We start from the raw sequence: 72,089 nt of genomic DNA, 5'->3' as shown, positions 1-72,089 counted from the left end.
TATGGACTCCAAGATGAATCATGGCTGTAAGATCAACCTTGAGAAAATAGTCAAGGAAATAACCTTGTCATTCCAAGCCTCCACACTTCGGGTTGGTAGACTTCTGGGTGGTGGAAGCAGCACCAGTAGCATCATGGATTTTCAAAGATCACACTATCCAGCCCAGCCTCTCTGGGCTGGTCCTGCTTCCAGTGTGCTCAGCCGTTAGACAGGGATGGCTTATTCTCACTGATTGGCTACCTCCAACCACAATGTAGAAGCTCAGTCATGTCCAACTCTTTGCGAACCCAAGGACTATAACCCACCAGGCTCCTCTGTCCATGGAATTTTCCAGGCAAGAATACTGGAGTGGGTTGCCATTTCCTTCTGGTAGTGGGATCTACCACACCAGGGATCAAACCTGGGTCTCCTAGCATTGCAGGCAGAGTCTTTACTATCTGAGCCATGAGGGATGCCCAATGTAGAAGCCAAATAGGTCCAAAGTCTTCCCTACTTAGGGAGTATAACTCAGTTACCTTGTTTAAACCTACTCCCTTTAGGCAATGTTCCTTTGTTTGTAGAAAATCACTCCAAAGATGTGGGAGGGAAGGGGAACTGATGACAAGACAATTTCAACCAAAATCTGTCTTTGAGACAGATTCTTTAGACTTCTTCTTCTTTGTTTCTTTCTTTCTTTTTTATTTATTTTGGTGGAGGACTTGTGAAACTCAAAGATCACATTCATACCATTTGCCTAAGGGAAAAGAAATTTAAACTTAAAGGTTTTTTTTCATGTCTACATAATATCACACAAGAAACAGAATAATATTAGGGTGAACATGGGGGACTGGTGCATTTACAACCTATACCCTATGTAGGCCAGGGTTGGGGATTTCTATACCAATACAGTTGGATGGGGTGTATCTTAATCAAAAGTGAAACAATTAGGAAGTCCTATTAGAAGTCAAAATCCCTTTACAGGCTCAAAATGGCTTTTTATATGTACCCTCACACTAGATAGGAAAGGAAAATCTTTATTTAACACCCTCTCACAGTCCCCTGTGCAGTAAATTACACCATTATTAACTAGAAAGGACCTTCCCACAGCTATCACTAGAAACATGCACTCATACACTTTTTGTGGGTTCACTGAGGTAGACTGATTTTGTGGTTTTCCAAAGTACCCTCCACATCTAGTCTCCCATGGGAACTGAAAATTAATATAAAATGTAGACTTTATGCTGGAAGAGTAAAATATTATATCCTTGCCTTGTGATGGAATTCAGTTTATTAGGTTGGCTAGCAGCCAGCTAAATGAACAGGAACAGTACAGCAAAGAGGGAAAGAAAGAGGCAGGGAGAGACAGAAATGCTGATCTCTGGGCAAATAGAGAGTATTAGAAGAATGAAGAGGAAAGTAACTGGAGAAAAAGAGGTTACCAAAAAATGAAGGAAAATTAATAGAAAGGAAAAGTACAGAATTGAAATACAAATACTAAGGACTGATACAGAGTTGGGTTTCATTCTGACTCTGCTTCTTATTAGTTTTGTGATTTAGGGTTAGATATACTAATTCTCTAAGCCTCAGTTTCCTCAACTGTGAAATGGGAATCATAATGGAGCTACCTTAAAGAGATATTGCAGGAATTGAATAAAACCTTGTCAATACTATCTGGTATAGTACCTGACACATTAGAAGAGATTAGCCAATAGTAATGAGTTCCTTCCCCTATACTTCTCTCATCTACCCTAGCATATGACCTGGGAAGGAGGAAAGGATTAAGACACTTAAAAAGAGAAAAAGAAAAAAAAAAATGTTTGGTTATGTCATGTATGGATGTGAGAGTTGGACTGTGAAGAAAGCTGAGTGCCAAAGAATTGATGCTTTTGAACTGTGGTGTTGGAGAAAACTCTTGAGAGTCCCCTGGACTGCAAGGAGATCCAACCAGTCCATCCTAAAGGAGATCAGTCCTGGGTGTTCATTGGAAGGAGTGGTGTTGAAGCTGAAACTCCAGTACTTTGGCCACCTCATGCAAAGAGTTGACTCATTGGAAAAGACCCTGATGCTGGGAGGGATTGGGGGCAGGAGGAAAGGGGATGACAGAAGATGAGATGGCTGGATGGCATCACCGACTCAATGGACATGAGTTTGAGTGAACTCCGGGAGTTGGTGATGGACAAGGAGGCCTGGTGTGCTGTGATTCATGGAGTTGCAAAGAGTCAGACACGACTGAGAGACTGAAATGAACTGAACTAATGCTGTATATTTCTATTCTAAAAGTAAACTATTGAAATCTGGATATTTCATTTTTATATTTCATGACATTCCTGGGAATCTGAGCAAAAAACATAAAATTGTTCCTTTCACAATATTGTGGGACAATTCTGGGTCCAAATGCCCGTGCCCTGGACTGCACAGTGCCTTCCTAGGATGTACACTCCCAGAGCTGCTCATGCAGCCTCAGTTCCTAGAGTGGAGGAGTACAGTAGTTCTCCCCCTGTTCGCCAACATGTACTAGGTAAGAAGCTTAGAACATAGGCCTGTGGGTCTACTGCTTCTGGCAAACAGCTCCAAGCATTAATAAAGATGAGGAAAATAAGCTCAACCAAACTTGATGACTCAGAGGCCTAAGCAATACCTATGAAAGTCCTAGTAAATGTTTTTTCTGTTTCCTATCAATAGAACAGATTTTGGAGAGTTCCCAAGCAAAACAAAACAAAACAACCCGAGCTATCCAAAGGCCAAAATTATACAAATTAAAACAAAACAAAGAGGTTCTGCGACTTGACCAAGGTCATATAACAAGTTAGGGTAGATCACTGATCTTCCTGAGTCAAATCAAGTCTACACTGTTCTCAGTGGGCCCAACTGGTCCAACCCGGGATGCAGGACACAGTGTTCCTCTCTGAACAACTTGCACTTGGAAAGTGAGGCAACCTTCAGAAATTCCTACTGTCCTCCTGGGACCAAACACTGTGTTGGTGATTTGAAAATGCTTACATTTTAGAAATAACTATAAAACAGAATCATTCATTATGCCCTTCAGCAGGAAAGACAAGCCCTGCCTTGCCATCTTGCCATTGATGTTTTATTTGTGGGGAGGCATTCCTTTTCCTGTTGCCAGCCAAAATTATTTGTAGGCTAATAATTTATTCACAAAATTACCCTTCTTATTTGTGTTTCAGATATATCTTTCCTAGGAGACTCAACATATTTAATGGTAGCATTGCAATAAAACAGTGTAACTTAATAGAAAAAAAAGTATGTTAACAATACAATATTGTTTCCTATGAAGAACAAAAGAATTTCCTCCAAATGTATTGGGCCTGAGACATGGGAGGGAGAGCAGCAAGGCACTGCTGCTCACATGGTCCTCAAGGGTAATTTCCCAGCAAGAGCTGAGAGCATAGGTCATAACCCATGACCAGCACTGGTGAAAGACAAGTTAACTGACAACAATAACATGTCCTGTTTCTCCAATGTGATCTGTCTGCCAGACAGGCCTGTGTGCAATTTTTTTATGTGCAAAATAAGAACAGAAACAGGCCAAAAAGAAAACAACATCACCGAAAATACAGGGCAAAAGGAAAAACCAACCAGCGCTAATCCAGATACATGTAACCAAAACAAAATGCTCCACACTTTTAAGGTACCATTGGCATCACACAGCTTTCATTTTCCCCTAAATAAATCTGTCTTCAGCCCCCAGTCCCAAATTAGTACAACATCTGGTATCTTCTTCTCATCACCCTCTTTAAAACATGCAACAGGCCTGGGAGAGGGGTGAGGTGATTCTGACACCCTGACCTGAAGGAGAGAGAGCCTGAAGTCAGAAGAGTCCATACCTGCCTCTGCTTTTCACAATATTACCTGGTGTTGGACCTGTATGGTCACCTTGGCCTGCTGCTGATTTAGGTCCCTACAGAGACCACCTTGGATCTTCATGGGAATATGATCCTGCTCCGTCAAGAGTGGTTTTGATCCAGAATATCATGAGTTACCAGAATCACAGCTCTGAGCACACAGCTCTTCCCTGCACAGCCATCCCTACAAGGACCAAGCATTTTCACAGTGGTTCAAGGTTCAGCGTATTGTGGACACAGAGCTACAATCTCCTCTCCTTCCCAGGGGTTCACTACTTCTTTCCTCCATAAGATCAAGTAGCTTTCCTCTGGTACCAGAGGGAGCATCTGTCCTGGAAAACAAACAATACTCCCCTACCCAGGATCCTGCCTTCCCTCACTCTCTATTCCTATCTCAGAAAACCAACTCAGATGCTGAAACGGGAGAAAAACAGAGAGGGCAGTAGTAGGACTTCCTAAAGGCAATGCTCAGAGTCCTGGCCTCCTTTGCTTTTCAAAGTCTGCCTCACTTTTCTTCTGGTTCAGTGTGCTACTCCCATCTTGCAAAAGAGGAAAATAAACAGAGAAACTGATTCACTGGGCCATGTTACTGAGTCATTATAGAGCTTCAGAACTAGAAACTCGGAACCTCTAATACTCAGCTCTATATTCCAGTTTGACAACTGGAGAGATGATAATAAAGAGGAAACTTCCTTCTTCAGAGTTTTGGTTTTGTTTTGTTTTATCCTCTCTTGCTTGTTTCCTGTCTCTCTTTCTCAACCCCCTCACACACATACAGGCAACTATAATACACCATTATATAGCTATTTAAAGCAATGGTTCTATAAAGAGAAATAAGAGTTTCTTAGGTGTGGATTGAGGTCAGGAATGCCTTGCATTCTTTTAGACCTTTTTATTCAAAGGACAGATAAAAAGGAAATTCAATCTGCTTGTTAGCTCATTTAAAGAAGGAGAAAAAAGTAACTGGAATCCTTTGGAGAGTTTATTAGAAAAGCATGGAATTTGTGTTATTATCACTCTAGTATTTTCTCTTTATAACAAGAGAATAGTGTGATGGTATCCAGACCTTGGTCAGAGGCAGGATTTTTCTGTCTAATTTATATTCAGGTGTACTAAGGTGTGATTTTTCTGTGGGGCTTCTCTACATATTGGTGATGGGTGGTATTTCCTAAAAATGAACTTTGGATCTTTCTCCAGTACCTCTCTAAATTCAGAGCTCAAGCACCGAGGGCCCTTTATGGGGGTCCTGGGCTTGGGAGGGCCCTGTCTAAACCTCCTACAGGGCAAGGAGCCCATAGGGCCAGGGTATATGCCAATCTGGAACACGCACCCCCTGATTGTAAACCTCACACTGGGCACCTCAGATCTGGGATTCCCACCCAAATAGCCCAGAATATATCTAGGGTGCTTGTACAGCCTCATACAAGAGAATATTCTTCTGAGAACAGACAATGCAACCCAGGTGCACGCCCCCCGCAGGTCTGAGCTGTGATGGAGAGCTAGCTGTTTGTTGGCTGAGGTGGGGGGGTAGACAGATGGAGTTTGGACATGTAGATGTAGGCATGTGACTGCCTTGAACCCTCACAGGAGATGGGGAAAAAAAGGGTAGGCCTCAGTGGACTAGGATCTTGGGAGAGGGGTGGTCTCCATCTATGCTTTTGCCCTAGGCCCTACAAATGAAATCAATATTGTGGGTGGGTGGTGGGGACGGAGACTGGTTCTATCACCTCCCAAGAAGCAAAGCCTCATTACTAGACTCATGGCCTCCTTCTAACTCATCCTCCACAGTGTGACCAGCATCATCTTCAAAAACACAGACATGATCTTATCAAGTCTCTGTTTAAAAATATTTCTATAGTACCTGTCAATTATAATATCATAAGCAAATTCTGAGTACTTAAAGTACCTCATGATCTGGCTGGATCCTGCTCATTGTTCCCCCTCCCACCACTACCACTTGCTGTAGCTTATATATTGACCATCTTGGGCAATCTTTTGATTTTTATTTTTGTTAAAGATTTTTTGTGTGTAGACCATTTTTGAAGTCTTTATTGAATTTTTTTGTTACAATATTGCTTCTGCTTTATGTTTTGGCTTTTTAGCTGTGAGGCATGTGGGATCTTTGCTCCCCAACCAGAGATCAAACTCACACTCCTTCCACTGGAAGGTGAAATCTTAACCATTGGACCATCAGCTAAGTCCCTCTTGTGATCTTTAAATGCAACCTGTTCACTCAAGCTCATGTACCCTTAATCATGATGTCTCTTTGTCTGATTTGCATATAGAAGGTGCAAAATAAACTTTTGCTGAATTGAATTTAAGTTTACTGACAAGACAGAACAACTTTTGAGGCATTTTAGAAGTTTGTTCTCTTTGTATTTCCCATGTGCCCTTTCCCACCCCTAATTCTAAGCAGGTTGCCAATCCTTTTGTATTTCATTGTCTTGGGAATGTTTTTTCAGTATAACAAGCGTATACTTCTTTTTCAATCCATAGGTTACTCTTATCTATAATAAAAGCCTAAACCCTCTTGAGAGATTACACTTCAGAGGGGAAGTATGCTCCAGTGGTAGCCATGGGAAGATGATTTTTAGGAAAACATATAAGGAAAAGTAAAGAAATAACCAGAGACTAAGAGGGGGCAGAAAGGGTGTTTGCAGTTGGCATGATGACTTCAAGGTTATTCCACAGAGCTGGCACGCTGGCCTGAAAGGCCCACAGTTCTATTGGAGTCACCACAGTGTGCTCCATGGCATCTGGAGGTGGTGATCCTGCTGGTGATGAGCAGGTGATGGGTTGCAGAGGAAGATGATGCTCACTATATGCAAGGGCTGGACTCATACAATATGCTTGCCTCAAAGGCAATCTCAGATAGCAAGAAAGACCCTAATTTAGTCCCCTCCATCACCAACAAGCAGAAATTGGGCTACACTTGTCAAGAAGACAAGAGTGCTGCCATTAGTTGAAAAGGTGCTGTCATCTGGTTCTGGCTGCACAAAGGCAGGGCCTAGCCATGTCCTAGGTGTGGAGCCCATTACAAGCTGGTGCCCCACCAGCTGGCCCACTGAGCCCCTGCATTAACTCACCCAAAATATGGGTATAAAATTTCTTCTTTCTAGTAAAGTGAGCCATTACATTGGCTCCTCCTCCCATTTAAAAAAAAAAAAAGTGGGGACAGAGAATAGCAGGTTCCTGAATCTGGTGTCAATATCTTGGAAGAGTTCAGTCCTCAGAAGTGTTGATTTGCTGAAGGATTAAGAAGCTATAGAGGTGGATGTTGATACAATCTCCACAAAGCTGGTTGGACAATCTGTCATGATGCCAGATTGTGAAACTAAGTTCTCTGCAATATTAACCAAGTAAGCATGAAATTAAAAGACGCTTACTCCTTGGAAGGAAAGTTATGACCAACCTAGATACCATATTCAAAAGCAGAGACATTACTTTGCCAACAAAGGTCTGTCTAGTCAAGGCTATGGTTTTTCCAGTGGTCATGTATGGATATGAGAGTTGGACTGTGAAGAAAGCTGAGCGCTGAAGAATTGATGCTTTTGAACTGTGGTGTTGGAGAAGACTCTTGAGAGTCCCCTGGACTGCAAGGAGATCCAACCAGTCCATTCTAAAGGAGATCAGTCCTGGGTGTTCTTTGGAAGAAATGATGCTAAAGCTGAAACTCCAGTACTTTGGCCACTTCATGCAAAGAGTTGACTCATTGGAAAAGACTCTGATGCTGGGAGGGAATGGGGGCAGGAGGAGAAGGGGACGACAGAGGATGAGATGGCTGGATGCCATCACAGACTCGATGGACATGAGTTTGAATGAACTCTAGGAGTTGGTGACTGACAAGGAGGCCTGGCATGCTGTGAATAATGGGGTCACAAAGAGTCGGACACGACTGAGCGACTGAACTGAATGAACTGAAATGAAGCCTTCCTGTCTCCTAAGTACAGTATGTTCACATTACCCTTTAGTCAATGAGAAAATGCTAGAATAATGATACAGCAGCCTTCTTCTGGTCAGAACCTGGGTGTGTGGCTCAATGAGTGAGGATCTTTTCTAGCTACTCTCTTGTTACCAAGTTTATGTACTCGGTCCCCAGCTTATCTAATAGAGTTTGAATTGGATTCTTCAGGCTTTGTCTACAAAAGAAAATATTTTCTAGCCCCTAATTATTTTGTCCCTCCATCCCATCTCATTTTTTTCCTACACAACTGATAGTGTGAGGCCAATCATGGAAAATGAGAACAATAGCCTCCCAGGAGCTGCTTCTGCTGGCTTCATGAAAGACATTCCTCCGTAGACACAAGCAAGAGCTACCGACTCTAGGTGCCAGCAAACCCAGACAGCTCAGTCTCGGATGCTCTTATCTAGTTAGGATGAAAGGGTATAACTATAGAGAACTGTACTGTAGGTTTCCCAAAGACATGGGGCTTGACAATCAGAAATCAGATACAAAGGATAAACAACCACAGTTAAATGCAGGCATCTTCTGTCTACTTACAGATCATTTTGAGTCTCCCAGGAACTGCTGCTTTATTCTCATTGTGCAAAGCAGCTTACAGGTGTTTCAAAATGGCCTGTCAGAAAGCAGCACAAGCTGTTTTGGCTGCATAACCCCTCATGTACTAAGATGTTTGCCTTGAAATCATCCTACGAGCACCTGAAGTCAGCTCAGAACAAGCTGAGCTGAAAATTGAGATTCACTTTCCTTCTCAGTTTCAGTCATTCAATTGGATTGAAGTAAGTCAACCTAACTGACTAAATGAGTCTATTTCAATAGCCTACCAAATGCTGTTTGGCACACACACACACATACACACATGAATCTTCCTCCAATACACAGTAATACCCTGGGAGAAAGAAAAGTTTCCAAGAAAAGTTTAATAAAGGAGTATTTGAAAGGTTAGAAGAGTCTAGCCTGAACATGAATGCTGATTTATTGTTCATAGGTCTGCTACTTACCAAGTCACCCTACAAACGATCTACACATTCAGCCTTAGCTACTTAGAAGAGAGCCGATAAATAAGTAAACAAGGCTTTGGTTATGAAATCAAAAAGCACTTAGCTGTTCCCACTCACTAGGTGACTATGCATTTCCCACCTAGAGAAGAGACCTACATCAAAATTTCCTGGAGCTTCCTCATTCAGCTTTAAAGCTCATAAATAATGGTGAAGATATCCATGCCACCTTGGGTTGTTCTACTCCCTTTCTTCTTGGGAGGCCAAAACATTTCACCTAGACCAGCATTTATCCCTGTTGAGATGACAAGTTAAGACCAAGATCATCAGCTACTTGGTAGGCCCTCTTGTTCCTTCTCTCTGTTTGGATTCTTCCTCAGTCAGAACCTGTATCTCCTGGTAGGACATCTCTTAAGTCTTCTATCTGCAAGGGGCCTCATTTAAATGTAAATCAAAATCAAAACACTTCTTCCAGACTGAAAGTCAGATGTGGTCCTATTGTGGCAAAGTTGGAACCATTCTTTTCAACTCAGTGAGTTCAGAAACTGTTAAAAGTGTAAGTACTGAAGAGAAATTAACATTTTAATACCATTTTAAACTTTTGCCTCTGTTCTATTTTGGGTTCCAGCACTGTTTCAGCCAAGAGTTGCATGAAGAATCCTCTATGCTCAGCATAGAAATTCAAATGTTCTTATTTAACTTATAAGACTGTTGGACATTCTAAGGATTTGGTGTTTCTCCGATATTTGAGAAGTTAACTCATGAGAGTCTCACTTTTGAGAGCTCTGAAATGTTTTAATAATAGTCTTCTTTTATATATGTTTAGTAAGTGACTCTTTGGATAATTTACTTTCTTGGATCACATCTGTCTGTTGTTTTTCCAGAACTTGCCCAAACTGTGGCAGAGGGACAAGTCTCCCCTAACTTTTACAATAGAGGAAGATTTGCCATTTAGAAGTTAAACAGCAACAAAAATAAGAATGCAACACATTGAACCTTCTATATTTCAAGATGTGTATTGGACCACACTGATGTCTGGAAGAGAGCCAAGCCTTAGATGCTTTTCATTTACATAGGAAATAATGAGCTTGTTTATGCTGGAGGAAGTGGGACTACAGGGAACTAAAAGGGCACGTGAGGACATGCGAGTTGGCTTTGCAAGCCCCTGCACAGTGCAGTGTGGACTGGGAGCCTGCGGAGTGGACAGGTAGCATGAGTTTGGGGACACAGTCCTCCAGACGCCTGCCCCAGCATCACTGGACAGAGCTGCCTTACAAGGTCAGCATCTGTGTCTACCATGCCATGAAGGCTCCCACCGGTCTCCTAGGTTAGAGAACTCTCAGCCTGCATAATATTATTCCTAGATTCTCCATCTCTACCACTTTGTCATACTGTCCCCACTTCCTAGAGAGTCTTCCATTGCCTTTACCTTAAATAAAGGTCCACATTCTAGCCAGACACTTCTTTCCTAAAGCAGATCACCATACCAGCTAAAACTCTGCTTCTGAATTGCCGCCCACCCCATAGCTTTGAGATCTACCACACACTGCAGGATGAATTAAGTGTGTGGACCCTTTGTCTTCCCTTTCTGATCATAGGTACCATAAAAGCAAGGATTATACATGATTTCGCCCTCTTCTCCACACTCCTCCAATAGCAAGCACAGTGCCATGTACACAGCAACTATTCACTATTGACTGAGTGAAAGAATAAATGAATACTTTAAAGAGTCTCCGGCAGCCAAAGTTGATTGCGGAGACAAATAATGAATGACTGCCAGGAGGATTCAGCTACTGAAGTGATCAAATTTAGCCCCAGCTCCAGATAGGCTACTACTTACATACCTTGTGATGAATATATAAAATTTTTACACAATTTGTCACTAATAGGCTGTTTCTGCTGTAGCCCTCTTTCTCCCTACAAGCATCTTTCTAATTAGTGAGGGGGGAAATGCCCGTACTTCTAGTTTTTAAGACTCAAGAGGACAAGTAAAATTATTCAGGGAGTTTGAACTTTCATGCCTTGGGACTCATCTACAAAGAATGAAACCTTTGTAGATCTGGGGTGTTGGAATCATGAGTATTCTAAAGTTTTATGTATTTTTTTAATATTTAAATTTGTTTTTATAAAATAAAAATGAAATATCCTTAGCGAATATAGAGAATATACGAGGGGAAGAGGGAGTCAGGATATCTTTTAAAGATCACTAGGCTTTCACCTGTATCTATTTTACCTTTTTCTCCAGAATTTTGCTGGCTGCAACTAATTTCCCAACTAATGACTAATGACTTTCCCAGCCTCTCTTGTGGCTTGGTGTAGTCAAATAGCATAGTCTGTATGATGGGTTGTGAAAAGAAGTAACCTAAGCAAATCATAGATTATGTTCTTGAAATCAAACCATGTCTTCCACTTATCTTTCCCTTCCTAGTGGCTGAGACACAGAAAAGGGGGGAGTGAGACTGATGAAGGCAATGTCCTAGGGGATGAGAGTAACAAAACAGGAAGGACTCTGGGTCCCTGGATAACCTTGTCTAGGGCCATTCTTCCCCATGACTCCCTGCCAACCTAGACTTTTATATATGAAAGAAAGAAACCTCTATCTAGTTTAAACCACTGCTATTATGGTTTCTGTTAGAGCAGCCAAACTAATATCCTGACTAATAAAGTCTGTCAACAAAGTACTATGCGGCATCCTTATTTTTAGAAAATTGAAGTGAATTTAAATGAGTGGTTAGGTGTGTGTGTGTGGACATGTGTGTGTGACTAATGACAACCCAGGTTTTGCAACTGGCATTAGGAATCAACCATCAAGCATTCGTTAATGCCTTAGTAAGTCTCTAAACAATCAACAATCTTTTTACCAAGCCTGATTTTTATGAATTTTACCTAACTGAAATCTCAGTCAAAGATGCAAATGAATAGGAAAGTTAAAAAAGTTAAAGGTCATCTTATTTGCTTTTTTTTAATGTCTAGAACCTAGACTAATTCTGACACATTATAGGTAGTTTACCAAATAAATACATGGGTGTATTTATAAGTATACCTGGAGCACCTCCTGTATGTCAAATATACATTTTCTTTAAAGAGTTTAAATTCAGATCAAATGAAATAAGACACTTCCTTGATCCATCATTTTAAAAAATAACAGCTAATCAAAGTGTTTTATTCACAGTGACTTCTTTCTCACTTGGAAACCAAAGACAAGGTTTCTACATCATGCTTGAGCTATACACTATTTCAGGCAAGAAATAAGTATGATGTCATAACATAAAATCCACTGTGAAACCAGGAGTCAAATAATGTCATTATTAAATCTTGTAGCTAAGGCTTAACTAATACCCTCTGAGCTCAAATCATCTACAATAAATGCAATGAGACAGGTTATAATGGTTGTTTTATAAGTTTTGCTTAAATTGCCTGATGAGTTAAAAATTTCAGAATTAAGTATATTAAGTGGGCATAAGAAAAGGAATCATTAACATCAAAAATAATTCATACAGGTTTAGAAATTAGCATATAATTTACAAAAGAAAAGGAAAATTGAAGAAGATATGAAATAATGCATGACAAAAGTAAGTACTGCATGTTGATGCAATATTCAAAATCTGGAAGATCTAAGAAGTTTAAAAATATAGATAACATCTGTTCTCACTCGAGTGGGATTCATTTGCAAGGAAATTTGCCAAAGATGCAGGCAGCCTTAAAAATCTATATATTATAAGTGTTTTCTGATTGCTTTGATTGGTTTGGCCTTTCTCAAACAGATGGACAATGAATTCCAGACCACTGTATTTATTTACCAATAACCTCTTGGCTGTCATTCGTGTGTCCCTTCTTCTTGTTCTGCCTTTCCTTCTTTCCTGTTCTGCTTTCGGACATAATTTTCCATTTAATAATTTCAACAATGTAAATCTATTATAATATTTATAAGGTTCTAAAGCACTAGTATAAAAAGTCTCTCATTTCATCCTTACAACAATTTCAGAGGGTAGAAAGGGAGAGTATTATGATTCTTTGTTATCCCCAATTTACCAATGATAAAAATAGGCTCAAAGAAGTTTAATAACCTGCTTGAGGTCTGACAGATCTAGAATTCAGGGTTCGCAGCGATTCCATACATTCACCTTCTGTACACACCCTGATAGGTCAATGGAAATCCCTGAGTGTCCTTAGCTTTTAGAGACCTGGAGAAGGGGTAGACTACCCATTCCAGTATTCTTGGGCTTCCCTTGTGGCTCTGCCTGCAATGTGGGAGACCTGGGTTCGATTCCTGGGTTGGGAAGATCCCCTGGAGAAGGGAAAGTCTACCCACTCCAGTATTCTGGCCTGGAGAATTCCGTAGACTGTATAGTCCACGGGGTCGCAAAGAGTCAGACATGACTGAACGACTGTCACTTTTACTTAATGACAATATGTAACGATGTGAATCTTCATTCATTTATCAAAGTCTTCTGAATATCTACAATGTGCAAGGCACAGTGCTAGATACTGTTGGTGCTGCTGCTGCTGCTAAGTCGCATCAGTCGTGTCCAACTCTGTGCGACCCCATAGACGGCAGCCCAACAGGCTCCTCTGTCCCTGGGATTCTCCAGGCAAGAGTACTGGAGTGGGTTGCCATTGCCTTCTCTGTGCTAGATACCAAATACTCATAATTAAACAAAACAGGGGACTTCCCTGGTAATCCAGGGGCTAAGACTGCACTCCCAGTGCAGGGGATCCAGGTTCAATCCCTGGTCAGGGAAATATATCCCTCATTCCGCAAGTAAAGATCCTGCATGCCACAACTAAAGATTCCACAGGCCAACGAAGACTGAAGATTCTGCGTGCCACAGCTAAGACTTGGTGAAGCCAAATAAATAAATAAAAATAAATATATTTTTTAAAAGAGAACAAAACTGACATGGCCTCTGTCCTCTTGGATCTTACCATCTTACCATTCACTGAGGAAAAAAACTGCTAAATAAATGCCCTAACAAATATAGATGCATTTATATACTCTAAGTGTAGTGAATGAAAAGGCCAGAGTACTCTAAGAGAGGACAAAGGAGGGGACCTTATTTAGATGGGAATGTGTGTGTGTGTGTATGCGTCTCAGAGAAGGCATTTGAGCTGAGACTAGCTGGGGAGTAAAGAGGATCTAGAATGAAATGGGGAGAAAGTGATTCTATGAAAAAGATCAGCATGTACACATGCTCTGAGCACCTAACACTTTGCAGGAAATAAAGAAGAAACTATAAGAAATCCAGTATAGCTGCACTTTTCCACACAAAGGCTGAGAATGTGAGCTCATGCAGGCCTTTGTAGGCTGTGTTGAAGCAAGCTCACATTCTCAGCCTTTGTGTGGAAAAGTGCAGCTATACTGGATTTCTTATAGTTTCTTCTTTATTCTAACTTTTTTGTAGAGAATTAGTTGAAGTGGGACAAGCAGAGAGACAAGACAGAGGCTTTTGTGGTAGTTCACATGGGAGATCATGGTGGCTTAGGCTAAGACAGCAGTTGGAGATAACAGGGAGAAGTGAATGGCCTTAAGACGTAGTGATGCTGGAAATGCAACGACTCCATGTCGGGGGTGAGGAAAGGATGGGAATCAAGGCTGGTTCTCAGGCTCCTAGAGGTGTTATTCATGGGGTAATTTTAGCCAGTTGAGTCTCCCTTGCTGCTACAGTTACAGTAGAGCCCTTTTGTACACAAAGATTGAGATAAGCAGATTTGTGTTCCAGCCTTACTGACATATAATTTCTTATTCTAGGCAGTAGCAACCTGGTGGTATTTTTAACAGAAATTTATCCTTCTCATATTCATATTGAAATTGTGTTAGAGCAATAAAGATGTGTATACGTCTGAAAGTGTGAGGAGGAAAGAACAGGATTTTTAACAACTTTATGCAGAAAAGCTAAGATATGATTTTTGGTAGTTACTGAGTGAGGAGAAAAAAGGAATCCTCCCATTCTAAGGGAGAAGACAAGTCTAATTCCTCCAACTCACATCAGTTCAGGTCAGTTCAGTCGCTCAGTCATGTCCAACTCTTTGCGACCCCATGAATCACAGCACGCCAGGCCTCCCTGTCCATCACCAACTCCCGGAGTTCACTCAAACTCATGTCCATCGAGTGGGTGATGCCATCCAGCCATCTCATCCTCTGTCATCCCCTTCTCCTCCTGCCCCCAATCCCTCCCAGCATCAGGGTCTTTTCCAATGAGTCAACTCTTCGCATGAGGTGACCCAAGTATTGGAGTTTCAGCTTCAGCATCAGTCCCTCCAATGAACACCCAGAACTGATTTCCTTTAGGATGGACTGGTTGGATCTCCTTGCAGTCCAACTCTCATAGATCCTTTAAAAATAAATAAAAATGTTAATATTGGGAGGAAAACCAGTTAATTGGAAAGTCTTCCTGCCTAAGTGTTCACTATTATATATGCCCCATTTATTTGCATTCTTTAATAAATATTGACATGGCCCCCAGTTCTTTTATACCACAGTTTGGATGAAGAGGATTTTATGATACAAAAGATAGATACAGCTAATAATATAATAGCCTATACATGTATGTGTGTGCTACATAGTCTACACATGGCTTTTACATCTGTATCTCACTATAGTCCCATCAATTGAATGATTAGATCCCTTTGAAAGCCAAGAACTTCTGGCACTGTCTTTAGTGTTTATATGCATTAATTAATTGAATCCTTACAATAGCCTGATATTCTGAGAGTTTGGGGTAAGCACTAGAAGACTTGTTTGGTAAAGCACATCAGGAAAACAGATTTTGATTTTGGACAACAGTAGGATTTTGGAGCATTCTGCAGAGGGCCTGTTTGGAGGCACTTTGCACCAATAAAAAGACCCTTTTCCAGCAAAGGGTGCTACCTCTTGTTGCTCTGTTTTCACATGGGGCGAGCAAGAGATTCATCTCACACAAGCAGGTAGTCTGAGCTTAGATGCCAGCCACTTACATCAGTTGCTGGGAAGGCCAGCTGCCCATGCACACTGCAGTCTCCCATCTTCAGTGCCCACCAGGAAGAGGAAGGCCACAATCTCATGAGAGTCTCAGGCTGGAGAAGGCTCCGCATCCCAGCTGAGGTGAAGGCAGTGGCTCCAGTTTGAGCCAGCTTGCACCAGACAATCTGGGACAACCACTCAAGGACATTTTTGGACAAACCTACATATCATTCCATGTATCCCTATTCTTGAGACACAGTTATTATCCCCATTAACAGATGAGGAAACTGAGGCACAGAAAGATGAGGCAGTTTGCCCAAATGGCTTCAGAAGCTCTGTGCAGCCTCGCCACTTTAGCATCTACCTTCCTGTCTCGCTGGGAAAGTGCAACAGGGAAGGTGCCCTCTGCCCCCATGGTAAATGCCGAGACCGGGCCTTGTGAGTACTGTTGACCAGACACTTCCCACCCCAGACATACAATCCAAGGACCAAGGCAAGAGGACTTGATCGGAAGTCAAAGTCTCCAGGCCTTCACCAAAGTGAAGATGAACTGGATAAGAATTGAAAATGAGGCAGACAAGTTTGATGCCCCAAAGTTTATCTGCAGATTTATGAGTCTACACACCCTTCAAATCTAACCCTCACCACCACACCCAAAATTTTTGCAGCTGTCCTTGTAGTTATAAACAGATTAGCTGTTGCATTCATGACCTGGAGTCAGATTCAAAGAAATAAGGTATCCTGAGCTTTATGAGCTTATGACTGATAAGGAAAAAAGAACAGGAATAGTCACACTTTGAGAGCTCCTCAAAACACCATTTTCTGCCCCAAGTAAAACCTCAATGAAAGTACTGAACTTATATAAAGTTTGCTAAGAAGTAGCAGGGCAGCATGTTTCAAATTTCAAAAACATCAAGAGACTTGAATTCCAGTTCTAGATAATAGTGCTCTTGGTCAAGTGACTTCAGCTCTCCAGGCCTCAGTTTCTTATGGTAAAATGAGGATGTTGGATTAGCTGATCAACTCTAATGTTCTAGGCTGGGGGGTTGGGGCGGGAGGAAAAGCATCTTACTTTTGTAATAAGAATGTGTGATCCAACAGACCTGGAATGACGTCAACCTACACGTCAACTGTCAACCTGAAGAGAGGTCCTTTAGACATTTTGGTCCCAACCTGAGAGTTACCTATGGTGCACACCTTCACTGGATTCATTCACAGATACAGGCATCAGAGGAAGACTCAGTATTGGCGAGGAATCACAGAGTTTATTTTCAACAGACAAAGCTTCCAGGAAAAGTTGTCTCAATCAAAAATGAAAATAGCTTATCAAAATTAATTATTGCCAAGTTACAGCCCAAGGGAGACAGAGAGGAATATCCTCACTCACAAATTTTAATCAGAGGCCAGAATAATAAATGAATAGCTAGCACTTTCCTACTCAACTTGGTGACTGTGCTCTCTTAGTGCCAAAAGTGATCAGATTCTTCTTTAATCAATGCTTTTTCTTTCCAGTTCTCTCTCTGAACCTAAGTGTGCTCACAATTCAAATGGTTCCACCAGGGACTCAAGAAAGTTTTAACAGAGAAATGCCTCTCAGAGAGGCTACTTAATTTAGAAAGCTATTCCCAGAATAAATCATTTCCTGATCAGACCATAGGTGTCTGGATAACCAGATAGACTGATTCTCTTACTTCTTAAACTTTTTTTTAAGAAAGCCAAATGCCATTAGAAGCCTTTCAAAGTTAATAAGACTATCTCAAGAAGGGTTCAGAAGAATCTACTCAGAAATTTATTAACTGTCAATCCTTTTAAATACATAATAGATCAGAATTGACAGCAATAATTAAATTTTAATTAGGAAAATTCCTAATGATAGCTTTCACAGTCTCTTTTAAATGCCATATATGTATTCATTCATTCATTTATTCAACAAATATTTTGGGTGCTAAATATATGCTGTGTTCCATGCTAAACATAAAATAAGTTTATGAAAATATACCTATGACTTACCTAATTTATTCACAGGACAAAATGTGGTTACTAAGAAAATGTTTATATAGCTTGCTATTCACAAAACATCTCATGCCATTAGGGTATTCTCCATCTGCTTTGCAAACACTAGGATCTGGAAAATAATATCCAAGTTTGATCTCAATCTCATGGACTGAGCAAACATATTCCCTGTCCAGAAAAATAGGTTCTGGCTTCCGATAGCCTGTGTGACTTGGAAGATTTTGAGTTGATTAGCAGAAACTGTGCTATTTTGAGGCTGAAACCATTTCTGTTTCAAATAGCATAAAGTTGTACCCCAGGAATGGCAAAAATGCCAAAAGTAATTTCCAGCATTCCAGAAGATTAAGAAATTGAAATCCAAATATTTGGGGTGAAAACAAGTGTATAATAAATGCTTATCCAAAGTTTTATATAAGAATATTGTTATCTGCATGTGCCAACGTCTCAGTTTCACACCCATTCTTTCTATTCCCATATAATCAAATGGCACATGCTATTCCCAAAGCAAAATACACAAGTATTTGCTTTCTTTTGAGCCTCTTTCTTATAGATACACGTTCTTTTGTCCATCTTTCCAGATGCTCTGAACCCCATAATGGGCAAGAATCCTAGTGGCCATTTGCTTTCTACTGTGGCACACATGGGAGAATAGGCAGTTCTGAGGGGTCAAAGGATTGCTCAAAGTCATGCAATAGGCTGGATCTGTAATTTCATATCCCTGACTCTCTACCCAGAATGGTTTCAAGGCATCATCCGACTGCATTCAACATGTAGCTATTGCAGCTGTTGCTGCTGCTGCTGCTGCTGCTGCTAAGTCGCTTCAGTTGTATCTGCCTCTGTGCGACCCCATAGATGGCAGCCCACCTGGTTCCCCCGTCCCTGGGATTCTCCAGGCAAGAACACTGGAGTGGGTTGCCATTTCCTTCTCCAATGCATGAAAGTGAAAAGTGAAAGTGAAGTTGCTCAGTTGTGTCCGACTCCTAGCGACCCCGTGGACTGCAGCCTACCAGGCTCCTCTGTCCATGAGATTTTCCAGACAAGAGTACTGGAGTGGGGTGCCATTGCCTTCTCCAGCTATTGCAGCTAGAGACTTGAAAGAAAGATGGCTCAGTCTGTTCCCTCAAGAAGTAGAAGAGATTATCGTAGAAGAAAGTGTGTTCATGTAACTCTCCTTTCAAGGCTTCCCTTTGGTTCTTTACCCAAAAAAGTAGTGATGCTTTGAGTCATGCTCTACAGTTCTTTTTAAAGTATGTCTTCCAAATCAGCCTCTCTCTAGCATTAATAAGGAAAACAACAAGAAATACCACATCCCAGAGTCACTAATCGTGGACTTGTCTGAGCCCGGCCTCTTCCTTCAGGAATTCTTAACTGTCTTTTACACTAAGTTGTAAAAAATGTATCTTTAATCACCACCATCCCCTTTAGGATTTCAAAAGAATAGTCTAGCAGTTCATCTTAGAGATGCAAGCAGTTCCCTGACTGGCTCATTTATCTCAAGTCACATGTAGAAAGTTCCTTGGCAGCTACTCAGAAGAACAAAGGTAAAACCTCCAATTAAGAATGACTTATGTGTACTCCTCCAGCCAAGAGTCGCCCTGCCTTGTTAACCTCCTTTGCCCCACTTTAAGAGGTGACAGCCTATGTACTCAAAATTCATTTATCCCTGTTAAGACTAATTATCTCAATTTTTGATGATGCCTTCAGCCATTGGAGAGTGATGATATGCCTGTAAGATGTTTCTCTCTACTTAGGAAGAAAATACAAGGGACTATATGACACAGATTGGGTCTCAGTTCATAAACACAGCAGATTGGTAAGTCTATTTAAAGCACAAGATTCAAATTTAAACTTCCAGATAGGCTATGCCTTTTATGTCTTAATTTTGTTCTTTAAATTACAGTAAGAAAACAGAGTAATGAATTATGAAGGCAACTTTTGTGATGTCAAGGTTACCACTTTTATTAGAAGAGACAATTACACTCACTGGGTGAATGTGTTGTTGTTCAGTTACTAAGTCATGTCCGACTCTTGTGACCCCATGAACTGCAGCATGCCAGGCTTCCCTGTCCTTCACTATCTCTCAGAGTTTGCTCAAACTCATGTCCATTGAGTCGGTGATGTCATCTTATCTTCTCTCACCCCATTTTCCTCTTGCCCTCAGTCTTCCCCAGCATCTTTCCAATGAGTTGGCTCTTTGCATCAGGTGACCAAAGTATTAGAGCTTCAGCATCAGTCCTTCTAATGAATATTCAGGATTGATTTCATTTAGGAATGACTGGCGTGATCTCCTTGCTGTCCAAGGGACTTGCAAGAGTCTTCTCTGGCACCACTAATTTGGAAGCAACAATTCTTTGGTGCTCAGTCTTCTTTATGGTCCAACTCTCACATCCATATATGACTACTGGAAAAACCATAGCTTTGACTACAGCAGGGGAATGTGTAACCTCTGAGATAAGGTTCCATTCCAACTCTCTCTTTATTTGCCCCTATGTCTATCTCTGTGTTGGTCTCTGTCTCTATCTCTCCTGCATTTTCTAGTTGAACTTTTCCAAAAATTGTCACCGTCCTTACTCACTCCTGAATGAACACACTGCCATTGACTTTGGTGCACACTTCATTAAAACTGCTCTCTCCAGGATCAGTAACATCATCCTTGTGGCTAAATCCCATAGGCATATTTCAATCCTTCTCTTAGATAACACGGGCATTACACATGAACTACCCTAATTCTTAATCTTTCTTAATTCTGGTCCAGCCTTTCAGAGTGGAATCCTGAATAATCCAACCTCTGTTTTCTATCACAGGTAATACATCTATTGCTTTTTGAGAGAAATATGCAGCGGGAGGAGGCATTAGCTTCTAAAGATGTAGCAGCAAGTATGGGCAAAGGGGCCTGGCCCATTAGTACCAGGTGAAACAATTCAGGGTTCTAGAGAACTTAAATATGTGGGAATCCTCAGATTTAAATAGTCATTCTGAAAGAAAAACATACTAAAAGAAATTTTGATTTTAGAAGGTGGGAAGGATGTAAAACTAAAATTTCTTTTAGAAAAGTATTTCCCAAGTACTTGGGGGTGTTTCATTTGTTTGTTTTTAATCTTGCTATAGTTTCTAAGGTCTGCATACCTTACAGACTTAAGCTAAATGGCTTGTATTTTTGCATTTCCAAGCTCTTCACAGCTCACTTCTGAGTATGATGAACAAATCCAAGAAAATCATGAAAGGAGTTTCAAAAATAATGATAAAATTATGTGAGATTTTAAAATCTCAAGAAAAAAATATAATAAAAAGTGAAATGGGCTCATTGGTCTCTATTCCCTCTTTCTGATATAATTATAACATTTGGGAAAAGTTTTGCAAATTATGCTCATGGCATGCTCAGCAGCTCATATGTAAATCAAACTGACACAAGTTCTCTTGTGATGAAGGGGAAATGGTCTTTTGAAAAGTATAAATTCTATTATTATAGTCATTCAATTGCTTGTGCCTTCCAGAAATTTTTTGTGCCATAAACTGCCAGTGACAAAGGAGAGAAAAATTGGTAAAGCCTACACGTGCCTCTAGGAAGTCTCAGTCTAATGGAGAAAGAGATGTTTAAATACATCTCTGCAATCACTGCATTAGGAGTATGCCCCAGACCAGTGAGTGTAGGAGAAAGGTGTGATCATTTTACTACCAATTAAATTTAACAAGATATCAGCTCTATTTTTTAATGGAAAGAGTTTCAGCAATTTTTTGTTTTATTATAATGCTTCCTTTTGAGTTTTGGTAAAAGGAATCTATCATATTTAAATAGTTCCTTCATTTCTAAATTATTTATAATTTTTATTAGAAATGGCTATTTAATTTTATGATGATTCTCAGGCATTTATTGATAAAATCATTGGCTTTCTTAATTTAATTTGCTGATGTAATAAATTACATTGATAGATTTCCCAAAACTGAACCACCCTTATGGTCTTAGAATAAACCCTACTTCAGTTCAGTTCAGTTCAGTCACTCAGTCTTGTCCGACTCTTTGCGACCCCATGAACCACAGCACGCCAGGCCTCCCTGTCCATCACCAGCTCCCAGAGTCCACCCAAATCCATGTCCATCGAGTCGGTGATGCCATCCAACCATCTCGTCCTCTGTTGTCCCCTTCTCCTCTTGCCCTCAATCTTTCCCAGCATTAGGGTCTTTTCAAATGAGTCAGCTCTTCACATCAGGTGGCCAAAGTATTGGAGCTCCAGCTTCAACATCAGTCCTACCAATGAACACCCAGGACTAATCTCCTTTAGAATAGACTGGTTGGATCTCCTTGCAGTCCAAGAGACTCTCAAGAGTCTTCTCCAACACCACAGTTCAAAAGCATCAATTCTTCTGTGCTCAGCTTTCTTTATAGTTCAACTCTCACATCCATACATGACCACTATAAAAACCAGAACCTTGACTAGATGGACCTTTGTTGGCAAAGTAATGTCTCTGCTTTTTAATACCCTACTAAGTCTATATTATACTGTCCTTACAATATGCAGCTGGAATCAATTGGTATATATAATACAGAATTTTTATATCTACAATCATATGGTTTTCCTTTTTTATAATATATTGATCAACTTTTGGAGAAGGCAATGGTACCCCACTCCAGTACTCTTGCCTGGAAAATCCCATGGACGGAGGAGCTTGGTAGGCTGCAGTCCATGGGGTTGCTAAGAGTCATATACGACTGAGCGACTTCACTTTCACTTTTTACTTTCATGCATTGGAGAAGGAAATGGCAACCCACTCCAGTGTTCTTGCCTGGAGAATCCCAGGGACGGGGGAGCCTGGTGGGCTGCCGTCTATGGGGTCACACAGAGTCGGACACGACTGAAGTGACTTAGCAGCAGCAGATCAACTTTTAGTATTCAAGTTATGTTAGGTTTATAAAAAGAATCAGGAGATCCTTTGCTACTTTTCTATGGTCTGGAATAATTCAAATAACACTGAATTTTTAAATTTTAAAACATAGATAAAAATTTGAAAGAACCTATACTGGTTCTTTCTTTCACAACACATCTCTCAATCTGGAATAAAACAAAATTCAGGAGACTATAGATTGTATGGGCTTCCCTGGTGGCTCAGTGGTAAGAACCTGCCTGCAAATGCAAGAGACGAAGGTTTGATTCTTGGGTCAGGAAGATCACCTGTAGTAGGGCATGGCAACCCACTCCAGTATTCTTGCCTGGGAAATCTCAAGGACAGAGGAGCCTGGTGGGATTGCAAGAGTTGGACATGACTTAGCAACATAACAGCAACAACAATAGAATGTATACATTATTTCAGGAATTGTTTAGTCATTCTATAGATGCATGTTGTCATAGGTTGGATTTCCTGAAATAGGCTATGTGATGGAGACCAGAGTACAGGGGAGTTATTGGGAAATGCTCTTGGGAGCATTGACCTGTTAAAGAGTGAAGGAAGTAGAGCTGAGCATGGGGGAGGAAGCTGAGAGGACCAGCCGCACAAGAGCTAGGATGGCACTCCAGGTTTGTCCTTTGTATTATTTAGTGCTCTCCAGAGAGATAGAACGAATAGAAGATACATATATCACCTCCTCCAATAGGAAGCAAAGATTAGATAGATAGATAGGGATTGATTTATTATAAGGAAGAATTGGCTTATGTAATTATGAAAGCAAAGAAGTCTGCAAACTGGAGGCCCAGGAAAGCTGGAGATGTAGTTCTGAACCAAGGTCTGAGAACCAGGAGAACTGATGGTGTAAATCCCCATCCAAGGGCAGTAGAAGACTGCTATTCTAGATCAGAAGTTGGGAAGAGAGACTTCTCCCTTCCTCCAACTTTATGTTTTATTCTGACTCTCAGCAGTCTAGAAGATGCCCTCCCACACTGGGCAGAGCAATCTGCTTTCCTCAGTCCACCAATTCAAATGCTAAGTAAGGTCTTCTAGAAACATCCTCACAGACAGATCTATAATACTTAACCAGATATCTGACCTCTCCATGGACCAGTCAAGTTAACACACAAAATTAAATCATTCCCTAATGAAGTACGGAGTGAGTTGGAGGTGGGGGGAGTCTTTGTATCTTGGTTTGTATTCTTGCATAATCAGTTGTTGGATGGGCATTCCCTCCTCTGGGCAGGGACCTTTATCTTGGGTGAGTCAACTCCTACAGGCCAAGGACAAGTCTGTGGGAGAGATTCAACCATGAGCTATCCTCAGCCAACACTTTTAACGACCTAGGGATGAGCACATGTCGGTCTGTATGGGTGGGTCCGAGTGGGGCACCACCGCATCGACCGCACATGCTGCAGTTGGACTAAAACTTCCACTTCATCCCCTTCGAACAAACATTAGAAGAGATCAATAATTTCCAGGTTTTGTAAAATTTCTTTATGCCTTTCTGGAAACTATTACCTCATAACTTTATCTAGAAACTTGGAAGTTCAGTGGACTTTAACATGGTAATTATCAAATAAGACCGCTATAAGTACATGAACAATTTTTCCATTTGGCAAATACAATCATTTTTGCCTTCAGGAATGAGAGGTTTTGAGCCTCTCAGATGAGAGTTTCTCTCCTCACAACTTCATCTTATCTCTTAAGTGTATAGCAGTCATTGTGAAATACCTGCAATTTGTTACACTGTTGCTTTAACATTTCCTGTCTTCATTGACCAAATAATGTTCTGAAGGGTTACAGAATTCCACATAATATTTTTCCACATATTATGTACATTTTTTGAGGTAAACTTTATGAAAATCATGGTAAATATAGCACTTTGTTTTGATATCTACCTTATTTACTCAGGAAAATCACATTTCTTACCCTGCTATGAGAACATCATTTGTTACCAGGGGGTTCAATGTTCTCTAAGATTTGCTCTCTATCTATAGTTTTATAACTCCCTGTCCTAACTCATGCTTTCCCACTTCACCCAACCTCAATCAAGCTAGGTGCAGTGTGCTTATGCACACTGTAATGTATTTCACAAGTGCTGTCTTGACCTAGTTTTGAAGTCATGTCTAAAAATTCTCAATTCCCCTTCATGGGCGGTTTGCTAAGAACCACACCAGATACATTGCTTCCCTGGCTCACACTCTCCAGGGCCACTAGGCATACAGGCCAACCGCCCCCGTCTATTAAGCCTCGCCACTCCGTTATGAGGCTTCTGCATTCCCAGACCAGGTACTGAACACTTAGGGACAGCCTCGGTGCTCTGTGCGTGCGTGCTAAGTTGCTTCAGTCATGTCCGACTCTGTGTGACCCCATGGACTGTAGCCCACCAGGTTCCTCTGTCCATGGGATTCTCCAGGCAAGAGTACTGAAGTGGCTTGCCATTTCCTTCTCGATAACAGTGTAATTATTCAAATTAATCAATCCTCAAGAAACCTGCAAAACCTAGTTACATACCCACTCTGCTTGCCGTGTGCATGTGTGTTAAGTTGCTTTAGCCATGTCGAGCTCTTTGCAACCCTATGGACTGTAGCCCTCCAGGCTTATCTGTCCATGGGGATTCTCCAGGCAAGAATACTGGAGTGGGTTACCATGCCCTCCTCCAGGGCATCTTCCTAACCCAAGGATTGAACCCACATCCCTTACATTTCCTGCATTAGGCAGGCAGGTTGCTGCTAAGCTGCTGCTGCTAAGTCGCTTCAGTCGTGCCCGACTCTGTGCGACCCCAAAGACGGCAGCCCACCAGGCTCCCCCATCCCTGGGATTCTCTAGGCAAGAACACTGGAGTGGGTTGCCATTTCCTTCTCCAGGCAGGCAGGTTCTTTAGCACTAAAAAGAAGAAAGTCGCTCAGTCATATCCGACTCTTTGTGACTCCATGCACTGTAGCCTATCAGGCTCCTCCGTCCATGGGATTTTCCAGGCAAGAGTGCTGGAGTGGATTGCCATTTCCTTCTCCAGGGAATCTTCCCGACCCAAGAAACGACCCCTGGTCTCTTGCATTGCAGGCAGACGCTTTACCATCTGAGCCACCTCTAGCACCACCCAGAAAGACCCTGCTTGCCATACACAAACCCCAGCCAGGGCTTAGCACGTGCTACCCTATCCCAAGCTGCAACCCTTTGTGCAGCCCTAGAGGCAGCCTTCTTTCCTTGGAGCTGTCAATAACAAAGAGCTCTGCCTTTCATTTACTCCAGTGTCAGGGTTCTATATCCAGCCACCAGAAGAGTTTTCAAATTTGATAACACACACTTGCTTATTTGTGCATTTGCTCCTCTGCCTTCAGACAATTACTTGTTCTGCTTTCCCCTTGTGTAACATCCTCCTGCCTGCCTCATCCTCGGTTGTGAATAGCCTGTCATTTTTATTCAGAGAGAGATCCAGAATTCTCTACTTGCAGGGACCCTTTTCCATGTCTATGCTCCTCGTCTGTTCTCTTGTCTTTCTTTGAACCACTGTTAAGGCACACATCCCTTTGTTTTATACTATAGTGTTTCACAGGCAGATCTGTTGTCTTCACCATTTACTATAATATTTGAAAACAGTACTATATTTGAGTTTCATTGACTATCCCAGAGTGTTGGGTATGAGGTCTCTTACAAGGTAACCCTCTCGACAATATTTATTGAATTCAATTAGTTGGAGCATTGAACTTCAATCCTGCCTGAGAGACAAGTCACATTCCTGCCATTCTGATACTCCTTTCTTCGGTCTGACTGGTGCACAGTGGAAGGTTACAGGAATGCAAATGAAGAGGATGAAGGAAAAGCAAATGCTGAGACAAAGGTCTGTAGTTCATGCCCCACTGGAAAGGGGTGAACAGAAGCAAGGCAACAAAGAACATGAGATGACCAAAATACTTCATGAGAGTTTAGTGTAAGGACACGTGGAAGCTGAACAAGTATCTCTTCAGTGCAACAACCAGATTTCAGAACCTTAAACTGACTGTTTCAGGATTAAATCACATTTCATTTGAGTTGCAGGAACACGGAGGACCACACTGGACCAAAATTTTTCCTGTTGCAGTTAATTTGCCTCTCTGAATTATTCACATGGTAATTAAGCTCACTTGCTCCTTAATTGCATAAGATATTGTTTTAAAGACAAAAAAAAAAAAAAAACTCTTTTTTCTTTATAATTCATGAGTTGTGGGATTTTTCCCCCTGGAAGATTCTTTGAAGTCTTATTCTAAAATACTTTCTTGAGTTAAAAAGAAAAAGAAAACATCTAATGAAATGTTGTCTCTTGAATAACAATTAATTTAAGATACAGGAGGCTTAACAGATATCTCTAAGGAAAAGATGGTTTTATTTTGTTTTCAATGCAAAGTACTACTCGCACTGGCAGATCTGTATAACTATCATACAGCTATTGAATGAATTTGATGACAAAAAAGTATGCATATTCAAAGGAATAAAAGGCTACACTGAACGTGGACAGCTCTCAGCTTGGCTATCCTTTCTGTTCTCCGTGTGTCTGCTTGTTTTTCTCTCACTCACTCTCATTCCTCTTTCTTTCTCTCTCTACCTCTATCTCTAAAGGCCTCTCTCTCATTCCTTACTTTGTTCCTATAACCTACTTTTCTCCCCATCTTGTAGTCTAATTCTGGAAGCTGAGCAGCTCATGACCTTCTTGTCTACTGAGCCCTATCATTTTTCAAGGTCATCTCCTGGGTTTGGGCTGCCTTAGGTCTGAAGCACACTCCAGATCTAGACCTTCCTTGCACAAAGAACAATGCAGTCCTGCTCCCTCAAGTCATGGACTGTTGACAAAGAAGTTGAAACTAGAATGGGATTCTGAGTGACAAATTCAGCCAATAATCATTCTTATCTTCCATTTTTCCATGATGGAAAATAGGAGCCGAAAACTTACGAGTCTAAAATGAAAGTGAAAGTCACTCAGTCGTGTCTGACTCTTTGCAACCCCAAGGACTATAAGGTCCATGGAATTCTCCAGGCCAGAATACTGGGGTGGGTAAGCCGTTCCCTTCTCCAGAGGATCTTCCCAACCCAGGGATCAAACCCATGTCTCCTGCATTGCAGGCAGATTCTTTACCAGCTGAGCCACCAGGGAAGCCCACAATGAGTCTAGGCTCCAAAAATTTCTAATCCAACCACACAAATCTTGGTCTTTGGTTTATTTCAGCAGGACTTCAGGATGAGTCAAACCAATGGATATTTGGTAAGCATTCCTAGCAATTAGCTTCATGTTGCAACACATCCAGAAAACAGAACAGAACTCCAGAACTGGACAAGAGCTTGGGAATTCTTTTTATGTTACTGAGGGAAAAAATTGAGATCTGGAAAACTTGGATTTATATAGAAGACTTGACTCTTGCCTTAGAGAACTTATAAACCTAGTTTATGATACAAAACATACTCTTTGACACAGCTTTAAAAAAAAAAACCAACCAACTTCTGAGCACACTTTATTCAATTGTTACATTGTCTAACACAAAACTTTCAGATTCTATAGGAATTCAGAGAAGGAGAAAGTTACTAAGATGACCCAGGCTGAGCCCCATGGAGGAAGAACTGGAAATGGTGATGAAGGTAAAGTCTCCATCATGGAGGAAGATCTGTGGGAGGAGATGAATAACACAGCTGGAGAGGAGCCAGGCTGGATGGTGCAGGTTATTTGCTGAACAACTTCCTGTGTCAAACCAAACACTTTGAAATTCATCCTAAAATTAATCTATTAATCCTAAAACAAGTCATTACAGGTTTTGAAGCAGGAAAGAAACATAATGAAAAACACACCTAGCAAAAGGAGATCTAACACAGCACAGTGGTTTGGAGCCAGGCAGCCTGGGTTTGAATTCAGGCGCCAAACACCACCTACTTGCTCTGTAACCCTGAGTGAGTCACTTAACCTCAGTATCCTCATCTGTAAAATGGGAATAATGGCACCCCACTCCAGTACTCTTGCCTGGAGAATGCCATGGACAGAGGAGCCTGGTGGGCTTCAGTCCATGGGGTTGCACAGAGTCGGACACGACTGAGCGACTTCACTTTCACTTTTCACTTTCAGGCATTGGAGAAGGAAATGGCAACCCACTCCAGTGTTCTTGCCTGGAGAATCCCAGGGATGGGGGAGCCTGGTGGGCTGCAGTCTATGGGGTCGCACAGAGTCGGACACAACTGAAGCGATTTAGCTGTAGCATAGGGCTATTTGGAGGACTAAATGTGTTAATATTAATAGCACATCGAGAGCAACACTTGCTCTTATTAACAGTATTATGACCCCAGATATCAATGGCGTGGGGAGTGAATCCCTCTCACAAAGGGATTAGTTTGATGGCATAAACCAGAAATCGGATGCTGAGGTGTGAATTCAGGGCCATGCGATAAGGAAACCCAGGCAGTGCACAAAAAGAGGGATAAATATATGGTAACTGAAGAGGTCTACATGCTGAAATAGAGTGAAAAATTAAAGGTGACTCCACAAGGCTGAGAATATACCAGGTTTACCAAAATTAGCAAATTTGGAGAAATAAATTTTAAGCACTAGACAATCTATGTTTTCATGACTTTGGAGTGAAAATATCCTTTAACATCATTTATCCAAGACACACATCCCACAAAGATTCATAGATTCCACCACTCTCATTATCTCTCATAGTCACCCACTCTCAGGGTTCAGTGTTACTTGGTTCTTTTCATTCCTCATTTGTACACCCAACAACATAGTCAGCAAAAATTCCCCAGGTCTTTTTGCCACCTGGTTCACTTTGCTCACTCCATTTTCCTAAAGTTCCCACTAGCTTTTACACACTTTGGAGAAATCTATACTATAGATGTCAGAATAACCACATACAGTTTCATTTGACTGCACAGTGACCCAGAATCCCATCTCAACACCCCTTTGTCTGCTTTGAGATTGCAGTGTGTGCATGTGTGAAGCAAGATGTGAAGGAAGATGCTTTCTTACCTCTAAACACAAGACTTGGAACATGAGCCAGTGTCCTCCCTTCCAATCACTGTATGCACTCCCTCTGAAGCTCTCCTTTCAAAAATACCATTGGGGGATGGAGTTCAACCACGGCTGTGTGAGGATCAAAGGAAAGTGCAAAGATAAAATATGCCTACAGTCCTTTTCCCTTAAAGGGCCAATCTCCTGTAGACTTCATTCTCTTCATATTTCTCTTTCTTTTCATACTGAATTTGTTTCTGTGTAGTTAGAAATAGATGCATAAATCCAGAAAATGAAAAAACATAGAACATCTAGTATAAACCTTTAATTTTTATGGATTATGAAATATAGGTCCAAAGAAGTTTAAGTGACTTTCTCAAAGGCTTCAACTTTCTATGTTCATCACAGATGGGAAAACAGCTTATTACTTGCTGCTCAGTATCTAGTACATACTGGGCACCATAAACTTACTATATGATATCTCAAACTATCTTACAACCCCATGAAGTAGACATTATTACTCCATTTTTACAAATAAGGAGTCTGACACTCAGAGAGGTGATCTATCTACCAGCAGTCACTCAACTAGTAAGTTAGTGGAGATGAGCTTTCAACCCAGGTCTTCCAATTCTTACCACTGTTTTGAACTTCTACCACTTCTAGTGCCAGGACATGGCTAGACCTGGATGATTCTTTATATATTCTTTTCTCCTGGAGCTGTACATCATTCACTCTTACTTATTGGTGCACTTTTTCCTTTGATCAGCATTGTCAGTGTATAAAGAGAGAGTGCCTGAATACTGGCCATCCCCTCCAATGGCCCATGTCTCTTTCACAATCCACCCACTTTGTCAGAATTCCTGTTGGCATTCATTAAGTATGCTTTGGACTACAGGTAACAAATGATCCAGTTCTCAGAGGCTTAAAACACAAAGATAAGATTACAAAGACTGGTATGGGTTCAATTGGAACAATTCAGTATTGGCTAGTTTCATTTTACTCTGCCCTTCACTTATTACCAAATTGACCACAAAAAAAAAAAAAAAAAAAATTTTAATGCACTCAAGCCCAGGGAGACAAGTTAGAGATTCTCCAATGCCTCCCCTATTCCTTAAGAGTATTTCCAAATTTGATGTCAAAGAATGGTGTCAATATAAGGAATTTGCTAACTTAGAGGAGCTCAGAACTGTCTGCTCAGTGCCAGTTAGCTGGGAAAAAGGCAATTACAATACAAAATGGCTTGCCCTGCTATCATAGAAGGAAATATTTGCTGCCCCAGTTAACCATTTCATGTTCTATTTCTCACTGCATCAGCAAACCTACTATACCTTGTCCAAGAGCAACCACAGGGTAAGTTAGCATCAATATTGTCTTCCAAATCCAAGGCTCCAAAAAAACAAACTCTTTACAAAATTAAACTCTCTCAATCTCTATGTATATGCTTTTTTTCTTCTTGTTTGTCACCTCAAGGTCACAAAAGTTGACCAATACAAATCCAGTCAAGACATCATCATGCCAGCATAATGAGCAGGGGAAAATGGGCTGCTGCTGCTAAGTCACTTCAGTTGTGTCCAACTCTGTGTGACCCCATAGACAGCAGCCCACCAGGCTCTGCTGTCCCTGGGATTCTCCAGGCAAGAACACTGGAGTGGATTGCTATTTCCTTCTCCAAAGTGAAAAGTAAACGTGAAGTCGCTCAGTCGTGTCCGACTCTTAGTGACCCCATGGACTGCAGCCTACCAGGCTCCTCTGTCCATGGGATTTTCCAGGCAAGAGTACTGGAGTGGATTGCCATTTCCTTCTCCAGGAAAATAGGCAAAGGGTACAAATTTCCTCCTGTAAATCCCTGCATTTGTAACTGAATGGGAAAATGTTTCACAAATATCCCCTAGCAGACTTCCTACTGACAAGTTATTGGGCAGAACTGAGTCACATGATCACTCTGGCTTGCAAGGGTGGCTGGAAAAATCTAAGAAAAAGAAAAGAGAGCTCCATGACTCACTTAGACCAAGGCTGATCCAATTCTTGGGGCTGGACAGTTTGCCTTTCTGATCAAAACGCAGATTTCATTAACAAGAAAGTTAAGCGGAATGGCTACTGGTTATATACTAACAATGTCTGCCATACAGATACTACATAGAGTGTGTCTAACAATAAAAAAATTTAAAAAAAATTTTTTTGCATGATTTATGACTTAGGGGAGAGAACCTGTGTGTTTACATGATCTTAAGTTAAGCAATAGCTCCATTCTGTCAAATGTTTTCTCCTGATTCAGCTCTACAAAGCAACCAAACTCTCTCCTTATTTTTGTGTGTTTTGTTATTTCTTCTAAAATCTCTGAAAGGTCTAAAATTTTCATTGCCCAATTTTGTACTTCACTGTGAGTCATTCTGACAATTACCATTACATTATAAAAGGCTTTGCAATCAAATTCCCAGAAAAAAACACCACCAACAAAAAACCCAAACTCAAGCTAACAATGTCCAATTCCTGATTGTCACCTCTTCTCTCTCATTCTTAAGGTAAATAATTGATGGCTTTTGTATCAAGCCTGCAGGTAACAAGTCTTCTGCAGCTTTCCTATAGCCATGGGAAAAACCCTAATTCAAATCAGCACAAGCACATTCTTTTCATAAGCGTTTATGTTTTTGAACTTTTCTTCTCTCTGACACTAACTTTGACCTTTGGATCTTTATTTTTTCCTGCTAATCAAGAGTAACCCAAGCGGATTTCCAAATATTCCTTTGCTTCCTTTCTTCCTTCCTCCTGAAATGAATCTAAAACATAAATGACTTTTATTCCTGACTTTATCTAATCTTATTTTTCCTCCTTTTTCTCTCTTCCAGCTACCTACTGACTGTTCCTGAATATTTAATGATCCTTACCTAGTTGAGAACTCCTCTTATTCTAAATTCAATTATATACAGACTAAGTCATTAACTCAAAATCAGTGGACTTCCAAGGTAGTCACCATCATTTGTAGCAATTTGTATTATATATACAAAGCATCATAACTTTTTTGTCTCTATACAAATGTTTAACTCAAGTCATTAAAATTGTGAAGGTGGACACAAAGGAAGGACATACGAAGAAATCCTGAAAAATTTATAAGGAATGTGGCCTGATAAATGTCAATTAATTATACAGACCTAATAACTAATAATTTAGAATGTAGTGAGCAACAGAGACCTTCAAAACCTAGTGATTTAATGTGGACATTTATTTCTCTCCCACTGCTTTTAGTTCATTGGCCCTAACTTGGTCAGGCGGCCAAAGGGAGTCTATAAGGAAGACTAAGAAAGGTAGTCCTTTGGCTCTGGGTCATTGTGTTCAGCTAGCCAAAGGGAAGATTATGGATGGGAGACTAGGGAATACATAGTTCTCTAATTTGATGATTTTTGCTTCACTAAAGATCTGCAATTGATTACTTAAGAAGAGAAGAATGGGCACAGGCAGATAATTGACAATCTCTCCTGCATCACTGCATCTCTGTGAGCTGAACATAAAACATCTTAAGTGCTTTCACAGTTTTACTCCAATGTGCAACCTTCTAATCCATGCATTCTCAATAGGGTGATATTGCTCCCAAGAGCATGAAACTGGTTCTTGGGAGGGAAAGAAGAGGGCAAAGAAATCTTACTCTTATTATATATAAAATACAGAAATACATATACAGATATGCAATGTGGTATTAAAATTTCAAGGGGAAGGCTTTTAGGGGAAAAAAAAAACTCAAAAGGCTCTTTGAATGGTGGGAGGAGGGGAAGGATACTGAAAAACAGTTGAAAAACACTGTTCTAGTGCAAGAGTTTTCAGAAATAAATCTCAAAGTTGAAGAAGAAAATATGTGTCTTTTGGCAAATCTTTTCAGCATTTTACATTTATACATGGTTATATAATGTAATAGAGTTCAGTTCAGTCACTTGGTCATGTCTGACTCTTTGTAACCCCATGGACTGCAGCATGTCAGGTTTCCCTGTCCATCACCAACACCTGGAGCTTACTCAAACTCATGTCCATTGAGTTGGTGATGCCATCCAACCATCTCATTCTCTGTCATCCCCTTATCCTCCTACATTCAATCTTTCCCAGCATCAGGGTCTTTTCAAATCAGCCAGTTATTTGCATCAGGTGGCAAAACTACTGGAGTTTCAGCTTCAGCATCAGTCCTTCCAATGAATATTCAGGACTGGTCTTCTTTAGGATGGACTGGTTGGATCTCCTTGCAGTCCAAAAGACTCTCAAGAGTCTTATCCAACATCACAGTTCAAAAGCATCAATTCTTTGGTGCTCAGCCATCTTTATGGTCCAACTCTTACATCCATACATGACTATTGGAAAAACCATAGCTTTGACTAAATGGACCTTTGTCAGCAAAGTAGCGTCTTTGCTCTTTAATATGCTGTCTAGGTTGATCATAGCTTTTCCTCCAAGGAGCAAGTGTCTTTAAATTTCATGGCTGCAGTCACTATCTACAGTGATTTTGGAGTCCAAGAAAATTAAGGCTCTTAGTGTTTCCATTGTTTCTCCATCTATTTACCATGAAGTGATGGGTCCAGATGCCATGATCTTGGTTTTCTGAATGTTGAGTTTTAAGCCAACTTTTTCACTCTCCTCTTTCACTTTCATCAAGAGGCTCTTTAGTTCTTTTTCACTTTCTGCCATAAGGGTGGTGTCATCTGCATATCTGAGATTACTGATGTTTACTCTAGCAATCTTGATTCCAGCTTGTGTTTCATCCATTCCAGCATTTCTCATGATATATTCTTCATATAAGTTAAATAAGAAGGGTGACAATATACAGCCTTGACGTACTCTTTTCCCAATTTGGAACCAGTCTGTTTTCCATGTCCAGATCTAACTGTTGCTTCTTGACCTGCATACAGATTTCTCAAGAGGCAGGACAGGTGGTCTGGTATTCCCATTTCTTTAAGAATTTTCCACAGTTTGTTGTGATCCACACAGTCAAAGGCTTTGGGGTAGTCAATAAAGAAGAAATAGATGTTTTTCTGGAACTCTCTTGCTTTTTCAATGATCAAACTTATCATCAAATGATGGCAATTTGATGTCTGGTTCCTCGGCCTTTTCTAAATCCAGCTTGAATATCTGGAAGTTAATGGTTCATGTACTGTTGAAGCCTGGCTTGCAGGATTTTGAACATTACTTTGGTAGCATGTGAGATGAGTGTAATTGAGTAGTGGTTTGAACATTCTCTTTGGGATTGGAATGAAAAGTGACCTTTTCCAGTCCTGTGGCCACTGCTGAGTTTTCCAAATTTGCTGGCATATTGAGTGCAGCCCTTTAACAGCATCATCTTTGAGGATTTGAAATAGCTCCACTGGAATTCCATCACCTCCACTAGCTTTGTTCGTAGTGATGCTTCCTAAGGCCCACTTGACTTTGCATTCCAGGATATCTGGCTCAGGGTGAGTGAAGACACCATTGTGGTTATCTTGGCAATGAAGGTATTTTTTGTATAGTTCTTTGTATTCTTGCCACATCTTCTTAATATCTTCTGCTTCTATTAGGTCCATACCATTTCTGTCCTTTATTGTACCCATCTTTGCATGAAATAATACCTTGGTATCTCTAATTTTCTTGAAGAGATATCTATTCTTTATCATTCTATTATTTTCCTCTATTTCTTTGCATTGATCACTGAGGAAGGCTTTCTTATCTCTCCTTGATATTCTTTGGAACTCTGCATTCAAATACAGCTATTTGTAAGGCTGAGAAAAGTCAAGAAGCTGAAGGAAAAGGATAAAGGAAAGATACACCCATCTTTAAAACAACAGAATGATCTCTGTTCATTTCCAAGGCAAACCATTCAATATTACAGTAATCCAAGTCTATGCCCCGGCCAGTAAGGCTGAAGAAGCTGAAGTTGAACAGTTCTATGAAGACCTACAACCTTCTAGAACTAACACCTCCAAAAAAGATGTCTTTTTCATTATTGGGGACTGAAATGAAAAAGTAGGAAGTCAAGAGATACCTGGAGTAACAGGCAAATTTGGCCTAGGAGTACAAAACAAAACAGGGCAAAGGCTAACAGTTTTGCCAAGAGAATGCACTGGTCATAGCAAGCACCCTCTTCCAACAACACAAAAGAAGACTCTACACATGGACATCACCAGATGATCAATACCAAAATCAGACTGATAATATTCATTGCACCCTAAGATGGAGAAGCTCTATACAGTCAGCAAAAACAAGACCGGGAGCTGACTGTTGCTCAGATCATGAATTTGTTATTGCAAAATTCAGACTTAAATTGAAGAAAGTAGGGAAAACCACTAGACCATTCAGGTATGCTGCTGCTTCTGCTGCTGCTAAGTCACTTCAGTCATGTCTGACTCTGTGTGACCCCATAGATGGCAGCTTACCAGGCTTCCCTGTCCCTGGGATTCTCCAGGCAAGAACACTGGAGTGGGTTGCCATTTCCTTCTCCAATGCATGAAAGTGAAAAGTGAAAGTGAAGTCGCTCAGTCGTGTCCGACTCTTAGCAACCCCATGGACTGCAGCCTACCAGGCTCCTCCGTCCATGGGATTTTCCAAGCAGGAGTACTGGAGTGGGGTGCCATTGCCTTCTCCGCATTCAGGTATGACTTAAATCAAATCCCTTACATTATACAGTGGAAGTGACAAATAGATTCAAGGGATTAGATCTGATAGACAGAGTGCCTGAAGAACTATGGACGGAGGCTTGTGACACGTACAGGAGGCAGTAATCAAGACCATCCCCAAGAAAAAGAAATGCAAAAAGGCAAATGTAATAGAAAGGACATGCAATTTCAAATTGCATTGACCATTCATTCAGCAATTATTCTGGAGTACATACATATGAAAAAATATGCTAACCAGACAGAACAGACACTTTTGCTCTCAATAGCATACAGGCTATTGCAGAAGGCAGATGATGGACACTGATGACAATCACAAGGTCAAGTGTTCCTGGCATCTAACTTAGCCTCTGAATTTGAATCTGCTTCCTAACTTCCTTGCCAAGTAGCCTGGGAAAATTATTACTTTCTATAGATAATAGTTTCTACCACCTAAGAACGTTTTTGTAAGGATTCAAGATGAGATTGAATATATAATCACCATGTCGGGCACATACTAGGTGCTTAAGAAAATAGTATTATTCATATTATTATCTGGTGGTTTTCTCTTACATCTTTACCTGTTTTGCCTGAATCTATGTTTTATCCACCTTAAATTTGACTAACTGGGTCCATTCATTTCTTTTTCCTCCTTTACCCCTTAACTCATCCTGTTAATATTTTCTAATGGCTCTGGGACTAGCTTTTTCATCTGTGTTAAACATAATATGAAAGGCCTAAGGCCCAGAAAATCTAGGACATATGATTATCCATACTATTTTATCTATTCATTCAGAATTAACATTGCTCACCTGCTACATGCCAGGATCTAAGTTAGGTTAGGTGTAAGGAGAATGGAAAGAACAAAATGAACCCATCCCTTTACTTGGAAATGATGAACATTTGTAGGTGTGAAAGGAGTAAAAAAGGAAAAGGACTATATGCTATAGGAACATTTGAAGATCTTGCCTGATGAGACATCTCCTCTAAAAGATGAAGGGATCTGGTGAAGGCAGGGAAAACACAGTTCAAGAAGAAGAATGGGAAGTATACATCCATGAAATGAGATAGAACAGAGAATGTTGGAAATATGGCTTGTAAGAATGGAGCATGGAGATGCTGATCATCTGGGGGCCCTGGTCTCACTGTCTAATTGCTACCATGTTCCCACTCTTCCGGTCCTTCCTATCTGTGTTCTACTTCTCGTTAGAATTCCAAAGCTGCCCTGAAAGGAGCTGGTCTCCCCTGTCTTTGTCTCTGTCTTTCTCTCAGTTTGATTTTGTCTCTCTCTCACACAGACACATACACGCAAGTCTCCTCATCTTTTTCCAAAATCTGCATGTTTTCTCAACTATCACCATTTGGATCATAAAGTCTACCTTTGCTACTCAAGATGAAGTCTATGGACCTGCAACTCCTTCATCACCTGGTAAGTTGTTAGAAATGCATAATCTCAGGACCTCACACCCTCCACACACAAAATTAATCAGAATACCACCACCACTGAATGAATCAGAATCTGCACTTTAACAAGTTCCCTGGGTGATTCACATGCACATTAAAGCTAGAGAAGCCTTCTTAGTCTAAGGCAAAAGATCCAGGGTTGTACCTCACCCTAGGCTCTGTTATGACTACCCTGATCTCCCATTTGTTTTCTTATCATGGCTTACATTTCTCTAAGAACTAGACAATCTGATTCTTTGATGAAATGACTTGTCCAAGAAAGGTTCAAGTCTCCGGAAAAGTAGGGTAGTGACATGTGACCACAAAGAAAAGCATTTTGATGTCATCCCATCCCACCTCCCAACATACACATTATCCTACTTCCTATTTTAAAAAGTTTTTCTTTGGGGTGTTTGGATTCTGTCAAGTTAACTTTATCTTCTACTCTTTCTAAAAATGAACTTTCTACCACTGGAGTGTGTTATGTAAGACCAGACATCTTCATTCCTATGTTCTTAAATCAAGTTTTGAAATAATTTATTTTGTATCCTTTTTTGTGTATCATCTCTCAAGTCTCTCAACCTTTCAGCAATGTGCTATTGTATAATCTAAACACATTTTTACCTAATATATGGAAAGGATCCTATAACTCTTTAAATATATTTCCTTGCTTTCTGCCAAGGTGCCATATCTTATCATCATATCTATTTGATGCATTGGTAGTTTGCCTTTCCCCTACTGAAATCACTCCTATTCATCTTCCTGCTGGAATTCCAAAGACCATACATACCTGCAAGATATAATAAACACACAGAGGATAACAAATGGTGGGATTTTTCATTCAGGGATTGGAACACTCTCCTTCCTGCTCCAACTCCCACCTGCCTGGAACTTCTGTCACAGAAATCCTCTCTTCCCATAGCTGATGTGCTCAGAACAGAGGGTGAGATCACTTCCCCATTTTCAGGCCTCCTCCCTTCATTGGTGTGGCATGCACATCTACCACTGCCTCCACAGACTCTTCTCAAACTGGCCTCAATCAAAGCCTTAAGCATCTCTGCTTCTTCACTATGTAAGAACTGGGTTTATTTAGCTCTTCTACTCTTTACTCAGAGTTCACCCTTCCATTAAAACTGCTCCCAACTAGCTGGTGAGAAGTTGCTGTGTAGCACAGGGAGCCCACTCTGGCGTTCTGTGATGACATGGAGAGATGGGACTGGGGGGAGGGAGGGGATGTATGTATAATTATGGATGATTCACATTGCTGTATGGCAGAAACCAATACAACATTGTGAAAATTTAAAAAAAAAGAAATTAAAAAAAACTGCTCCTAACTAAAATATCTTTATTCATTCTTTACCCACTTATATTTAACCCCTTTGTGTCTTTATCTGGTATTTGTGGTCTTCATAAGACCTTCTTTATATTTGTCATAGAGGGAGATGAGCTACTAGCCAAAAGAACAACTGACATCTATGGAGTTCTAGTTCTGATCCAGACATGCAAGCAATTTAATTTATTATCTTATCCTCTTCATAATCCCTTGACCAGGGATATATATCCCAAAGTGCTAACTCTGTAGTCTAACTCCACGGGTTTGAATTCCAGTTCCACCACTTAAGATCTGTAAGACTTTGAGTCAAGCACCTAAACTTTCTATACTTCAATTTCCTTTTCTATAAAATGAGGATAATGATAGAACCTACCTCATTGTTAATAAACATTATTAAACATTAAAGTCTATTGCATGTAAAATGCTTGGAACGGGACCCAACTCAACCAATTTTAGTTACTGACATATTAATAATTAGACATTTGAAAAAAAAAACTATTTGACATATGAAAAAAACTAAGGCACGAAGAAATTTTATAACTTGCCCAGGTTACCTAGGTGTTGGTTCTTAAAGAGCAGCAATTGGCCCTTTAATGTATGTTGCCAGAGGGAATTAAGTAAGTAAACCATAAAACTTCAGAGAGGCAGTGAAGGAATCCAGCTGTGTAGTCAAGGCTAGACATTTAATGGTGTGGTACAGGAAGTGTCCAGAGAGGGATTACATGTATGAACGGTATGAAGCCTCTTTACGAGGCTTATTACCCAAGTTATCTCTCTCCTACCAAAAACCGGGAAACAGAAAAACCTTCACCCAGAAGGACACAGAGAAGAACACATTTTTAGAAGGCATTTGAAAGTACACACTTAGAATAATGCTGCACACTCAGAAATGCTAATTTGTACAAAAATGTGCAATACCAAACAGGAACAAAAAATAGCTCAATCTTATTTATACATTCGGAGAAGGAAATCGCAACCCACTCCAGTATGCTTGCCTGGAGAATCCCAGGGACGGAGGAGCCTTGTGGGCTGCCGTCTAGGGTTCGCACAGAGTCGGACATGACTGAATCGACTTAACAGCAGCATTTATACATTCACCCATGCAAGACATATTTACTGAGTACCCACCATGTGCCAGATATAGTTCTAAGCACTAGACAGAGCAGAGAAATAAGCCCCTGTTTTCATGGAGCTTACACTTAGGGGTGCAATAAATACACAAACAGTTTGTGAGAATAAAGAGAATTACGGATAAGATGAAAAGAGTTCATGTGATATGACAAAATTTTTATTCTTTAAATGTCAAGGTGGAAACTGAGAAATCTCTGTAATGGATGAGTATAGCTGTTCTGAGCCAGAGTAGCGACAGTATCACTTAGACCATGAAACAACATAGAACCAAGAAACAAATGAAGGAACCATGTGGAACCAGGACCTCCACAAAAGGATCCAGACAGAGGTCGTGTAAAGGCACTTTTCTCAGTCACTCTTAGTAAGAAGTGATCTGCTCTGAAATGATCAGTGTGCATGTCTGTGCTTGCCTTCTCAACAAGTATTTTCTTGTTACTTTATAAAATCTGGAATTAAAATAGGCCCTTCAGGTATTATTTGATGGTACTTAAACAGAGCAGGGCTAATGGACAGGTATGGTTGCAGTGCTAAAGCCTGGAAGAGATAAACCCCAATAAGCAGCCCCTTCTACACAGAGGGACTTTAGCCCTGTCATCCATCACATCTTGTCAGTTTATCTTCCCCTTTGCCACCTTTTCCTGTGCCATCTTTGACCTATGATTTGCACAAGGTATACTACAAAACCTGAAGTTCCCATGTTACTATAAGAACCCAGAGGGAAGTTAGCTTATTTCTGCTGCTGCTACTGCTAAGTCACTTCAGTCGTGTCCGACTCTGTGTGACCCCATAGACGGCAGCCCACCAGGCTCCCTGTCCCTGGGATTCTCCAGGCAAGAACACTGGAGTGGGTTGCCATTTCCTTCTCCAATGCATGAAAGTGAAAAGTGAAAGTGAAGTCGCTCAGTCGTGTCCGACCCTCAGCGACCCCAGGGACTGCAGCCTTCCAGGCTCCTCCATCCATGGGATTTTCCAGGCAGGAGTACTGGAGTGGGGTGCCATTGCCTTTAAATTGTCTTCCTGCTTCATACTATGGCTACTATGTGCTCATCTTTTAAACTCCTGAGGTCAGAATCATGTTTCATGTATCGGAGCCCCACACAATGCCAGACAAAAAACTTAAACAGAGGAAGTTACATCTATAAAATGTAGTACTCCTTCTGCTTTAAAAAAAAGAAAGTGATACAAAAATTATTTCAAAACGGCCCAAAAACGTAAAAGTAAGAGCTAAAATCATAAAGCTCTTAGAAGAAAACATATCAAAGCTTCATGATATTGGATTGGGCAATGATTTCTTGACTATGACACCAAAAGTACAGGTAACATAAGAAAAAATAGATAAATTGGACACATCAAAATTTAAAACTTTTGTACACAGAATGATACTATCAACAGAGTGAATAGGCAAACAGAATAGAAGAAAATATTTGCAAATCATATATCTGAAAAGGGGTTAATAACCAGAATATGTTTTTAAAGTCCAAAAATTCAACAACACAACAACAAACTGATTTTAAAATGGAAAAGGACTTGAAAAGACATTTCTCCAAAGTATCTATACAAATAGGCAGTAATCACATAAAAACATATTCAACACATTAGGGAACTTGAAATCAAAATCACAGTGAGATACCACTTCATACCCATTAGGATGACTGTGATTTTAAAAAATAGAAAATAACAAGCACTTGCAAGAATGTGGAGAAAATGAAACTTCTGTGTGCAATGGGTAGCAATGTAAAATGGTGCAGCTAATATGAAAACTGGTACAGCAATTTCTAAAAAAATTAAACAGAATTACCAGTATCTCCACTTCTGAGTACATACACAAAAGAATTGAAAGCAGGGACTCAAACAATTATTTATATACCTATATTCATAGTAGCATTATTCAGAGTAGCCAATAGGTGGAAGCAACATAAGTATCCAACCACAGATGAAAGGATAAACAAAATGTGGAATATACCTGCATACAACAAAATACTATTCAGCCTTTAATAAAGAAGTTCTAAGACATGCTGCATCATGGATGGACCCTAAAGACATTACACTAAGTGAAATAAGCCAGTCACAAAAGGACAAATACAATGTGATTCCACTCATATGAGGTGCCTAGAATAGTTAAATTCATAGAGAAAATAGACTGGTAGTCCTCCAGGGATTGACAGGGAAGAAATGGGGAGTTATCATTTAACAGGTACAGGTCCAAGATTGCAAGATGAAAAAAAGTTCTGTAGATGAATGATGATTATTGCACAGAAATGTGAGTGTACTTAATGTCACTGAACTGTACACTTAAGATGGTAAATTTTATGTACATTTTACTATATAAAAAAGAATTTAAAAGAAGATAAAGAAGCCAAAGATGAAGAAAAAGAGGAAGAGGAAGGAATAGAAGAAAAAGAGAGGAGGAAGCAGAAAAGCATCAAGAACAATCACCATCTGTTTCACTCTCTGGAAGAAAATTGGAAACATTTCCCCAACTGACTCCATCATTCTGAGCCCTCTCTTCCTTTACTTATTATCATTTGTTTGTCACATGGTACTTCCTGGGTCAGAAAGATCCCCTGGAGTAGGAAATGGCAACCCACTCCAGTATTCTTGCCTGGAAAATTTCATGGACAGAGGAGTCTGGTGGGCGACAGTCCTTGGAGTCACAAAATAAGTCAGGCATAACTGAGCGACTGAGCACATACACACACACAAACACACACTTCTGCCAAAGAACTGGGATGAATAGTAATTTGGAAGGATATTTATATTAAAGTTATTGGGATAAAAGGGTCAGTTAATTTTACACCCACATTTTTTTTCTCTTCTCTTTCATTTTCTCCGTTTCCCCTTCACACGCATACACGTGAAAGGGAAACACACACACACACACACCCCCTTGCACTTGATATTTTTCAGGTAGGTATATAATTTTATTTACCTTGAACATAGTCTAATAATACTATATTCCTAAAAAATCTGAAATAAGTGGGATTAATAATAAACCTATTATTATAAACTCCTGCTAGAAAGGAACAATGCAGTTATCCTGTGGGTAGATCAAATCCCCATATATACATAGAAATTCTACAAAAGAAAAGCAAGGAAATGGGTAGTTTTGTGAGGAAAGATGTTGTTAGAATTGAAGGAAGATAAGGTTACCAGGGGCAAAAAACAGCAGCCTCTTAATTCTCTCCCTGGGGCTTTAAAAATTCCAAGTGTGGTCTATTTTTCAGACTGTTGCAATAAGAACAGATGATAGCTAAACAATCTGGACAAAAGCTGTGCCCAGTTATTTCTGTGGTCGTTTGTGGTTTGTTATGACATTCTCCAGTCTACTTACTGTTTCATGAAACAACCAAGCAAGGGTCTCTGCTGGATTTTCTGGAGAGTTTTCCCTGTGTGCTGCATGCTTTCATTCAGACCATAGGGGAGAAAAGTTTCTTTGGTCCCCTTATGCCCAGCCATTGCAATACTGAGATCATGGCACTTTTCTCAAGGTCTTGTCATAAGTGAGCTGTGGGACCAGCATCTGTCCCAGTGTTTCATCTTACCAGAGCCATTAGGGACCCAGTGAGACTGATCACAGCCTGCCCCATGTTTGATTAGATCGTGCCGAATCCTTGCTTTGGTGTATGGCCAAAAGAGGTCAAACAAGAGTAAGTTATTAATACTATCAGTTTAAATGTCCCACAGCCAACCACCTTCTGGGATCTGTTTTCGGATTCTGTCTCCATTATCCTGCGAAGCAGAGTAGAAAGCAGAAAGCCTTTCCTCCTTCTGGGTCTTTCCTTAAAACATCAACAAGTGGAGGAAAAGTGATGTGAAAGTTGGTACTGCTAGCCTCATTTTACAGATGAAAAGTTTGAAAACTGTAACAGTGAAGAAGACAACTTGGGAAACTGTGAAAGACCAGGACTCTGGCCTCGATCATGACCAAGACCAAATCCTAGCTCTGTCACTCACTAGGTATACAATCTTTGGCAAATCTCTGCCTCAGTTTTCTCATCTATAAGACATACATTATAATAATACCTATTCCATCAAATGGCTGTGGAAAGGAAAGTACCGAAGACAATGCCTGGCACATAGAAAGTGCCAACTCAAGTTAACTGTTAGTATAATTATTACAATTATCATGATCATTAAGAGACTTAAACTCTCTCTTAGCTATTGTAAAGCTCATATATTTCTGTATCTGTCCAGATGCTCTCAGTTATGTTACATTAACAGCTAACCCCCCAAATCTCAGCGGCTTACCACAAAGGATGTTTTCTCACTCTTGCAACATGATTGTCAGAGTCAGCTGTGGCTCTCCTCTGCATAGCCTTCATTCTGCGACCCAGGAAGATGAAGCAACACCCTTGGCACCCTGGCCTAGGATTGAAGAAAAAGAGAACAAAGTGAAATCCAAACAGCTTTGTAAAGCTTCTGTCCAGGAACATCCATGTTCTACTTGGGCTTATTTTCCACTGGCCCAAGCAAGCCCAGACTCAATCGTATGGAGAACTCTAATCCCCCATGCTGAGGGGAAGCAGAGTGGGTTAACAGTGATAGATCCACCACAGTGAAAGCTCTAAAGCTCTATGCCACTCTACCTTTCTGTAAATTAAAGCTTATGATATTGTTTTTCTGTAAAGTTATATTTGTGATAATAAAGTTAAAAAGTCTAAAAAGAAAGAGAGTCTTGCCTGGAGAATCCTGTGGACAGAGGAGCCTGGCGGGCTGCTGTCCATAGGGTTGCACAGAGTTGGGCACGACTGAAGTGACTTAGCATGCATGCATTGGAGAAGGAAATGGCAACCCACTCCAGTGTTCTTGCCTGGAGAATCCCAGGGACGGAGGAGCCTGGTGGGCTGCCGTTTATAGAGTCACACAGAGTCAGACACAACTGAAGTGACTTAGCAGCAGCAGGAAACTTGCTCTTTTTCTGTTGCTATTCTTTCCATAAATGTATAGTGATGTCATTATGCTGTCATGCAAAGAAGATGAAATAATAGGAGACAGCAGCAACATGAGTTTGCTGAAGCCTTGAGACCCCCGTCCCCAGGACTGCTACTGCTTCATGAGCCCTACCTTCTTCATACCACAGGCTGACAGGCAGTTACTCTCTGAGAAAGATGTCAAAGCAACATTCTTCCATTAAATTTGTCCTGCCATTTCACCTTTCAGCAACATGAGAGTCTTCCACAAAGAAAGAGACTGGAAACACCACCAGTCCTATCTTTTGAGCCTCTATTTTTATAAACTCAGGAAGGAGAATCACAGTCTATCTCATGCCATAGCATGAGAAGAAAAGGTTTTGGCTATTTAGGGTCTCTGGTGATTCCACACAAATTTCAGAATTATTTTGTATTACGAAAAAAATGCCATTAGAATTTTGATAGGGACTAAATGAATCCATAGATTTCTTTGTGTAATATGGACATTTTAATGATGATTCTTCCAACCCATAAGCATGGTATATATCTTTCCATCTATTTGTGTCTTCTTCAATTCTGTCATCAATGTCTAATAGATTTTAGAGCACAGACCTTTTACCTCTATGGTTAAACTTATTCTTAGGTGTTTTATTCTTTTTGATGCAACTGTAAATGCCATTGTTTTCTTCATTTCCCTTCTGATAGCTCATTATTAGTCTATACAAATGCAACAGATTTCTGTAAATAAATTTTATACCCCAAAACTTTACTGAATTCATTTATTACTTCTAAAAGTTCTTTTGTGAAGTCTGGATGGAATTTTCTATATATAGTATTATGCTATCTGCTAATACTGATGGTTTTACTTTTCCCATTTCAATTTGAATGGCTTTTACTTCTTTTTCTTGCCTAACTGCTGTGAAGTCCTAGTCAACAAAAATGACAAGAATAGGCACCCTTGGCTTGTTTCTAAAAAGAGGAAACACGTTTTACCATTGAGTATGATGTTAGCTGTGGGTTTGCCTGGATGAACCTGGAGGGTATTATGTTAACTGAAATAAATCAGACAGAGAAAAATAAATATGCATACTTTTACTTATATGTGGACTCTAAAACACAAATGAACAAAAAACAAAAACAGAAACAAACTCACTAAAACACAAATGAACAAAAAACAAAAACAGAAACAAACTCACAGATACAGAGAACAAATAGGTGGTTCCCAAAGGAGAGAGAGGTGGAAAGATGGATGGAATAAGTGAAGGGAATTAAGAGGTACAAACTTCCAGCTATAATATAGATAAGCCATGTGGATGTAATATATAATATAAATAGGGGATATAGTCAATAGTACTGTAACAACTTAGTTTTGTGATGGGTGATAATTCATCTTATTGAAGTGATCATTTCATAATATATAAAAATATTAAACCACTACATTGTACACCTGAAATATTGTATACTAATTATTACTCAATTTAAAGATAAAAAAGAAAAATAATAATACATTTTATTTAAAATAAAATAAGCAAGGTGTTGTGATGGTAAATAAATGGGGTGATCAAGGAAGGCTTCTTGGAGGTGGTTTCATTTGATCAGTGATGAAAGGAAGAGACAGCCACTTGAAGAGAAATGGTAGAAGAGCATCTGAGCAGAGGGAACCTCAAGCATGATACTCTGAAGACAGAACAAGCTGGCTTAAGGATAGAAGTTGAGCTAAGGGATCTAGAATGTTGTGATCCAGAGAAAAAGGAGTAAAGTCAGAAATATGAACAATCCCAGAACACTTTCTTCTCTTACCCCTGTTACTAATGATAGTGTGGATATCCAAGACCCTTTTGTACCTTCTTCAAACATTGTTTCTTAGGCTTTCTAAGCTCCTTCTTAGGAGATGACTAAGAGACAACTCTACACACATGGACATCACCAGATGGTCAACACCAAAATCAGACTGATTATATTCTTTGCACCCAAAGATGGAGAAGCTCTATACAGTCAGCAAAAACAAGACCGGGAGCTGACTGTGGCTCAGATCATGAACTATTTATTGCAAAATTAAGACTTAAATTGAAGTAGGGAAAAACCACTAGACTATTCAGGTACGACCTAAGTCAAATCCCCTACAATTATACAGTGAAAGTGGCAAATAGATTCAAGGGATTAGATCTGATAGAGTGTCTGAAGAACTATGGATGGAGGTTCATGACATTGTATAGAAGGCAGTGAAAAAGACCATCCCCAACAAAAAGAAATACAAAAAGGCAAAATGGTTGTCTAAGGAAGCCTTACAAGTAGCTGAGAAAAGAAGAGAAACTAAGGCAAAGGAGAAAAAGAAGGATATAACCATGGGAATGCAGAGTTCCAAAGAATAGCGCGGAGAGATAAGAAAGTTTTCTTCAGCAACCAATGCAAAGAAATAGAGGAAAACAATAGAATGGGAAAGACTAGATAGCTCTTCAGGAAAATTAGAGATACCAAGGGAACTTGCAAAGATGGGCACAATCATGCAAAGATGGGCACAATAAAGGACAGAAATGGTATGGACTTAACAGAAGCAGAAGATATTAAGAAAAGGTGGCAAGAATATACAGAACTATACCAAAAAAAATCTCAATGGCCCAGATAACCATGATGGTGTGATCATTCACCTAGAGCCAGACATCCTGGAATACAAAGTCAAGTGGGCCTTAGGAAGCATCACTATGAATAAAGCTGGTGGAGGTGATGGAATTTCAGTTGAACTATTTCAAATCCTAAAAGATGATGCTGTGAAAGTGCTGCATGCAATATGCCAGCAAATTTGGAAAACTCAGCGGTGGCCACAGGAATGGAAAAGGTCAGTTTTCATTCCAATCCCAAAGAAAGGCAATGCCAAAGAATGCTCAAACTACTGCACAATTGCACTCATCTCACACGCTAGTAAAGTAATGCTCAAAATTCTCCAAGCCAGGCTTCAGCAATATGTGAACCGTGAACTTCTAGATGTTCAAGCTGGTTTTTGAAAAGGCAGACGAACCAGAGATCAAATTGCCAGCATCCGCTGGATCATGAAAAAAGCAAGAGAGTTCCAGAAAAGCATCTATTTCTGCTTTATTGACTATGCCAAAGCCTTTGACTGTGTGGATCACAACAAACTGGAAAATTCTGAAAGAGATGGGAATACCAGACCACCTGACCTGCCTCTTGAGAAATCTGTATGCAGGTCAGGAAGCAACAGTTAGAACTGGACATGGAACAACAGACTGGTTCCAAATAGGAAAAGGAGTACGTCAAGGCTGTATATTGTCACCCTGCTTATTTAACTTATATGTAGAGTACATCATGAGAAATGCTGGGCTGGAAGAAGCACAAGCTGGAATCAAGATTGCCAGGAGAAATATCAATAAGCTCAATATGCAGATGACACCACCCTTATAGCAGAAAGTGAAGAGGAACTAAAAAGCCTCTTGATGAAGGTGAAAGAGGAGAGTGAAAAAGTTGGCTTAAAACTCAACATTCAGAAAATGAAGATCATGGCATCCGGTCCCATCACTTCATGGCAAATAGATGGGGAAACAGTGGAAACAGTGTCAGACTTTTTTTGGGCTCCAAAATTCTTTGGGGCTCCAAAATCACTGCAGATGGTGACTGCAGCCATGAAATTAAAAGACACTTACTCCTTGGAAGAAAAGTTATGACCAACCTAGATAGCATATTGAAAAGCAGAGACATTGCTTTGCCAACAAAGGTTCATCTAGTCAAGGTTATGGTTTTTCCAGTGGTCATGTATGGATGTGAGAGTTGGACTGTGAAGAAGGCTGACATCAAAGAATTGATGCTTTTGAACTGTGGTGTTGGAGAAGACTCTTGAGAGTCCCTTGGACTGCAAGGAGATCCAACCATTCCATTCTGAAGATCAGCCCTGGGATTTCTTTGGAAGGAATGATGCTAAAGCTGAAACTCCAGTACTTTGGCCACCTTATGCGAAGAGTTGACTCATTCAAAAAGAGTCTGATGCTGGTAGAGATTGGGGGCAGGAGGAGAAGGGGACAACAGAGGATGAGATGGCTGGATGGCATCACCGACTCAATGGACATGAGTTTGAGTGAACTCTGGGAGTTGATGATGGACAGGTAGGCCTGGCATGCTGTGATTCATGGGGTTGCAAAGAGTCTGACGGGACTGAACTGAACTGAACTGACCGTATAAATATGCCTGATATCCTCCTCCACTCACACCACATGATGCCAAGCACTGGGTCTCTGACCGGACAGATTCTGAAGTCATCCAAACATGGGACTAGGAAGATGAAAACCATGTGAACAAGTCAAAAACAGGAAAAGGGCAGTCCTGAGTAACTCTTTTAGGAGGAGGTCTGTTTTCCTGAGTCAGATGGGGCATAGTACATGGGTGGCTTGACCTGGTTTAAAACATCAAGAAACAGAGTGGACACTGACTATAAAATTGACCACCTTAAAATGACTGGTAAAGATACAACCTGTGTCATGAACTGTGGTGACTAGTTGTAAGAGAGGAAATGGCTTAATTGTGGCTAAAGGAATGTTTTTCAGCCAAATGCATTTCATTCTGTTCCATGGCTGAACATGCAGACTAGCTGATGGGTCTCAATACAACATCATAAAATCCTTAAGCCGGCCTCCACTTCCAGTGATTAACTTCATCACATTCATCTATCAATATGGCTGGGTACCCACTGAACTGAACCTGTACACTGTCATTATTAGAAGTTTGTTAAAAATAATAGATACACGGAAGAGAAAGAAAATATGAAGTGGGAAGAAAGAGAAAGAAATTTTATTGAGGAGACTTACTGAATTTGATGACACATAACTTGGAAGCAATGAGCTCCTAGCTCTGACACCCACATAAATATGAGAATTCTTTCAGCAAGTTTCTTTACAGAGATGGAGTAAGTTATCTCCTGCACCATGTGTGTTTAAGGGTAAGGGAAGGCTCACCACTATAGAATACTTTTCCATTTACTGAATAATGTCAGAGGTACCACATTTTGAGCTTTGTGCCTTTGAGGAGATGCTAAAAGAATGAGCAGGTCAGGTAACAGTGGTAATTCTTTTCTCCCTCCCTTTTTGTCTCTGCCTCTTTTTGGCTTTTTTATGGACGGATGCTGGCTCCAAAAAGGAAACTTTTTGATGAGCTGAGCTAATTGTCGCCTTCTGTGAGTGAAGAATGGGGAAGGGTGCAGAGCCAAAGAGACTGAATGACATGCTCAGGAGATAGAGGAGACAGAGCTGGGTTTAGAATTAGGGTCTCCTGCCACCAGTATAAGGACTATCACCTGCTTTGATTCTTCTGCAAGTTTCTGTTTCCATACAGCTGGTTTATGTAGATACATGAAGGATATAAAATGATAGTACATCAAACTCAGTGCAGTATTTAAGTAATTCTCAGTGGGTTAGATCACGGACAGTCAACCTGGTGGAAGTTGGATATGGTGTGAAAAAATCAATAACAATGTTAGAACTGGAAATCCTACAAACCTCTATATTTTGTTTATTATAAACCACACGAAGAACAACTGGACAAAAGCTTCTTGACTAGTGGGAGCATGCAGAATCTGAATTCTTTATTTCTTTTCTTAACAGGAGTAAGAAAAAGAGTTGACTCAATTTCCCCTTTTCTTACCCAAGGACATATTAGAATCTTCAGTGGGGCATGTTTGGGGTGTTCATCAGAAGTGGGCATAGATTCAAAACAGCAGGTTAAAGCCTGGTTCTGATACAGTTAAGGTCCAGGGGTAGAATGTTCTTAAAGTTTCAGTTTATTTATTGAGCAAAGGCTTCACTTCTTTGTTTGTAGCTGACTGTACCCCAAATGTGTATATATAGAAAGAGAACAATGTAAAACTATTGCCACTGTTCAGCAAAAAGCCAGAAGTGTTTAGCTTTTCTAAGGAAGCTCCACCGTATCGCTTCTGCATGTGGAGGACTACAGGACTTTTATTAGAACCATTATAGAATAAAATCTGCAATTCTCACCATGACCTTCAGGCTGTGATCTGCCTGACTTTCCTTAGCAGCCTCCTCCTTGCTCATGCTGCCCCAGCCATGCTTGTTTTCTATCACTCAAACTCCCAAATTACTGTCCCAAGGCCTTTACATTTAATGTCCCCTCTCCCTCCCAGATTTTCAGATGACTACACTGCTTTGTAAGTTAGGTATTAGCTTAAATAACATTCCTCAAAGAGGTCTTTCTTGACTTGGTAATCTAAAATGAACCGTTCCAATCATTTCTCTGTTTTCTTTGCTTCAAAGCACCATGTAAATTATTTATGTGTTTATTTGTTATCCTCCCAGTAAACTTCATGGTGGAGTAGTAAATGGCAATCTCCTCCAGTATTTTGCCTAGAAAATTCCATGGACAGAGGAGACTGGTGGGCTATAGTCCATGTGGTTGCAAAGAGGCGGACATGACTGAGCACACACACATACATAAGCTTCATGAATGAAGACAGGGACCTTATTTCTATTTTCACTTCTATAGTCCTAGTCTCAGCAGAGTAGAGAGGCCATAGCCATTCATTTAACACTGTATTGTATAACTGATTCCATAAGTCAACTGACATGGCAGTAATTCCAACTCCTTATTCACCCATCCAGGGACACAAAATATGTGGTAGCAACCAGAGAGATCACAGACCTGGGTATCAGTAGATGTCAAGAGTGCTTAAAAATGCAAGATAAATAAATCATTTACGAAAGCCTTCTCTGTCAGGCTATACACATATTCTCTAAAACTAAAACTGTTTAGGATGGGTATTTTTTACTATTCATCCCATTTTACAAATGAGAAAACCAAGGTAGGTTTTTAAAAACTTGCTCTACATGTTTAGTAAATGTCTAAGACCAGATTTGAACCCAGGCATAGTATTCTTGTGGAGAAGGCAATGGCACCCCACTCCAGTACTCTTGACTGAAAAATCCCATGGATGGAGGAGCCCGGTAGGCTGCAGTCCATGGGGTTGCTAAGAGTCGGACACAACTGAGCGACTTCACTTTCACTTTTCACTTTCATGCATTGGAGAAGGAAATGGCAACCCACTCCAGTGTTCCCACTCCAGTGTTCTTGCCTGGAGAATCCCAGGGACAGGGGAGCCTGGTGGACTGCGTCTATGGGGTCGCACAGAGTCGGACATGACTGAAGCAACTTAACAGCAGAAGCAGCAGCATAGTATTCTTGGTGGAGGAGGCAACGGCACCCCACTCCAGTACTCTTGACTGGAAAATCCCATAGACAGAAGAGCCTGGTAGGCTGCAGTCCATGGGGTCACGAAGAGTCGGACATGACTGAGTGACTTCACTTTCACTTTTCACTTTCATGCATTGGAGAAGGAAATGGCAACCCACTCCAGTGTTCCCACTCCAGTGTTCTTGCCTGGAGAATCCCAGGGACGGGGGAGCCGGGTGGGCAGCCGTCTATGGGGTCGCACAGAGTCAGACACAACTGAAGTGACTTAGCAACAACAGCAGCATAGTATTCTTGCCTGGAAAATTTCATGGACAGAGGAACCGGGCATGCTACGGAGTCGCAAAGAGTCTGACACAGCTGAGTATGCATGCACATACACAGACACACACACACACACACACACACACACACACACAATCTGATTGCACTCTTAAGAACTATCTTTACTGTGCGTCCTCATTTGTGCTTCAGTGTCAGTACTCCATCAATTTTCCCTAATTCTAAAGCAACTGGACTGTGAAGAAAGCTGAGCGCTGAAGAATTGCTGCTTTAGAACTGTGGTGTTGGAGAAGACTCTTGAGAGGCCCTTGGACTGCAAGGAGATCCAACCAGTCCACTCAGAAGGAGATCAGCCCTGGGATTTCTTTGGAGGGAATGATGATGAAGCTGAAACTCCAGTACTTTGGCCACCTCATGCGAAGAGTTGACTCATTGGAAAAGACTCTGATGCTGGGAGGAATTGGGGGCAGGAGGAGAAGGGGACGACAGAGGATGAGATGGAGGGATGGCATCACCGACTCACTGGACATGAGTCTGAGTGAACTCCAGGAGTTGGTGATGGACAGGGAGGCCTGGCTGCTGCGATTCATGGGGTCGCAAAGAGTTGGACACAACTGAGCGACTGAACTGAACTGAACTGAAAGCAACTGGAACTTCATTTACTAGACCGTGAAGAGCAGACTTTTTAGAAAATACTCTAAACCATTCTGGAGGTCATCACTTTTTTCTCCTTCTTAATGCTATAAAAACAAATATTTTATCTGAGCTGCCTGAAGTCTGGAATATTTTACCATGGAAGGCAAATATTTTTGAACTTTTTATTTGCCACTCTCTGCTGTGATTAGTTCATTTAATAGTAATCTGCATCCTTGTCTAAACTAACTCCTTATGACACAGGAAAATAACCTGCTGAAAGAGACAAAGGAAAGGGTAAAAAAACAGAATCAAGCTTTTATTTCTTAACTTTAGAGTTCTGCTTTGATAGTACAAACCAAGGAATCAGCTTAGAAATGTTGTGAAAAATCCTTGCAGGTAAAGTGTCTATACTGTTCAAACTTTCAAGTCTTACTTCATGACTTGGTTTGTTCCCTTTCTTGTATGTAAGTCATTTTCAGAGTGAGTAAAGGAGTCAAGAGGTAGGTAATTTGTTTCCTCTTTGTATTTTAAAGAGTACATTACTGGTTGTGCTTGTGAAACATTTTTTAATTGGGATCTTCAACCAAGCTTATCAAAATGCTAGGTTATGCCTGGGTGGCACATATATAAAGCTTCCCACTGGAGAAATTAAGCAGTCTCAAAGTCTCTTTGGAGGGAGTTACTCTTCTAAGTGCTGGATTTAAGGTCTGGGAGATTGGATTTCGTGTTTATCAGAGCAAATAAAAATAAAATTTCAGTCTCCTAATAAATCTAAAGGAAATCCTTGGACTACATATTGTTCCCCGTTAAGCAGGCATTCTGTGTGAAATGTTTTATTGTAGAATGAATCAATAAATACCTTGCAGCAACCGAAATAGTATATATACTTACATAATTCCCCCTAGCTTTGAAACTTCTTTTTCTTTACAAATATAATTATTTTTAAAAATCAAATAAAAAGCATCTTTGGTGTATTATTAAACATACCAACAAATCCAAAATAAATGACTAGAAGAACAGCCTAATTTTATTTGATAGTTCACAGAATGAAATAAAGTCTCAAATTAATTTTCAACCAGAATGGTTTTTATTAACCTGCAAACCCTGGTTAATCTCGATGGAAATCTCTTTTTAAGGTGAAGACTCTCAAGTTCAGCTTGAAGATAGCTAAAAACTTTTGGATATAGAGTGGTCTATGTAAGAATTATTATCACATCCATTCTCCCAGTCTGCAGATGCAATAGTTGAAGAGGGAAGGGGTAGAATGGAGAAATAACAAGAGGAAAGGAAAGAGAAAAGAAACAAAAAGAAGAAAGAAAGATGAACAGAGAAAAATCACATTTGTCTTTGCCAAATGGCTGAAAACATTTTGGTTTGGGACCTTTTTTATCTGCAAAAGGTAAACAGCCTTTGGATTTGAAATATTTTTTGCTTGATAATCATGCATTTCTGAAAGATAGTCTCTACAAATATTTCAGGCTTAAAGGTATAAGGAAACACATACCATACGCTTTAGAAGACTGTATGTACAGCCTTGTATATTTCTTTCAGACTTAAAGTATCTTCACCATATTCAAAATATTATTCAAAGAGTTCTCAAGCTGTTTGGGATTGTCCTTGCATGTGCTAATAGATCAGAACCTTGGTCACAGCAAGTGGTTAAAGTCCTAAATAGTTAATTCTATCCTTGTTACCTAGATGAAGTTAATAAAGCTTCTGAGTCTAGATTCAGGGAAACGTTACTATCGTTTAAACTTTAACTTGTCTGCAAACTGTAGTCCCCAGAATATTAGACCCATGTGATGTCAGTCAGTTTTTTAGGGGGAAAAGTTATATGATCAATTAAGTTTGAAAAAGATTGGTTTTCAACAAAATGCAAATCTAATCACATGGCTCTTCATGAAGAAAATATTTATGCCACGTTTCCCAAATGTGTTTGTGCAGGACTAGTGACCAATGGAACGTTTAGGACACGTTAGTCTAAACCAAGGCCCTCCTTCACTTCTTTCACTGAACAATTTCTATTCTCTTCCAGGGGTAATGATGTAGCTTCAAGATAATGAGACAAGCTTCAGTGTATTCAAAAGTAGATGTTTTAAGGGGAAACAAAAGTCTGTTTTTCAACTTATTTTAACATTTTGATAACCCTCAGAATTCGAGAGGTAGCTGATATTATCCCCACTGTAGTAGAAAACACAGATCCTGGAAAGGTATCATTGTACAATATCAAAATGAACTATAGTTCAAATCTGGGCCATGGCAACTACTTGCTACATGGCCCTAGGTAGTAAGGTCTGATCATCTCTGAGCCTATTTTCCTCTCTAATGTGAAGATAACAAACCTCATAACATTTTAAGGGGTTTAAATGAAATACTGTATGCCTCAGAGTTGACACAGCATTAAAGTAGGTTCTTTTTCCTTCCTCACACTCTTGAAGCCCAAAGTGAATATAACATCACCATTTAGCTCAAAGAAAAAAGAAGAAAGAAAGAAAGAAAAAAATACCCTTGAGAAACTCTTTTTGGCATTGCAGTCTGGGTGGAGCGGATACACAGGTTTGATTCCACTCACAGATGATGAAGCTTCTAGACTGTGCCTCCTGAGACCCCACCCCTTTTGGAAAGGCCTCCTGTCAAAAAATAAGGAGATCAATCTCATCCCAAAGGTCAACGTGTTTGTCACCTCCTGTCTAGACAATTGCAATGCTCACGACCTGGATCTCCCACAGGGAGCCGTCCGCTGACAGCCGATGACCCAGACGTGACAGCATGCCTTGTCGTTAGGTCAGCCCGAGGCAAGCCCAGCACACCCAGGCGGACGCTCAGCCCTGGCTGATGTTTTACATCAAGTCCAATTTACGATCTGAACTCTGAATTAAATCACTAGGCAGTGATGATGAGCACGGATTGCTGGAAGACCTTTTCATCCCTTATGGCCCACTGATAACTTGTTGGACACAGAGGCATTGGGACACAAAACAGGTCTCTCTTCATTCAGGTCTGTTTTCAATTCAAGTAACTGAGCCCACGTGTGCTCCTAGTTAACTGTGTATGTGTGCCAGGGCCAGGAGGAGTTTGCGTGCAGTTCTGCCTCCCTGGACCAGAGCACAGGGTTCAGGACATCTCAAAGGATTAAAGAAGTAAACTGAGCACAGAGGAAAAAAAAAATCATGGCTAAAATTAGCATTCTTCCCCCATTCCAGCCCTTTCTCCAGGTCACTGTCTTGAATTGCTTATAATTCAAAATACATTCCTGCCTACAAATCCTGAAGTTGCCACACTAGCTTTTCCAGGAGGGAAGGTATCATCAACATTTTCTATCAGCTCCTTTTATAACCAACATTTCAAGTCCATTCATTTAAAAAGAAAAAGTCACTGGCAAGAAGTTGGGAGAAAGTGCATTTATGTAATATAACCCTGCCCTCAATATGGTCTTGGTCAGTGGAACACAGTTCAGTTCAGTTCAGTTCAGTTGTTCAGTCATGTCCCACTCTTTGTGACCCCATGGGCTACAGCATGCTACACTTCCTTGACCATTACCAACTCCAAGAACTTGTTAAAACTTATGTGCTTCAAGTCAGTGATGCCATCCAACCATCTCATCCTCTGTCATCCCCTTCTCCTCCTGCTTTCAGTCTTTAACAATATCAGGGTCTTTTCCAAGGAGTCAGTTCTTCATATCAGGTAGCCAAACTATTGGAGTTTCAGTTTCAGCATCAGTCTTTCCAATGAATATTTAGGACTGATTTCCTTGAGGATTGACTGGTTGGATCTTCTTAGAGTCCAAGGGACTCTCAAGAGTCTTCTCCAACACCACAGTTCAAAAGCGTCAATTCTTCGACGCTCAGCTTTCTTTACAGTCCAGCTCTCACATCCATACATGACTACTGGAAAAACCATAGCTTTGACTAGATGGACCTTTGTCGGCAAAGTAATGTCTCTGCTTTTTAATATGTCATCTAAGTTGGTCATAGCTTTTCTTCCAAAGAGCAAGCGTCTTTTAATTTCATGGCTGCAGTCACTAACTGCAGTGTGATTCTGGAGCCCAAGAAAATAAAGTCTCTCACTGTTTCCATTGTTTCTCCATCTATTTGCCATGAAGTTATGAGACCTGATACCATGATCTTAGTTTTTTGAATGTTGAGTTTTAAGCCAAACTTTTCACTCTCCTCTTTCACTTTCATCAAGAGGCTCTTTAGTTCTTCACTTTCTGCCATACGGTGGTATCATCTGCATATCTGAGGTTGTTGATATTTCTCCCAGAAATCTTGATTCCAGCTTGTGCTTCATCCAGTCCAGCATTTCACATGATGTACCCTGCATATAAATTAAATCAGCAGGGTGACAATATACAGGTTTGACGTACTCCTTTTCCAATTTGGAACCAGTCTGTTGTTCCATGTCCGGTTCTAGTGGGCCTCTTAAAAGAAAATTGGTCCTTTCAGGGATTCAACTTCTATTACCTTGAGCAAGATTTAAGCAAATCAATTGTCACTAGGCCTTTTGAAGACAGGAGGTTAATCTTCCTATCACTTATCAATTTGTCAAAAATATGACTTTTATTTAGATATACATGGCTTTGAGAAACATCAGCAAAAGGAAAAAAAAAAAAAAAAACTATGTGGAAAGTAAGAAAACCCAATGGAATCAGGAGGAGATTAAAGAGCAGCAGAACACTCTTTCCCAGAAAAGCCAGAAATGAGGGTGTATGACAGAGAGAAAAATGAGAACCTTGATATTGAATTACCCCATCTGCACCACCACCCTATCAGTCAGCACAGATGACTGGAAGAACACAGAGGCACAAGCTAGATCCTATATCCAGCCATACACTGCACAAGTGTAGAGTCCTCAGAGGCTATGGCAAGGGCCATTTTAAAGACAATTTCATAAACAAATTATGCCCCATTTTTATCTAAGCAACTCTCCCGTGTTTCATTGATTTAACACATTTTCTGATAATCCTTTGTTCTGCACTCTTCTCCTCATGAAATACTCTCTCTCAACTCAGAACAAGATAGAACATTCTACATAAGAACGTTTGAGACAATTCTAAGATTCCAGTTAAATGTATACAGTCCTTATGGGATCAGAGAGATTTGATTTCAAGTATTCCAGACACATATCTCTTTCCAGATCTGGATTATTAGCAGGAACTTGCATATTAGTGCCTAGGGATTCTTTCGCCCTCTAGTTTCTCCTTGGATCAAACTCAAGGGGGTTAGGAGGTTTCCACATAGTTCTCTTTCTGGTCAATCTGTCATTCTTGGTACATCACCCTCACTTTCCGAAAATGACACAAAATCCACCCAGATTCTTCCAAGAAGGGATTATGTCACTCCTTAATCCTATGATGCTGCTTAAGTAACCCAAACAAACTCCTTTCCCACTGGAGAAGTAATGTACCCCCAGTTCTCTCTATAGACCAAGAGAGGATTGTGGATTTCTTGGCTTGTTCTTCATTGGTACAATCGCAGAAACAAACAAGAGTGATTTCTTTTTTACTAGATGAACATTCTGTACTGAGTGACACCCTCTCATTGTGCTCCACACACTCTAAACTGTTGTCTATTCAATATTTCTCTTTCTTTATGCATTTCCTTCCCCTAGGGGTCTCATTCATTCCTGACTGCTGAATAGTTCTGAGGGAGGGCACCTGGGCCAATGACATTAGAAGAAAAGGAAGACAGAAATAAAGAGTAACAATTCAGCTGGGCAATCATCTTAATTGACCAAAAACACAGATGAAGCTAAGCAAGCAAAGGCAAATTATATGCAATTCATATATAAGTCCCAGACGTCTACCCTTTAGTTTCTGGCACTTTCATGAGAGTTTAGGGCATTAAAGAAGAAGAATCACTTTGTTGATAAGAAAACTGGTTTGCCTAAAATCTTTTTCTTCTCTTTGTGTGTGTGTGTGTATGCGTTAGTGAGTGAGTGTGTGTGTTGGCTTTATTTGAGGTACAAGAATGATGAAATCAAAGTTCCCAAAGTTGTCGCACTATAGAATTATATGTGGAAACATTCGGAAAATTTCCACACTGAAACAAACTACTTTGTTCTTCACAGATTTCAGAGAGAAGTTTTAACTGGATTTGGATATATGGTATGATTTTGCCCCGTTAAGATCACAGAGTGGAAATGTACTATGAAAAAATCTTAAAAGGAGAAATACTGCACTAAGATATATGTCTTTTGATAACTCTTGATATTCTCTTTTCAAAGAAACGTATATTTTAAAAATTATTAATTTAATAAGCATTTATAGAGTACCTGATGGTATATACAAAACCCCGAAAAATAAGTGAAACATACTTCCTTGATACAGGAACTTTAGTATATATTTGAAATAAGACAAGAGATAAACTTATATTGTAAAATTTTTACATATATGTTTCCGATATTCAAAATAACTCTATGAATTATACAGAATAAACGCTCATTCTTATTTAACATGAAAAAAAGTTGAGGCTAAGAGAGCTTAAATGATTTGCACCAGGACCGCACAAAACCAGACTCAACACTCAGTTATCTGACACCAGATCCCCTACAAGTCATTGCCAAAAGGGAGTTATGTGCAGAGTGTTATTGGTATTCTTTCTTGTTGAGGAGATGAGAAATGATTTTATGGAGGTATTCAATGTGAGCATTGAAGAACGGCAGAGTTTTGACAGGCACAATGGACATAGAGGAAATTATAAGCTGAAGGAAATCATTTTAAAGAGAGCAAAAGGTAAGGAGGCAGGAACAAGTGCACATTTGAGAAATGGAAAGTGGTTCAGTTTGGCTGGAGTACAAATTATGTAAAGGACAGCAGTGGGAGATTAGGCTGGAAATTTGGGTTGGAATCAGGTCATGGAGTGCCTCGGATGCCTTGCAAATGAACATGAACACTTTTGGCTGGCAAGAGAGAATTACTGAAGGGTTTTGAATAGAAGAATGATAAATCAGAACAGAGTTTTTAAAAGATTAATGTGGCAGTAAGATGTAGAATAGTTTGGAAGAGACTGAGGAGTTACAAGGCCAGGGCAATGATCCAAGTAAGAAATAATAAATAGGGGTCTGATTGACAACAGTGAGAGTAGAAACAAATGTTAAAAATATAGACTCAAAAAGAACTCCTTGACTAATCATATGAGAAAATTTGCAAATGAAAGAAGGAAGCTTGTCTGAGTGACTATAAAGGAAATGACAATTATTGAAAAAAATAAACAATAAAAGCATATTTGTATAGAAATCATCCTTCCCAGTCCTCAGAAACCACATGTGCACACTCCTCACATCACTGCTAAAACAAAACAAAAAATAAAAGAAAATTATAAATTCCTGTAAGAAGATATAAGATAAATTCAGTAGCTTGAAAGTGTTTAAATCATACACAGAGAAACTCCATCACAGATGGCACAGGGCTGGCTTAATGGGAAGGAGAATGTCTGGGATGTCCGCTCATCCTATCCAAGGCACATAGACAGATGTAAGCAGAAGAATTATTAAACGCTTAGAACTGAAACGGATCTCAGAGAAAGACCATTTTATCCCCATAGGTTTATCATAAAGTCCATGACAATAAAATACCTTGGCTAAAAGCTGAACTATCACTCAAGTCCTTTGGTTTCTTGATTATCTTTCCTGTCTACCACAAGGTTTTTCAAGTTCTTATTTGTTATCATTACTATAAGAGTGTTACTATGTGTCAATTCTTTATATTCAGACTGTTATTTACACTTCTCAATAACCTATACAAGGCAATTTCTTATTCTCGTTTTATAGAATAAGCAATGAAAGTAGAAGAGATCAGCTTAATTGATATAACATAGCTGTCTGTGGCACAGGCCTATCTATAAGCCCAAAGGCAAAACTAGAATTCAAATCCTGTAGTCTTCTTACCATGTAGACACCCTGCTCATTCACTGACTGACAAGCTGAAAGTTCTATCTCCTCAGACACTGTCCTAGAATAATTACAGAACTGCATAGTCTTAGACCCTCCACTATAAGCTTTCCTTTCAGATAGATAACGGATGGATGGATGGATGGATGAATTAGACAGATATGTAGACAGTCAGATCCAGCTTATATTCGAGTCACTTACTTAAGCAGAAAAAGTTCAGGAATTTTGCTTAGATTATGTGGCTTTGGGATCAATTCTTCTCTTCCCTTTTTTTGAGAAGACATGACTTGAAGCTTCTTTGTAGGAAGCTTCTACCGGAAAGAATCATCTCACAGCATTCCTTTCACATGAACAAAGACATTACTGAAAGCTCTGTGTGGAAGGGAAGAACATCAGACAATGAACTGAGAAATCTAAAAATTAGTCCCAGCAAAGGGAAAAGCCAACTGTGGCAAATGTCTTGGACTTCTAGAATATTGCCTTGGAAAACTCCACGACTGTCAGATATAACAATTGCTCGAGTTTTTATGAAAATCCTCCTTTGAAACTACCTCTGAAAAATGGACACAGTCCTGTGAGGTGAAGTATTTTCCAGAATAAAACCTGGTTTCTTGTCTAAAATAAAATACTCCTAGTTTTTGTTCTTGAATGTGAGACTGAGCAAGAAAATGCAGTGCTATCCAAGACTCTCCAAGACATGCCTGGAGGTATGTCACTAAAAGAAGGTAATATTTATATATGTAATTTTAAAACTGCAAAATTCTTTATTCAGATAAGTCAGAACTATAAAGTCAATCTCGTTGGTTCTAAGTGAGGCAAAATACCCTGCTTTGTTCATCCCTAGCTGTAAGAGATGGTTTAAGAGGTTATGGTGACATTGACCGGTCCTGCGTCTTTATTCCCAGAAATATAAGTACCACAATTCAAAAGTTACTCAATACTCCAGTCATTATGAAAAAGTTACCAAGTTAACCAAAGTTACAAGATAAAATACTGCAGAGATGCTGGATGGTTTTCTTTAAATTTTTATTACTTTTTAATTCCCTAAGAGAGAGCAGATATTTTTTGAGTCATTGACCATCAGACAAAAATAAAACCTGAGTCTGAAAACCCATAGATTCCGCTTTTCTGTGGACAGTACTGAACAGGCACAATGAAGAATTTATGGCCCATGATGTGAGTCAACTTCTTTGATAAGGGGCCTAAATTTAATTTGTAAACATGTAGCTGTGACCTTCCTGAGCCAATGGCTGGAGACTTAGAGCAACGTGTGTGGGCCAGCTGTGGAATTTGGCTAAGCTCCTGGCTGAAGTCACCTCCTTTCTCTAAAAATTCTTTAAATACTGGATGAGTTGTGTGTAAGTAGAGGCTGCAGGGGGAGGAGGAGAGTAGGGAGCTGTTAATAAAAGACAACAGATGAGCTCATGAAACTTTAACAAGCTGTTGGGGAGTGTTCCACGTGTGGGGTTTGAAGACTGTTCCATGGTCCTGTGGTGATAGTAATAAGTTTATTGGAAAGGACAAGATTTTCAAGTGAATATTACTTTTGGAATGGGAAGAGCATATGTCACATAGCAAAAAGCCTTGCAATTCAGGTCCAATCATGAAAGCACATAAGTTGGCTGACTTGACTAGAGTACATATATTCATACATGTGCTCACAACTTACTATAAAATTTCTGAAAGTATGTGACTCATAAGTACCCACCCAGTACTAAAACTTGTGCCTGAACTTTCCTGAAATGTTTATTTCATATCCATTTACACAATCCCAGGCAAAGAAACATGCAACACTCCAAGCTGCTAATACAGAATGTTATTGGGAGCTTCTGAGTTTTTATCCTCAGTATGACAAGTGCATGAGTTCAGTCACAGAATTAGCTGAGAAACCCATATTCTAATCTGGTCAAATCTTTTGACTTGGTTTTCCCATGATGGAAATATTTTCCTTAAAACAAGTCATATTTTGTAATTCAGTTCAGTTCAGTTCAGTCACTCAGTTGTGTCCAACTCTGCGACCCCATGGACTGCAGCACACAATCCATAATTGTATAATTATGCAGTCCTCTTTTATTAACTATCTGGGTTTCATGACAAAGTTACCAAGCATGTGGTAAATTTTGCTCATGGGGTAGGTTACACATTTGTCCACGTTTCTGTAAGAGAGTATTTTCAAAATAAAAAAAATTTTGAAGCAGAAAACCAGAGAGCTAAATTTCTTAGAAAAATATGCCTGTGATCCATTTGTACATTTTCCATTAAACTATATCTAAATTCATTAACTGAATTGAAATAGTAAAACACCATCATGCTGTTTAAGCATTATTAAAATAGAGTAGAAAAATTATTTTTAAATAAAAATTCTCAGAGCAAATATCTCATAGTTCTTTGCAGAGCTTTATAAAACTTTCCTTGTCTTCATGTTCTGCATCCATAAAACTCTTTTGCAGAATGATTATAATCTGCCCCTACTAACTATTTGATCTTGGGCACATCACTTACATGCCCGAATCTGTTTCTTCAACTGCTCATGAAGAGGTATTATAAATGGTTCTAAGTTATCTTCTAGCCCTAAATTTTCTTGAGCAATATGATCTTATGGTCTCAAATCATTCTCTAGAAATGTTTTCATAGCACTTGTATTTAATTGTATATTGTACTTTAGCAAACAGCTAATTGTGTTCCAGAGGCCCAGAAGAATTAATGAAGCATTTAGTAACTAACTTATTCCTGAGTCTATAAGAAGTTAAAAAAAAAAAAAACAAAACATCATTTTTAAAACCTTAATAAGAGAGTCTTCATAAAAAGTTAATAAGAAAAAAAAGTAAATATAGAATTATTATCCCTATTCAAGAGAGTGGTAAATTGATGCATAGATAGTTAAACAATTTCAGTAAGTATGTTAGCTCTAGTGGAACCAACGGAGAAGACAATGGCACCCCACTCCAGTACTCTTGCCTGGAAAATCCCATGGACGGAGGGGCCTGGTGAGCTGCAGTCCATGGGGTCGCTAGGAGTCGGACACGACTGAGCGACTTCACTTTCACTTTTCACTTTCCTGCATTGGAGAAGGAAATGGCAACCCACTCCAGTGTTCTTGCCTGGAGAATCCCAGGGACGGGGGAGCCTGGTGGGCTGCCGTCTATGGGGTCGCAGAGTCGGTCATGACTGAAGCGACTTAGCAGCAGCAGCAGCAGTGGTACCAAGACAGGAAAAAAAGGAAATATTATTGGGCATCTACTATGTTGCAGACAACATCTTAGATTTTCTTCACATATATTATCTCAATGATTCTCCAGAATGGACATTTTTATCTCTACTTTTAACAATATAATAACTAGGATCAGAAGAATTATGCTATCTGCTGCTTCAAATTATTCTAATTGGTACCTTCAAGTATGGAATTTAAATAGGCCTGTTTTGGCTGCAAGTGATGGAATATATGACTGACAGTGACTTAATCAAATAGTGTTTTATATTTTCTAAATAACAAGAGGCCTGGAATTAAGTAATTCAATGATTTATTCAACCACTCCATTGCTGGATCTACTTCTGTATGGTTCTTGCTACCTAACCCTGATGGTTGGTTACAAGATGGTTGCAGGTCAAGATCACCCAGAAGTACTAAAGAACAAAAGATTCAAAATCTTGTGATATATGTATATGTGTATGAAAGGTGTCTGACGTTGACATAATTACCTAAAATTATCAAAACCTAGAAGTTCTTGGAGAAATATTCACCATTTGTCTCATAGTCCAATTTTACCCAGAAAGGCAACTATGAAAGCCAAAAGTAGGTACAAGACCACTGGGGAAAAAAGTCACCTCCAGGTGATCTATTTAGAGGCATGAATGAAATATGCACAATGAAAATCAGCTAATGAAAATAAGCAAGATACTCTTATACCCAAGGAAGGCTTTTTGAAGAAACAAACATTGCTGTTGACTTGATGGGCTCCCTTCAATGTCTCACAGATGGGATTTGCTGCCCATCTATGTTGGTAACAAATATTAATTCTGTGAAATTGTGTTCAGTTCAGTTCAGTCTCTCAGTTGTGTCCGATTCTTTGTTACCCCATGAATTGCAGCACACCAGGCCTCCCTGTCCATCACCAACTCCCGGAGTTCACCCAAACTCATGTCCATCGAGTCAGTGATGCCATCCAGCCATCTCATCCTCTGTCGTCCCCTTCTCCTCTTGCCCCCAATTCCCCCCAGCATCAGAGTCTTTTCCAATGAGTCAACTCTTCGCATAAAGTGGCCAAAGTACTAGAGTTTCAGCCTCAACATCAGTCCTTCCAAAGAACACCCTGGACTGATCTCCTTTAGAATGGACTGGTTGGATCTCCTTGCAGTCCAAGGGACTCTCAAGAGTCTTCTCCAACACCACAGTTCAAAAGCATCAATTCTTCGGCACTCAGCTTTCTTCACAGTCCAACTCTCATATCCATACATGATCATTGCAAAAACCATATCCTTGACTAGATGGACCTTTGTTGGCAAAGTAATGTCTCTGCTTTTCAATATGCTATCTAGGTTGGTCATAACTTTCCTTCCAAGGAGTACACATCTTTTAATTTCATGGCTGCAGTCACCATCTACAGTGATTTTGGAGCCCAAAAAAATAAAGTCTGACACTGTTTCCACTGTTTCCCCATCTATTTCCCATGAAGTGATGGGACCGGATGCCATGATCTTCATTTTCTGAATGTTGAGCTTTAAGCCAACTTTTTCACTCTCCTCTTTCACTTTCATCAAGAGGCTTTTGAGTTCCTCTTCACTTTCTGCCATAAGGGTGGTATCATCTGCATATCTGAGGTTATTGATATTTCTCCCAGCAATCTTGATTCCAACTTGTGTTTCTTCCAGTCCGGCGTTTCTCTTGATGTACTCTGCATAGAAGTTAAATAAGCAGGGTGACAGTATACAGCCTTGACGTACTCCTTTTCCTATTTGGAACCAGTCTGTTGTTCCATGTCCAGTTCTAACTTGCTTCCTGACCTGCATATAGGTTTCTCAAGAGGCAGGTCAGGTGGTCTGGTATTCCCATCTCTTTCAGAATTTTCCACAGTTAATTGTGATCCACACAGTCAAAGGCTTTGGCCTAGTCAGTAAAGCAGAAATAGATGTTTTTCTGGAACTCTCTTGCTTTTTCCATGATCCAGCAGATGTTGGAAATTTGATCTCTGGTTCCTCTACCTTTTCCAAAACCAGTTTGAACATCTGGAAGTTCACAGTTAATGTATTGCTGAAGTCTGGCTTGCACAATTTTGAGCATCACTTTACTAGCGTGTGAGATGAGTGCAATTGTGCAGTAGTTTGAGCATTCTTTGGCATTGCCTTTCTTTGGGATTGGAATGAAAACTGACCTTTTCCATTCCTGTGGCCACTGCTGAGTTTTCCAAATTTGCTGGCATATTGAGTGCAGCACTTTCATAGATTCATCTTCCAGGATTTGAAATAGCTCAACTGGAATTCCATCACCTCCACTAGCTTTGTTCGTGTGTTCATAGTCAGTTAAAAACATCAAATTTTACAGCATATCATCCATGACTTGTCCTAATACTAATAAGGCTCTGGCATTCCTCTTGAATAGTGTGCTTATGAGCCAGTAGAAACCAGGGCACAAACGCCCAGGACTACACAGCTCTAGGCTCTGTCTTGCTACTATATGATGCTGCTTTTCCATTCCTACCAAATAATAAAATAGCATTAAAATTCCTTTTATTTTCTGAAACCACCTGGCACCTTTCTCCCAGATCTTCCTTCTTTAGGTCTTCTTCACTATCTTTTCTCTTTTATTAAAATTCCCTCTTTAATATTCCTTTTTATAATCCTAAAAATTCTTCACTAGCTCAGAGTATCTATTTTAGACTTACAGACATATCAGATCTCTGGGGTAGATGTATTTCTTCATGTTCTGCTTAAGTACTTCCCAGATGTCCCTGAGAATTAATATTCCCAGTAGGTTTGGAGAATTAATGCTGGTACATTTCCTACTAGCCTTCTGCTTCATGTTCAAGCAGGTAAGGCAGAATTGCTCACAGAATATTATTTCAAACAAAGACTTCATATGCAAAAAAAGATAATTTCTAATACTGAATCTCATATGATCATTGTCCCCTATTTTATGGGGAAAAGTGCTATAAATATTCTTCAATAAAAAACAATCACCTATAATTCCTGCACACCTTCTGAACGTACAAAATTTTAATAGGATTCTTCTTAAAGCACTAGGTTAAAAAAGAGAAACCAATAACACATGGCCTACAGTTGATAACAACACCATTACTCTCAGTTCATGACCTTGGAAAAGAATATCTGGACATATTAACAGCATCAGTTTATAAGTGCAGCATGGTGTGTGAAAAACAGTGAACTGGATGCAAGGATTGGATTTAAGGGCTTTGTAATTTTTCTCAGGGATGAATACAGGACTAATACTAACAGCCTGGTGATTGAATTTTGACTCTGTGTGTATTTTCCGTGGGTGTGTGATATGAGACATTGGCTACCAAGTGGCACCATTCCATTGAGGCAGAGCACTAGCCTGCTGTCCTCACAGCAGCCATGACCCAGTGGTACATAAGGATATGCCTAAAAAACAGAAAAGGTGAGGGGTGGGATCTCCCCAAATACAGATCTAGTCTCAGACCTCAGCCTGTCAGAGGGACCTTCCACAAATCTCGTTCCCTCTTTAGATCTGTTCCCTCTTCTGTAAAGGGAGAAAATTCTAATGTTCAATATTAGAGCAACCCTGAGGTCATCTCCAACTATAAAATACTACAGTTCAGTATTATGGATTCTAAAATCTAACCAGCCCCCCTACAGAAGGGAGAGAGGAAATAACAGATTTAGCCATTTATTTTCATGTACCTTCTCTTCTGATTCCCCATTACAATGTCTTTGAACCTCACTTTTAGTATGTGTATAATAATTACCTTTATGTGGATAGGACAGGATTTTCTTCTTCTTTAATCCCTTTCCTTTCTCTCCCCATTCCCCCGACCGTGCATTGACATTTATACTTCTTCCCTCAAAAGAGACCTTTGAGCAGATGAAAGAAAGTAAAAGAGCATATGATTCAGACTCATATCAAAATTATGCCATAAAAAGGTGGTTAATATTATAGAGAAAACACTCTATTTTTCTCATAAGTGGAGGACCTTCACATGTCACCTTGCCTCCAGCTCAGAGTTCTCTAGACTTTCTCAGTCCAAGACACCTTAAATGTCAACTTAATTAAGATCAAACACAATACCTAACAGTTCCAATTATGAAGTTATTAAATCTAAATCCTTAATAAGCACCTTAAGCCTAACAACTTAGAGCAGTTTGAAAAAAATACCATGCATAAATTGAAATATTTTTGTTATTCTCAAATAACCACAATCACTTAGCTAATGAGATGTGTGCACCTATTGGACGCCACATAACTTCTTAAGTCTTGGAATTAGCCTGCACATTGCCATCCTCCTTTCCTATTGCACATTGATTTTCAAAGATACTGATTTTCAAGGTTTTTATCACTGCAACTATGACTTAATTAAAAGCAATACAGCACTTTATGTTAAAAGTGCCATTTATCAACAATTCCACTCCTGGGTATATATCCAGAAAAAAAATGAAAACACTAATTCAAAAAATTACACGTACCCCAATGTTCACTGCTACATTATTAACAATTGCCAAAATATGGATGTAACCTAAGTGTTCAGCAACAGATAAGTGGATAAAGAAAATACATACATACAATGAAATACTACTCAGCCATAAAAAAAAAAATGAAATTTTACCATTTGCAACAACATGAATGGACTTGAAGGGTATTATGCTAAATGAAATGTCTGACAGAGAAAAATAAATACACATGATATCACTTATATGCAGAATCTAAAAAATAAAACAAACTAATAAATATAATAAAAAAAAGAAACAGACTCACAGATATAGAAAACAAACTAGTGGTCACCATGGGGAAGAGGGAAAGAGGAGGGGCTAATAGGAGTAGGTGATTAAGAAGCACAAACTACTATGTACAAAATACATAAGCTACAAGGATATGTTGTACAACACCTGGAATATACTCAATATTTTACAATAACTATAAATAGAATACAACTCTTAAAATTGTGAATCACTACGGTCAGGAAGCAGCAGTTAGAACTGGACATGCAACAACTGACTGGTTCCAAATAGGAAAACGAGTTCGTCAAGGCTGTATATTGTCACCCTGCTTATTTAACTTCTATGCAGAGTACATCATGAGAAACGCTGGACTGGAAGAAACACAAGCTGGAATCAAGATTGCCGGGAGAAATATCAATAACCTCAGATATGCAGATGACACCACCCTTATGGCAGAAAGTGAAGAGGAACTCAAAAGCCTCTTGAGGAAAGTGAAAGTGGAGAGTGAAAAAGTTGGCTTAAAACTCAACATTCAGAAAACGAAGATCATGGCATCCGGCCCCATCACTTCATGGGAAATAGATGGGGAAACAGTGGAAACAGTGTCAGACTTTATTTTTCTGGGCTCCAAAATCACTGCAGATGGTGACTGCAGCCATGAAATTAAAAGACGCTTACTCCTTGGAAGGAAAGTTATGACCAACCTATATAGCATATTCAAAAGCAGAGATATTACTTTGCCAACAAAGGTTCGTCTAGTCAAGGCTATGGTTTTTCCTGTGGTCATGTATGGATGTGAGAGTTGGACTGTGAAGAAGGCTGAGCACCGAAGAATTGATGCTTTTGAACTGTGGTGCTGGAGAAGACTCTTGCAAGTCCCTTGGACTTCAAGGAGATCCAACCAGTCCATCCTAAAGAAGACCAGTCCTTGGTGTTCACTGGAAGGACTGATGCTGAGGCTGAAACTCCAATACTTTGACCACCTCATGTGAAGAGTTGACTCATTGGAAAAGACCCTGATCCTGGGAGGGATTGGGGGAAGGAAGAGAAGGGGACGACAGAGAATGAGATGTCTGGATGGCATCACCAACTCAATGGACATGAGTTTGGGTGAACTCTGGGACTTGGTGATGGACAGGGAGGCCTGGCATGCTGCAATTCATGGGGTTGCAAAGAGTCGGACACGACTGAGCGACTGAATTGAACTGAAGTGAACTGAATGGCGAGTATGAAGATTTTTCTATTGCTCTACTTCTGGGATCCTTTCCTGACCCTGCTGGAATGCTGATAAGAAGATTGGATTTATGGTTTAGTTTATGTTTCAGACTAAGTATCTAAAGCAGCAATGCATGAAGTCCAAAAGTGTGCCCTCATTTATTTTAGTTCAAAACTGACATTTGTCAGGATAATCCTATGACTGTTTACTGTGTGAGCTCTAACATGAAAGGACTGCTCCCTAACTTCTATTAGCCTTTGACTTACTGATGTCATCAAAATGTCAGCTATGTCTGTATCATAACTTGCCAGGAAAACATATGTCAAACCATTTTGCCCTGGGAGACCAAAAGGATGTGCTGTGTTGTTGTTGTTTGTTTGTTTGTTTTCTAATTTGGTGATGAAAAGAACAATTTAAGGAATGAAATTTAGTGACTAAACATAGAGTGGAATAACCGGTTTATATTCTTTCTGCATTTGGAAACATTATCACTGTTTCAATTTACAAGTTCTTGAGAGAGGGTGTTAGCTTTTGTTTGGGTTTTTTTAATCTGGTTACATCATTTTGTTCACAGTCCCAGAGCTAATCATACTTTGCATTTATCTTGCTCACCTTCCATAAGAAAATTGCCAAGATGGTGATAGCCTGTGTGGCTATATTCTTCCCCAGTAGCTATATACAATATGCAAGCCAGCTCTCTAAATATCAAAGGGTTGAAGGAATGCAGACCCCTAGAATCAGCAATCAAAAGAGCCTACTGGGAAGGACACCTGATAGCACACTTGTTTTACAAACAAGGAAGAAATGAGATGGAATCAAATATCTCGGAGAGTGGGAAAAAAAAAAAAGAGAGAGCACTTAGCCGAGAAATATGCTGTAGGCTTTTATAAATACTATCTCATTCAGCCACATTTAACAGAAGAAACTGAGGTCATCAGCGCTGATATAACTTGCCTTCGATTAGCTTCAGGGCAAAACCAAGATCTAAACCTTGGTCTGATCAAGCATCAGGTCAACACCTACACACCACACAATTTTTTGACATAAAGCTGAACTGTTTCCTATATCATATATGAAATAAATAAATAAATAAAATGGTTTAAAAAAAAAAAAAAAAGCTGAGCTATTGCCAGTGCAAATTCACAGATTTGCTAGGTTTGAGGAGGAATGAAAAAGGCTCCAGTTACCTTTTAAACTTGAAGTTAGGAAAATCCTTTTAGCATCATCCCACTTACTGCTGGAGACAGTCGTGTCCGACTCTTTGCAAGTCCATGGACTGTAGCCTACCAGGCTCCTCCGTCCATGGAATTTTCCAGGCAAGAGTACTGGAGTGGGTTGCCATTGCCTTCTCCAGGTGGCCCTTAGGGGAAGGCATATCAGTAGCAGCACTAATGACACCTCAGAGCTAATGACACTTAGCTCTCAGTCATATAATATGAGCTAATATGAGCTGGATAGTAATACATTTCAAACCAGTCTTCCCTCCACCCTCCCGTAAATCTATCCCTCCTTGTCATTTCACTATAAGCACATTACAGTCTCTTCTCCTGATTTTGAAGATCAACTTTTTTCCATGGCTAAAATTTGGTCTGATCAGCTTCATATTTTTTTCCTGTTTTCAATCAGTTTTAGAACTAAGTGTTTAAAGCTAGACAAAGCAGCTATTGTTCTTTAAACGTGCTTTGAACAAAACAGTCCTGCATGCCAAGTCCATGGATACTTTTTCAAGTATAAATGTTTAATGACAAAGAAGCAACAACTAACCAGAGAACAGACCTCAGTGAACAGCTTTTACTTGAACCTAGAAAGCTACCACAGAGAAGGCAATGGCACCCCACTCCAGTACTCTTGCCTGGAAAATCCCATGGACAGAGGAGCCTGGTAGGCTGCAGTCCATTGGGTCGTGAAGAGTTGGACACAACTGAGTGACTTCACT

This window comes from Bubalus kerabau, chromosome 4, assembly GCF_029407905.1.
Source record: "Bubalus kerabau isolate K-KA32 ecotype Philippines breed swamp buffalo chromosome 4, PCC_UOA_SB_1v2, whole genome shotgun sequence".
In the NCBI taxonomy this organism is placed as follows: Eukaryota; Metazoa; Chordata; class Mammalia; order Artiodactyla; family Bovidae; genus Bubalus; species Bubalus kerabau.
Note: the sequence above shows the minus strand (reverse complement) of the source record.